The sequence below is a fragment of the Fundulus heteroclitus genome, chromosome 11 (assembly GCF_011125445.2).
Source record: "Fundulus heteroclitus isolate FHET01 chromosome 11, MU-UCD_Fhet_4.1, whole genome shotgun sequence".
NCBI classification, from domain to species: domain Eukaryota; kingdom Metazoa; phylum Chordata; class Actinopteri; order Cyprinodontiformes; family Fundulidae; genus Fundulus; species Fundulus heteroclitus.
In genome coordinates, this window is record NC_046371.1 from 37,901,836 (window position 1) to 37,973,924 (window position 72,089).

The 72,089-nt window shown below is 42.1% G+C and overlaps 1 protein-coding gene across 3 annotated transcripts; it reads right to left on the reverse strand.

The window, feature by feature from the left end:
* Nucleotides 1–19,196: 19,196 nt before the first annotated feature.
* On the reverse strand, nucleotides 19,197–60,117 carry robo4 (roundabout, axon guidance receptor, homolog 4 (Drosophila)). 3 transcript variants are annotated; one of them, XM_036143485.1, is made up of 19 exons: nucleotides 59,688–60,117; nucleotides 48,500–48,826; nucleotides 40,253–40,410; nucleotides 39,800–39,920; nucleotides 39,501–39,639; nucleotides 37,427–37,554; nucleotides 36,968–37,083; nucleotides 36,652–36,883; nucleotides 36,411–36,532; nucleotides 30,229–30,400; nucleotides 29,921–30,118; nucleotides 29,763–29,805; nucleotides 28,718–28,830; nucleotides 27,770–28,099; nucleotides 27,560–27,664; nucleotides 27,291–27,438; nucleotides 26,298–26,525; nucleotides 25,880–26,223; nucleotides 19,197–20,258 (listed from the first exon to the last, which is right to left on the reverse strand). In XM_036143485.1, exons 1-19 carry the CDS (start codon nucleotides 59,899–59,901, stop codon nucleotides 20,077–20,079), a joined length of 3,420 nt encoding a protein of 1,139 aa, XP_035999378.1. In that variant the 5' UTR covers nucleotides 59,902–60,117; the 3' UTR covers nucleotides 19,197–20,076. The 3 variants fall into 3 exon arrangements, with proteins under 3 accessions (XP_035999378.1, XP_035999377.1, XP_035999379.1); XM_036143484.1 differs by having other exon boundaries at nucleotides 25,880–26,226; XM_036143486.1 differs by lacking the exon at nucleotides 59,688–60,117 and adding an exon at nucleotides 54,946–55,112 and having other exon boundaries at nucleotides 25,880–26,226.
* Between the last annotated feature and the right edge of the window lie 11,972 nt (nucleotides 60,118–72,089).

Below are 72,089 nucleotides of genomic sequence, written 5' to 3' on the forward strand. Positions count from 1 at the left end.
GGACTATTGTAATTCTTTACTATCAGGAAGTCCACAAAATGCAGTTCAAAGCCTTCAGCTGATCCAAAATGCTGCAGCAAGAGTTCTGATGAAAATCAACAAGAGGGATCATATTTCTCCAATTTTAGCTTCCCTTCATTGGCTTCCTGTTAAATCAAGAATAGAATTTAAAATTCTTCTTCTAACGTATAAAGCCCTTAATAATCAAGCTCCATCATATATCAGAGCTCTGATTACTCCGTATGTTCCTAACAGAGCACTTCGCTCTCAGACTGCAGGTCTGCTGGTGGTTCCTAGAGTCTCTAAAAGTAGAGTGGGAGGCAGATCCTTTAGCTATCAGGCTCCTCTCCTGTGGAACCAACTCCCAGTTTTGGTCCGTGAGGCAGACACCCTGTCTACTTTTAAGACTAATCTTAAAACTTTTCTTTTTGACAAAAATTATAACTAGTGGCTCATGTTACTCTGAGTTACCTTTATAGTTTTACTGCTATAGGCTTAGGCTACTGGAGTATATCAGGATCTAATTTTCTCACTCTATTGAGTTCTACTGTTCTTCAATTATGCATTATGTGTTGTCATTTCTGCTTTAACTTTCTGTTCTCTCTCTTTTCTCTTCATAGTAGGTACACCTGGTCTGGCGTTCTGTTAACTGTGACGTCATCCAGAGAAGACGGCTCACCCGCTACTTCCATCTAATGTAGAACAGGTTACTAGATCAATGTGTGCTTCTGTGCTTTTTTGTTTCTCTTGTTGTGTCTCTGCTCTGTCTTCTGTAACCCCAGTCGGTCGAGGCAGATGACCGTTCATACTGAGCCCGGTTCTGCCGGAGGTTTTTCCTTCCCGTTAATGGGTGGTTTTTCTTCCCACTGTTGCTTCATGCTTGCTCAGTATGAGGGATTGCAGCAAAGCCATGTACAATGCAGATGACTCTTCCTGTGGCTCTATGGTTCCCCAGGAGTGAATGCTGCTTGTCGGGACTTTGATGCAATCAACTGGTTTCCTTATATAGGACATTTTTGACCAATCTGTATAATCTGACCCAATCTGTATAATATGATTGAACTTGACTTTGTAAAGTGCCTTGAGATGACATGTTTCATGATTTGGCGCTATATAAATAAAATTGAATTGAATTGAATTGAGATTTTACAGTTACATTTTTCAATTAAATTTCATTTATATAGCGCCAGTTCATGATACATGTCATCTCAAGCTACTTTATAAAGTGAAATTCAATCAAATTATACAGATTGCTCAAAAAGTTTCCTCTCTAAGGAAACCCAGCAGGTTGCATCAAGTCTCTCCAAGCAGCATTCACTCCTCCTGAAAGAGTGTAGAGCCACAGTGGGCAGTCCTCTGCATAGTCCTTGGCTTTGCAGCAATACTGACATTACGTGACAGTGGAGAGGAAAACTCCCCTTTAACGGGAAGGAAAAAATCAAGAGTTCTGATTCTTCTCAAATGGCTGAAAAACATGCACACAAACAGCTGTAACCTTCATAGACAACTTGAACATCTTGTGGGAGAGAAGATATCTGTTTAACAGAGATGATTTCTCTTTAAGTACGTCAGGTGCAAAACGCCTGATTCTTTGAACCATGGACCATCAGCTTTGTCCCAAAACAAAGTACAGCAAGGGCAAAAGTAAACTAGAACTGAAAGCAGTTATTAATGGGTTCCAAGCCACCCACGGCCTGCCCCTTTGAACATGCTCCTGGACTCCTGTTCAGCGTTTAACACCATCATCCCACAGCATCTGTCGGGAAAACTGGAACATCTGGGGTTCAGCACAACCCTTTACAACTGGCTGCTAGACTTCCTCATCAACAGACCTCAGTCAGTCCGGGTCGGACAGAACACCTCTGATGTTATGACCCTCAGCACTGTTCACCCTGAGGACACACGACTGCGTCCCCAGGTTCACCACCAATCACATTGTGAAGTTTGCAGACGACTCAACGGTGGTGGGCCTGATCAGAGACGACAACGACCAGGACTACAGAGAGGAGCTGGAGCAGCTGGTGTGCTGGTGCAGAGACAACAGCCTGATCCTAAACGTGGAGAAAACGAAGGAGATCATCGTCGACTTCAGGAAGAACTGGCCTTGCTCATCAACTGCTCATCAACAGCTCAGCTGTGGAGGTGGTCAGCAGCACCAAATTCCTGGGGGTGCACATCACAGACAACCTCAGCTGGTCTCTGAACACCACGTCACTGCTCAAGAGGGCACAGAAGCGCTTGTACTTCCTGCAGAGGATGAAGAGAACCCACCTGTCCCCACCCATCCTCACGACCTTCTACAGAAGCACCATAGAGAGCATTCTGACCAGCTGTCTCTCTGTGTGTTGTGGAGGCTGCAGCACCTCCGACTGGAGGAACGTGAGGAGAGTGGTGAGGACAGCAGAAGGGATCATCGGGGCTCCTACAGTTTGGTACAGGAACTGTTCTGTCGCCGACCGGAAGGTGTTGCAAAGGGTGGTGAAAACTGGCCAGCACGTCGCCGGGGCACCGCTCCTACCATGAAGGACATCTATAGGAAGCGATGTCTGAAAAGGGCCGGGAAAATCACCAAGGACTTCACTCACCCTGCACACACACTCTTCTCCCTCCCTCCCTCTGGGAGGCGTTACAGAAGCTTACGGACCAGAACCACCAGGTACCAGAACAGCTTCTTTCCCACAGCTGTCATGCTCCTGAACGCCTCCTGACACAACTATAAAGACTGTAACCCCCATACAATAATAACATATTGACTGTCCTCACACACACACACACACACACACACACACACACACACACACACACACACACACACACACACACACACACACACACACACACACACACACACACACACACACACATACACACATACCATGGACTGTTCCCCTCAAACACACACACACAATTTGTATACAATCTGTATAGATTCTGTAAATCTTATCTGCCATTATTTGTCTTGTATTATAAACTCGCTAATACATATATAATCCTTTTTCCTAACATTCCTGTATACTCTGTATAATCTGTGCATATAGTTCCCATATTTATATTTATACACAACATTTTATAGTCCCTACTATTACTTTTTACTTATACATACACTTGTAAATAATATTTATATCCTGTATAGCACTTTTAGATAGATGCAAACCACATTTCGTTGCTTTGTACTTGTGATAGTGCAATGACAATAAAGTTGAATTCTATTCTATTCTACTCTAAAGCCTGACTTCTTTCAAAACAAGAGTAAAAGCAGATATGTTTAGGATTGCCATTAACTGTTCTAGTTAAGCTGTTAACTGAAACAATATCATTTTAAGTTTGTAGTCCAACTGTTTTTAAAATCATTAATATTTGCTATTAGTTGCCATTCCAAATACATACCCCATTCATATTGTTTTATTGTCTTTAGGAAGCTGTTTGTCTCATTTCCTATCAGAAACACATTACTTTTTTTATTTAAATCTGCCATGGGTATGAATAATTTTGGCCACAAGTAAATGTGGGATTTCCAAGGCCTTACTAAACTTCCAACTGAAAACCCACAGTGGCCTTAGTAAGGGGCCCACAGTGGTGGGTTTGATAAATGGACTTTCTTCCATGGAGGTCTGTTAAATGTGCCATGGGTATGAATAATTTAGGGTTTAGCTGTAAATCCCACATGGACCACTGTCAGCTTTTACTGAGCTTTTAGAGCTGATGATCACTGAGGCAGGATGTGGTGAAAACAGTGTAGTGTTTAATTCTCCCGCTAACACCAGATAAACTCTCTCAAACAAACTTGGCAGGTCAATTTCACCAAAGATATGAGCACCATATGACTAAAGACAAAATATGTTACTAATCACAGTGACCTGACCATGTAGTGAAGATATTAACATGTTTTTTTCACAGACGCAGTGGGTAGCGCTGTTGCCTTGCAGCAAGAAGGTCCTGGGTTCGAGTACACCCCTGGGTCTTTCTGCATGGAGTTTGCATGTTCTCCCTGTGCATGCGTGGGTTCTCTCCGGGTACTCCGGCTTCCTCCCACAGACCAAAAACATGACTGTTAGGTTAATTGGCTTCTCCAAATTGTCCTTAGGTGTGAGTGTGTGCGTGAATGGTTGTTTGTCCTGTCTGTCTCTGTGTTGCCCTGCGACAGACTGGCGACCTGTCCAGGGTGAACCCCGCCTCTCGCCCATTGAACGCTGGAGATAGACACCAGCACCCCCCGCGACCCCATGAGGGATAAAGCGGTTTGGAAAATGGATGGATATTTAAAATGATAAATGATTAAACTTGTTATTACACATTACCATCCAAGCACAATAAAGGCTAAATAGCCTCCCCCAGAAGCTTTATACATATATAGATGTGAACCCTCTTTTAACAGTTTTGACAATTTAACAGATATTCACTATTTTTTATCAGTGCTACACATATCCAACAAAGACCTATTTATTACTGGGGACTACACCAATTTCAGCCTTTAGGACCCCAGTGTTACTTTTGATAGATAAGCCGACACTAGTATGGCTCACAGAATTAGCTGCTGGGCTCAAAAAGCCCCAAAGGAAAAACAAGGCATATGTAGGCAGAGCCTAAACCTGGGTTGGGTTGCAGTGAACAGCTTTGTGAGATAATAAACAAGTGTTTAAAAATAATTTGAAAACCAGTAAAGAAAAACTAAATGAAATTTGCAATAAAAAAGAAAGAAAAATTTAAGGGTGAGGCAGTATTTTTTCTCATAGTATTGATAAAAACACTAATAATGTCTAAACTTATTATTAGTCACAGACTAACAAACCCCTCACCACCAGGCCCACCTGAACTCTAAGCCAACAGGCCCTACAATGACTTAGCAGAAATGTCCAAGGACAAAATTCAAATGCAACATATTATCAAACAGTAATATGTTGCTCTACCTGTAAGGACCTGGGTTAGATGTCTCTTTTGCCTCCAGAATAATCTAAATGATTGTATCAATCTGACAGCTAGTTACTTAGAATGTGTGGGATGCCTCTGCTTTGAACTAGTCTCTTACAGAAGACTGCATGTGAATGTCAAAATGTAGCTGACAGATGGATCATGGGTATGTCTCGCTCCCAGAGTACATGTACTGCTTTTCAGAGCTCAGAGCACCTGGTTTCCACCACTAACTGTCCTCTGAAGTTTACTTTTTGTAGACATCAAAACCTAAACTCCACACTCTTCCTGAATAGATATGTTGCCCACCACACAGTTTATCTATCTATGGAGTAAAATGAATATTTATTTATTATTTCAGAGTGGACTGTAAATCCAGTCGTTTTCACCAGCAATAACTGTAATCTCAGAAAAACTAAAATAAATAAAATTCAGACAGATAGACAGACAGACAGACAGACAGACAGACAGACAGACAGACAGACAGACAGACAGGCAGACAGACAGACAGACAGACAATGGCAGATTCCCAGCTAATATGAATTCTGTTACCATTAGTCTCCTGCTTAAGCCAGGCAAAACTCCTATGTTTCCTACCAACTATCGTCCCATATCCCTTATTAACGTTGATATTAAAATAATCTGTAAAGCTCTTGCAAAACGATTAGATAATGTCACTCCTCTCATAATCCACCCTGATTGTCTTTTCTACATTTTATTCCTACTTGCTTTTATTCTGTTTTAATTTGCTATATTTTAATCATGTAAAGCACTTTTCATTGTCCCTGTACTGAATTGTGCTATATAAATAAATTTTCCTTGCCTTGCCTTGATCAAACTGGTTTCATTAAAGGTCAGTCATCCACAAATGCACGCAGATTACTTAATTTAATAGATTATTCCTACAGTCAAAATATTGAATCCAATATATTGGATCAGAAAAAGCATTTGATAGAGTTAATTGGAAATGTGTATTTACTACTCTATATAAATTTGGTATTGGAACTCTTTTTTATAAATTGGTTAAAAATTGTATACAGCTTCCCAACAGCATGTGTCAGGACTAATAACCAAATATCTTCCAGCTTTTGTCTCCAGAGCGGCACTAGGCAAGGATTCCCGCTTTCCCCCTCACTATTTGCTATTTTTATTGACCCATGAGCAGCAACAATTAGACCAAATAATATTGTTAAAAGTTTAAAATGCATGAAAATAGAGCATAAAATTAGTCTTTATGCTGATAATGTAGATAATGTATTACTCTATCTCCAGCACTCAAACACCTCTCTCTCTCTCAAGTAATTAGATTACTAGAATCTTTCTCAAAAGTCTCAGATTACTCTAGAAATTGGTCAAATCTACAGTGCTGCCAATTAACTGCTCTTTACAGAACCCCCTAGATTTACAACTGCAGTCAGGGAGTATTAAATGTTTGGGTATTACTGTGTTGTCTAAATTAGCGGATTTAACTAAACTTAACCACATCCCTCTTTTAAATAAGATAGAAGAGGATCTTGACAGATGGAAATCACTACCAATTTCACTTATGGGTATGGTTGCTTCAATTAAAAGGATTGTTTTACCTAAAATGAATTACTTATTCTCAATGATCCCCAATAAACCTCGTTCCAGTGCATGTAAAATAAGAGAAAGCTTAGCTAAATCCATGGATCTGATTTAGGCTGTTAAATGCAGTACAACTGTCAACATATCTGAAGTGCACTTTATCTTTTCTTTTCTTCAGGCGGGGTTCATGGTTTGTTAATAGTGAAATAGCTCATAATCCACCAATTTAGGTTTACATGAAAAGTCAGTCTGGGGGTAATGTGTTTTATATTTTGCTGAACTCTGAGGACCAATGAAAGGAGAGTATGCTACACCAGAGGTCACCACCATGGTGCCGGTGGCACCAGGTAGTCCCCAAGGACCACATGTAGGGGCATTCTGAGATACCCCGTGTAAATTTGAATCGAAACGCACACCGGGCTTTCGAAAGCCTCAGACTTTTCATAGGCCTGTGGTTTTTCACATGTAATAGAAAAGGACCTTATATGATCTCCCTAGCTCAGATTAGAAGGAGCCACAACATCTCCTAGCACTATGTATGCTGATGACACACAGTTATATATATCCTTGTGAGTGTATGACCACAGCCCTCTATGAACACTCAGTCAGTCAGCCCAGAATATCAATTAGTAAATCAAAATTTCCTCATGGTTAATGCAGAAAAGAGAGAAGTCATTGTTTTGTTTTCCAAAATGTAAGAAAAGGGAGTAGCACTCAGTTTATATCATAGGGGATAAATATGATGGCTCAGTGGTTAGCCTTCCAGCTCCTTCCTGTCACATACCTCTCTGCGTATCGGTGTATGAACCTGTGTATGTTGCTGAGTGCTACTGGGTGAATATGGCTCTAATGTAAATAGTTTAAGTTGTTAGTATTACTAGATAAGCCCTGTAAAAACAGGGCACAGAAGAAAACTGGTGTCTAGTTTTATTCTCAGTAGGTTAGGTCATTGGAGGTGCTGCCTTTACTGGTCTGTTTTAAAAACTGATCAGGTGGTTGCAGCTCATCCAACATACTGTTGCCAGAGTCCTGACCAACACCAGTAGTTTAAATGAACCTGGGCTGAACATTTTTTTTGAGTTGCTTGTCAAGTATGAACTATGTAGACCCCCTCTGGTCTTGAGAGACCCTGCTTACTCAGTTTTCCCAGGACCAGAGCTAAATAAGGTCAGACAGCGTTTAGTTCTTATGCTTCTCAGCTCCAGAACCTATTCCCTGAAAACCTGAGATGTTCACAAACTGTTGTTTCCTTTAAACACAAGACTGAAAACATAATTGTGTACTGCAGCTTTGTGTGCCTGCAGGGCACTGAATGGGCCTGTGTCATTTCTCTTAGCAACTATTTTACCAACATGTAGGTTTCAGGCGACAAAAACATGGGAATGTATAAATGCATTTGCAGTTGGAGTCATGTGAAAAGGACAATGCTTTGCACAAAACCACAATAACAACATATGTCTGACAATCCTACTATTTCATATACTCAATGGTAGCATTGTTCTTATACTAACATGTGAATAAATGGGTCTTGTACTCAGCTCAGAGATGAGATTTACGTTACTGACCTTCAGCAGCCAGCGCCTTTATCCTTTTCATGCCCCCCTATCCTCCAATCGCACTCCTCACTTCTCTCTCTGAGCCATTAATCATCTCACTCATTCACTGGCCAGGTGTCACGGCTGGAAAGCCCTCCGGGTCTGGATGAAAAGGGGCCCAAGGTCCCTGAGAGAGAGCACAGAGACTAAGGTAAAAAGAGAGAGGGGATGAAAAGAAGATGGTGTTGTTTCAATGTCTGTTTGCTTATTCCAGAATGTAAAGCAGCAATTTCCATGTTAATTTGGTGGGTGACAGGAGAAATGGATGTTTGGGAGGTTTTTGGCTGATGTCACACATCCATTGAGGAACTGAAACAGAGCCAGCATGGAGGCAGGGACGCTAAATGTAGAAGGTAAATTACTGTGTGGGCTGGACAGACACATTTAGCATTTAGGTTGTGTCCCCAAAAAATCCTGAGGTATGTGGATGGGTTGGAGAGACCCCTGCTTAAACTTACTTCACCATTTCAGTGGTGTTTCATCTGTGGTGGGGGCTGGGGGGTAGAATACATTAAGTCAGCAATGAGTGTCTTTAAGGAGTCAGAAAGGTGTGTGAGTGACAGACCAATCCTGAAACTGCTCATCCGTATGGCTGTTATTGATCTGCAGTTAATTGAGTGATTACAACGTTAGCATGCAGCAGCTCAGCTGAGCACTGCTATCAGTCTGTGTGTGTGTGTGTGTGTGTGTGTGTGTGTGTGTGTGTGTGTGTGTGTGTGTGTGTGTGTGTGTGTGTGTGTGTGTGTGTGTTAAACCTGATGTATAAACGGTGTAAACATCTGTGTGTAGCGTTGGGTACTTGTATGTGTAAAACATTATTTGTAAACCATAAAAACACATTTGTGTATAACTACAGGTACTTGCAAATGTGTGCTCAAATGTACATACAAATACAAAATACTTATATATACCAAAAAAATTACACATCAGTACAAGTTGCACAAATCAGCTGATAAACTATCATTAAGCACAGATGAGTTTAAAACAGCACGAGGGGTTTTGAGACTTATTTCATGTTTCACAGCTTCACATATTGCATTTGTTGTTGGTGGAAAGCTGAGTCATTTGAATTTTTGTCAGGATGTATTGTTTTGTGCTGTTATAGAGCTTGAAAGCGCACGTGATCCCACAATGCAATGTGGGCTGCGGTTGCCATTTCTTCAGGAAACTGTTTCTTTTTACATCCCTGATACGGTGCTGTGAGAGATAGACACAAAGAGTTGAAAAATGGATCATATAAACATTAAAGGTGATGGACCATGCTGAGGTAAACTAGAACTTGTTCCAAAGGTTCGCTGCCACTAAAAAGTGAGTAATATTGGTGGACATGATAAATATGAGCATGTTGACTGGACAAGGGGTTAAGTTGACCTGCCTCCATGATCCAAAGCTGGACTTGTCGTTTGTCTCGCCAATAAACTCAGTTTATATAGTGGTGAACAATTAAGCAATGCCAAGTCTTTAAAGGCTCATGGACAAACTACATCTTTTGGGTGAAAGATATCTGAATTTCCAGTCTTAAAGAGAAGACACTGAATATGTATACTTACTTCTGACTACTTCAGCTGCAGCAGTACTGGAACTATTGCCGTCAGAACAGGTTCCCGTTCCTGGTGCTGTGCTCTGTTTGCCTCCGTAGCCTCTAACATCCTTCACGAGCAACCACATTTCCTTCTAGAATCAATAGAGCTTTACTATGTTGTCTAAACACAGATGCAAGCTCAATGACTGGATCAGAATAAATGCCTGGAGCTTCAAGTATGACAATGTAAACCATGGTGGATATAAATCCAGCCTGTCTGACTGATGTGTCCTGTCCATGGTGAAGAGGTGTTGACTGCCTCTTACAGGAAGATAAACTGTCTGTTAGAGGTAGTTCACCTGTATCAGCTGTGGAAGTATCACACACAGATAATGGGAAATATGCAGACAGAGGGAGACTGTAGCAAAAGCTTCTCATCTAGGAGTCATCATGACGCATGTCATCAGGAAGTGCTTCGAGATGATCCTCCTGAAATACATCAGGGACACTGTGGTGGTCCGACCAGTAAGGCACAAAGGCATATATATATAAAGTATTTCCTATTTATTTTTCCAAAAGTTCTTCACAAAAGACTTCCAACATCAAAGCTGACCTTCCACAATGAACACACAGGGGAATTTATACACAAAGGCTAGCCCACACAAACGAGGAGGGGTGGGAGATGAGACAAAGACAAACAATGCATAAACATAAATAACTAATTCAAACCAACACATTTTGACTACAACACAACTATCAAAACAAAACACACTAACACCAAAAATGTTTTAGCAGTTCTGCTCTTAGTAGAGAGAGAGAGGCAGATTCTTCAACATCAAGTCCCCTGCTTCCACAGCCTGATGGTTTGTTCCACTTCCTGGTTTGCCTTTCAACCAATCCTCTCCCCCAGCCAGTCCTTCAAACCCAGCAAAGCAGAGTAGTTAATGATACAAATAAACAAAAGGTGTTCACCCATAATAGTAAACAACCTAATGCAAAAAAAAAAAACACCACAAAAGAGTGAAATTATAAATATATTGTTGTGAATACATTTAAATAAAGATGGATGAACCTCCACAGACGCCATCATTGCTGGCCTGGAAGCCTACAATGTGTCATCAGGGAGAATAGCTCTACAGAGTACACTGTCTCGTTGGTATGGCTCTGACCCATCTGCAGCATCCTAACACCCATATTCAGGGATATTTGTGGACTTCAGTGCAGCCTTTAACCGTGAAGCCAGACAAGCTGGCTGTGAAGCTCCACAGCATGTTGCTTATCTACGTCACTCTGCTCCTGGATCAGTGACTTCCTCACTAACAGGCCCCAGGTGGTGAGGATAGAGAGAGACAAACCTGCCCCACTGATCCTCAGCCCTGCAGCCTGAGGACATAGCCCTGCAGAGAGGATGCTTTCTCTACCCTCTTCACACATGACTGCTCTGCTATCCACTCCACAAATATGGTGGTGTAGTTTGCAGACGACACCACTGTAGTGTGTCTCATATCCAACAGTGATAAGACCCACTGCAGAGAGGAGGTCCACAATCTGATACAGTGGTGCTCCTGGAATAACCTGGAATAACCTGGAGCACCTGAAAACCAGCAAGACCAAGGACCAGGGAGGTCTTAGTTGACTACACCAGGTCCAGGAAGACAGAACACGCTCCTCATGCAAATTGTAGTTGGAGAAGTTTGAAACTTCGCTGATGCACATTCAAGAGCTTTACTGACCTCTCTATGATGCTTTCAAACAGCCATATCATACTGTTAGCTTAGCATGTAGCACCATGATGGTCTAATTTCAGTGTAGTTCTGACACCTTTCAGTGTAATGGGCCTGTAGGCGGAATGCTCTGGTGAGAATCCTGATATCCTACATGAAATACAGGAGGCTTAGTGAGAGATTTCCAGAAAATGAAAGAAAAGGTGGGCACAGACATTGTGTTTGTGTTTGTGTGGTGGGGGGGTGGGGGGGGGGGCAAAAAAGCCCTGGCAAACCTGGCAGTTGTTGGCCTGAGTAGGTTATTTTTATTCCAAACAGCTTGCATTAACAGAAAGTCAGTGTGATACCTCATACTGTACAATATGTATTTTTGAACATATTTCTTTCTTATTCAATTCATTGAATAACATGTCATGTCGAGGCACTTCCCAAAGTCAAATTCAATCGGATTATACAGATTGGTCAACAAACATCTCCTCTCTAAGGAAACCCAGCAGGTTGCATCAAGTCTCGACAAGCAGCATTCACTCCTCCTGGAGGACAGTCGTCTGCATTGTACATGGCTTTGCAGCAATCCCTCATACTGAGCAAGCATGAAGCGACAGTTGAAAGAAAAAAAACTTTAACGGGAAGGAAAAAACCTTCCCGTTAAAGATACATTAAAACTCTGACGTCAATGTCCATCATTACTGCTACACAAAAAAGAAGCTTTGAACATCTGACTGAGCTCTCCTCAATCAATCATCAATCAATCCTCCAAATGGAAAGAGGCATGGTAGGCGTGGTGAAGTAGTCATGATACACACATTAACGACAAATCTGACCGCTATGGCGCAACTGTCAAAAGAATGCTATTGTTGAAAGAAAGCCATAATAATTCCCTTTTAGATTTTGCTACAAGTCATGTAGGAGACACAAAACATATTGAAGAACATGCTCCGCTCAGACCAGACCAAAGTTGACTTTTATGGCTTATATGCAAAATGCTGTACATGTGGTGAAAACTGAATGTCTTTGGTGTTCCCAGAGAGAACCCACACCAACAACTGTAAGTATCAAGCAGCTGCCCGTCTGGCATCATTCATTTGCTCAGACAAGCTGACTCCAAGAAAGAGATGCTGTAAAGCTACATCTGCACATATTAGTGTGTAAAGTGTACAGATGGTTTCAGGCTGTGTCTGACACGGCTCACTGCTTTGTAGACATGCTATATATAAAGCTGGTACTTTGGCATAGACCAATATCTGTGATGCAAAAATCCCACCGGCAATGTTCCTTGTTCATGTGTGTGGTGTGTGTGAGCATTAATAAGACAAGCAGACACACAGTAGGACCAGCTTTGCTTTTCCACTGCAGGGCTGTGTGCATGTGTGTGCTGCACAGAAGAGCTTGGGGCTTCGTGTACAAACATATGGTCTTCACTAAGAGGAGGCGGATGAAGGCCAATCCCTGTGGCAGTATGCTGCACAAATAAAATCACGCACAAACAATCTAGCGTACTGTCAGATGTAGGCTCAGCACACAGTCGTGTGTTGTCCTTCCTCATGTTTTCACAATGTTGTGACCAGTAGGTCTGCTGCACTTAATATGACCACAGCAGCAGTCGCACATGCTGGTAAAGACATGAGGCAAGTTATTATTATTATTAATATTAGCTCTGCTGTTTGCAAACAGGTTTTAATTCTTAGATTTTACACATAAACTGGGAGCCCTGAGCAGGCACTGCCCTCAAGTTCCTGAATGAAGCAGATGGCAACGCTTTCCCTCCTCTCCACATTCTTGCTCTTATTTGACTCAAGCAACCCAAATGGGCACAGATTAGGGAAAAAAACGGGCTTTATTTATTTTTTTACTGGGGCATGACTAGCTGCTGTCGAGGAAGTGATTAATCAGACTTAGTGAAGGAGTCGGGGCTGACCTCGCGGCTCCTCTTCTTGAACAACATCCAGACTGAGCTTTCACTGATTCATCAGCACACAATCTGCTTGGAACAGGAAACATCAGGTAAGAGCGTGAGAAAGTCTCAAATCACGCTCTTCTTGTTTAGCTGCGAATGCAAACAGATGAAAGTGTAATCATTCCCCTCAGCGCATTCAGAAGCCTTTCTCAGCTGCAGCAGCATTGTTTGCCTTGGTTGATCAAGTCGGACAGATGAGTTCAGAACATCACCTCCCTGCTCCAGACGGTCAAGAGTGGCTGGATTTACTTCACTCAGGCTTCATCTGGAGTGATCAGATATTTTACATCTCTCTGGCCCAGCATGCTCATGGGAAAAATGCAACACTGCTACTTCTGCTGCTGAGGCATGAGTCACTGGTGGACAGCAGAAAACAGCACAGGGAACCAGTGGAAACTCTCTCTGACACTGGATGTAAATAGAACAGCAGACGATTGTGGATTTTCCTCCTGGAAGAATTGCTTGAAGACTACCGACACCTGGCCATTCAGGAAACAATTTCACAAGGAAGTCTGAAATCCCTGCTTCCGATAGGAAAAACCAACGGTAACAGCTGCCATAGTCAGCCTTTCCCCTCGGAAAGTCTGAATATTTAAAGCTGATCGTTGGATCCAATATGGCAGCTCCTCTCATCAACAACAGTCAGCTGTGATAAAACTGGTTTATTTTACAAGACAAAGATCTAAAATCTATGCTTCATGTAGCGGCTGCAAATCTGAACCGAACCAATTAAAAGCGGTGTTTGCATGTGGAAAGTACAGCTTTAAAGGACATTTATAAGAGTTACTGTGAACAAAACAACAGCTTTCCTGGAATCCTAGCCTTTTGAGAAGTCCCAACTTCTCCAACTATGTTTAATGGAAGGCTTTTTACTTGGGTTTACTCCATTCCCAACTGCTATTTTCGATTTCCGAGGCAAATCGAATGCAACATCTGCACTGCGACAGTTTTATGCAGGTAGTGGAAGACATTGTCCTTCAGTGGTCCTTCTGTCTCCCACCACCTGCACTGAGTCCAAAGGGTGTTCTAGAAAAGACCTGGCCTTCCTGATGAGCTTATCTAAAGCCACTTGCTCTCAGCGGTAGATAAGCTGATGCTCAAACGAACCACACCACAGAAGATAGCTGATGCCACCACAGAGGCAAGAAAGGTCTTCAGGAGTGCCTCCTGCACTCCTATATCAGAGCTGTGACTCCAGTCCAGTTCATTGTTCAGGTCAACACCAAGGTACTTAGAAGGGTCATCTATCTCAATATTACTTCCCTGGATGTTTGTTGGTGTCATATGCTGACTAGTTGATGATTCTGGTATAAATAGCTCCCTGGGCAGAGTAACATAAAGTGTTTACATAAAGGTTTCAAAGATAAAAAAATAATGTGTGGCAACCCCTGTTGGACTGAGACCCTTGGTGGTAAGGTGTTTTCCATCATTCCATCCATCATTCCATTCATCCATCCATCCATCCATTATCTATACCCGCTTGTCCACTTAGGGTGGCGGAGGAGGTTAGTGCCCATCTTCAGTGGGGAATGGCTGAGTGGGGTAGGGTACACCCAGGAGAGGTTGCCATTTCATCACAGGGCAACACAGAGACACACAACTGAGCTAAGGAAAAACCGGGCCGAGCCCACCCATGGAACTGGTCTAGATATAGTGCGGTCCGGTTGTTTCTGGCTCAGTTCAGTTCAGTTTGCGTTCCATTTACGCTCGATAGTTATCTCAGTTACCGAGCTCGAACCGGTCTCGGCACGGTTAAAAAGGGGTAGTGTAAACAGGGTATATGATGATGATCATGATGATGATGATGATGATGATGATGATGACCTTCCCATGTGAGACCTGCTGTAAACTGGACTGTATCCAGCACGCCTAATTAGGAGTACTGTCTGATAAAAAGTAAAAACCAGTAAAATCTTAATGTTTTAAGTTGCACTGGGATTAGGAAGTTTATCCTGCAATTGGCAGGTTGCCGGTTCAGTTCCCTGCCTAAGGCTTTCTCAGCCGTATCCTTGGGTAAGACATTTCACCCGATTGCCTGCTGCCGGTGGTGCTGTTGTATGGCGACCTCACCTTTGTCAGTCTCCAGTGGTGTCAGTCTACCCCAGGGCAGCTGTGGCTGCTAACATAGCTCATCACCATCAGTGGGTCAATGACTGATTGTAGTGTATAGCGCTTTGGGGTTGTCGCACTATTTAAAGCGCTATACAAGTACTAGTCACTTTACGTTTTTATCCAGATTAACTCACAGATGGTCACTTTGGTTGGATATGCTATGTTCCATTTTGCAGATTTCCATGGAATGCCTTTGTAAAACAGTTTTGTGTATTTGAACAATTATGAAAAAAACTGCATAAATATGACATAGATCTAGAGAATTTATTCTCTGTTGACCAGTGATTGTGGTTCTGATGCCTGTTTGTAACAGTTGATTTAAGACATATCAGACTAAGCCAAATTAGCCATGTGTGAGCTCCTGCTGCTAGATTTTATTGGTCATGTATTTGGGGCCAGAGGGGTCAGGCCCCACCAGATGTTGCTATGGAGATCTATGTTCACAATAATAAGTGGGTATTTTTGTGTTTGAAACGTTTGTGTCTATATATCTTAGTCTGCCAGAAAACTGACAAGCTCAGTGGGCTAAATCCTCTTGATGTGCCTTGATAATGGGGCCGGCCCACCACCGTTTGTTTAAACAATGAACATCTGGAATTGCTCTGCGCATTGCCCAACATGCTCTCAGTAGACAGCTGTGGAGCATAAATACTATGGCCCCAAACTCAAATCATCCAATCAAAATACTGGAAATGCACGTTACATTTACATTATGCCAGATGGTGTACGACCATTTACTGCTGATTGTCCTTGCTGACTCATTGAAGGATTGATGTGATTTTTTTCTGTCCAATATATGAACAATTTTGGTGAGTCTATTTGTAATTGTATGTATAAAAACTTTATTACATTTAGCTTATATAAAATGTAATTTGTAGTTTGTTGGTTTGTGCGAAATTATCTGTTTAATTTAAAATTGATCAAAGCCAGGTTGTATGCATCACAAAACATTAGTTGCTGCTAATAGGTGTTGAGTTTATATGCCCCACTTAACTTATCATGCCAGAATCGCCACTGGTCATATACCCACAATTCTGTAGAGAAGATGCTAGAAAATGAAAACGTGTGTAGGAACTGCCCCAAGGGAGGTACAGATTGACATGTGGTCTGTATGTTAAAGCCTGTGATATATTAAATAATTATTTTTGTTCTTTGACAATGTATTTTGGGAAAAACTGGTTAGTTTTTTAATATGCTCATGCTCTGTTATTATGTCTCTCACATAAAACTGAGAACCACATGTGTTATTTTGCTATAACTTGTTTTAACTTGTGGTGGGAACCTATGACAATGTGTTGTGGGAAATACTGATTCTGTATTCCTTATTTTGCCTATATTTACTGTATTCTGAGTTTGTAATGTTATTTTGCTTCACACACTGCTGAAATGCTAGGAACGGTTTTTGTCTTGGAAACATGTTTTGGAAACGGGACGAACAGATCAGCTGAGAGAGAGAACTGGCCACTCTCGCTCCCATCTGATACTTTGTTTATGGGTATAAAAAGGAGGGAACCGCCCTCAGTCGATGAAGTCTACCATGGGTCCGAGTGGACGCGCGGCCGCATGGATTGTGTTCTTACCGGACTGACTGACTTCCCAGTTCTGTGCCATGGTAAGGGATGGAACATCACGCTTGTCTGAAAGCAATAGGCCCGTTTACACTACACTTTTTTAACCAAGCCGAGCCGAGACCAGTCTGAGCTTGGATCAGTTAACCAAGCCGAGATGACCGTTTACACACCACACTATCCCGGTTCCTTGGTTGCTCCTCGCCCCCTAGTGACGATCTGCGGTACTGCTGCTCTCTGAGCAAATCAAAATGGCGGCGCCTGTAATATTCTGGATGTTATGGTTAAACAGAGTGGGCTTTTGGGACGTGGATGAGACAAACGAACGTCTTATAAGGATTTACAGACGCAGGAAACAACGACAGACACTGAGGTTCATCTCACTGCTAAGCAGAATCATCTCTGGAAACCGTGTGGCACGGTAAGGAAGCTAGTATTATTATGAATGTCTGAAATTTGTCTGAATGGAGTGTGAATCGGGACGTGCAGGCAGACACGCCGGAAAAAACGCGGACAGTCAGCTGACTGTAAGGGGATGATGCGGTCTGCTCATGCGCTCTTCGTTATCAGATAACCGGGATAAAAAAAACAGTCCGAGACCTACTCAGGAACTGGCCTGCAGTTAGCGCAGTCCGGTTATGTCTAGGGCGGTCCAGTTCAGTCTGCTGACCATTTACACACAAGAGTTATCTCGGTTATCAAGCTCGGACTGGTCTCGGCTCGGTTAAAAAAGTATAGTGTAAACGGGCCTTATGCTGCTTTAATTGCTTGCTACTTTGTGTGTGCCAAGTGCATGCTTGTTTGTTTGCTATATTCTGTGGAGATAATGAAGGACATAGTTGTCCTAGCAGAAATAGTGTTCAAGAAGTGCTTGTTGTTTTGTGTTACTGTATTCTGTGGGGAATAATAAATATGGGCACTATTATCCTAACAGAAAAAGAGTTTGAGTCCTTATCTGAGTCTTACCGATCTCTTCCGAAGCTGAATAAAATGTCATAAAAAGCCTGTTACCATGAGATCCAGAGACTAAAACAATGAAGGGGCTAAATGACCAACATCCATTTAATACATTTTCTTTCAGTCCTTTATTTTACCACAATATAACTTTCCTTTGGGTATTAAAGGCTCCCTCATTTTAACAGTGATTAATTAAGTGAAGAAACTTCAGTTCAAAATACAATTTATTTTTTATTTCATGTTATAAAACCACCATTTATTGCCAAATGTACAAAATACATAGCAGATTTTTTTGAAATGCTAAAGTCTGCTATTATTAGTAGAAACATTTGTATGTTACAAAGCCAAAGCTCCACAAAGCACAAAATATAAAATTCTAAATACATAAAATATCCCCAAATAGCAGTTATTTAAAGTTAAAATCTCCATTATACTTTAAATATTTTCTATCTCTAGTAAAGCAAATGTGAACTTTAGAATAATGTGAACTTTATATAAGCTTAAAAAGAGTATTTAGCAATAGAGAGGTCCTGAATCTCTCAGAATCCTGATCAGTATCATGTCCTGATGAGACCCAGCTCCTCATGATGCCTGTTGTTGGTCTACTGTCTGTGAACATGTCAGCCACAACTCCAGTGACACATGTAATTAATCATTTTTTACAGTCATAGTTTATTTTCTTTCACAGAGCTTATAATGTCTCATGTCTTATCATGTTTTTTGAAGCCATTTCCACTCTTTTCCCTGACATTCTCAGAGTGTGTTAGAGCAAGGCTGCTCTAACACACCCAGAGCAGCCTTGCTCTACTACTGTATTCTCCTCCTGTGTGCCTGTGTCACGTGTCTGACTGGACCTGTAGTAGAGGGAGCTGCACCTGGTGGATCTTAGATATCAGTCAGCCAATGGCATGGAGCAGAACAACTGTTTCTGTCCATATGCAATTAACTGGAAGAGCAGTGAAATACGTTACAACCCCAGTTATCAAAGAGTCAGATCAAAACAAAGCGTAAACATGCTAACATCAGACTAGCGCTGCAGCCAAACGCCCCATGTGTAAACACTGTGAGCAGGAGCAGGACTGTGGCTGCATGTGTTCAGTCAAATATATATTAGATTTTTTAGGCCACACTTTGTCTGAATAAAATAGTTATAAACTCTATTTACAGAGTTGAGCCATTGGGGGCAGTATATTACAGCTGATGCTCCTGTGAAGCAGTGCTGTAAGTGGAAAAGATTTTGTGTGTTGTGCACCAAGGCAATTGGTTTCCTATGAGGCAATTTTTAAAAAAATCAACAAATAGGCTGCAAGGTGTAAACTGTGGACATGTTGAAAGGGGGCAGGCATGAAGGTAGAAGCCTGGGGGGTAAAATTTAGAAGTGTCGATACTGCATGCTGGTGAATCTCTTAAAGCCCTGATCTGAAGCAAAGAGCAGCATGACAGTGTCCAGAATGCCATTGGTTAGTGAATGAGAGTGATGCTGATAATATGTAGCATGTTGTGTTGCTGCTCTGTATAGCTACAGAACTTTCAGATGTTTACCTGACATTCACTTTAATAAATTTAATGACTCCAATCAGTGTTTACATAAAGGTTTGAAAGAGAGAAGTGCTGAGGAGAATAGGAGAGAAACTGATTTGGATCATGTTTAAAATTCATTAACCTTTGCAGAATAAGTTGGATGTAAAGCATTTAATCTAAACAAAACCAAAAGACTCTAATCGTCTCAAACCACAATCTTAATGAAACCCTGCAAGAAATACATAAAAACAAGAATGACATTTTTTTGTTCAAAGGCTGCTGTCTCACTATCTCTCAGCCTGTGTCCATCACGTCTTTCTGGACTTTCCCAAGGGAAACATGTCATTATGCTCTTTTTCAGGGAAATGATTCAAGTAAAAAACTCCAACAGCTCCATGAAAGTCATTTCAAAGATTCAAAGTAGTAGCTGAAGTGCCCTGAGGTAAAGTAGGAAAACTATTACAAACAGCATAAAATGTGCACCTCCTGTGGAAGTGTCGGGGAATTGCCTCAAATTAGGCTTCAGAACCAGGCTGGAAAAATGCTCAGACTGCAACGTTGGGTCAGTCTGCTGTGTGTTCTCCTGAAGGAAAGAGTCTGATCTGGTGCAGCGCTTCCTCGTGTTGTTACGGGCGCTGCAGAGCCTTTAGGTGTTGAAGGGTTTTGTACTTCTGATGGGATAGTGGGCTCTGTACTGGGCGTCCATCTCCTCCATCCAGGCCACGCTCCAGTCCCACGCAGGAACGGACTCCAGCTCCCTGAAGGCATCACCGTCTGGACGGAACGATGGGTACAAGGCGCTGAGAGGGGAGGCCGGCGGGGAGAAGTCTGAACACAGAACAAGACAATACTTCATGAACAGCACCAGCTGTGGGTAATGGCCCAGACTTTCTATTGTGTCATAAAAAGAAAAGCTGGACAGCCACTTCTGGGCTATTAAAAGGCCTGCACCCTGAGTCAGAAAACACTGATGTAATTCAAAGACAGAAAAAATCTAATGAACCTGCAATGGCTGAAAAGCCTTGTGTTAATTGAGGTTAAGGTAGTTCAGGTGGTTTTCATCTTTTGTTTGTGAGAAGAGCAGTCCAGGGAAAAAAGAGCCAAAGGTGAGAGTTTGACAGAGGAGCTAACGTCTGTGGGGAGCGAGCAATGTGATGGATGAGGTGACAGCCGGAGTCAGGTTGACCCATCTGGGACTTCAGTTTGCTGAAAGATCCCAAGTAACAGGGAGTGGGTATCAGAGAGAATTCATCGCTCCTCAAGCAGCAGGAATGTGAACAACCATCTATAAAATATCGATTACATGCTCATTATTCAGCATGTGCACATGTTTCAGTAAATAGCTACAGAAATGACTCCTCTTCTTTACATTGTTTTTAAAGTGGAAAGTATGAAAATCATGGAAACAATTGTCTGTGGAGGCAGCTGGAGCAAAGTGCTGCTTTCTGTTAACAGGCAGAGCTGCAGTTGAATGGCGCCATCTAGTGGAGAAACATATAGATTGCATCTTGGACTTCAAGCTGGAAGCTCTGGTTCTACCTCCTTCAGTTAGGCGTAAAGTATTTATTTATTTGCAGAAACATGATGTAACTCCCTGAGTGAAATTTACTACATGGACAGGGGAAGAACCTAATATTTCATAATGCTACCTGGAATTACTTAAGTAAAAACTTCAACCTTAGTTTGAGGGTGTAACTCTGTGCTTAAAATTGTTAAAATAACCCATCTAACACAACTATCTTATCACTCAGCTTAATTAGAGCATGCAACAATAACAACAACGTAAAAGCAAACCTCACCAAACAAAGACAAAAAATAAAGTTTGCGTTATTATTTATAGTTTATTTGCCTATACCAGGACTTTCCAGGAGTGAATGCTGCTTGTCGGGACTTTGATGCAATCAACTGGTTTCCTTATATAGGACATTTTTGACCAATCTGTATAATCTGACCCATTCTGTGTAAACTGATTGAATTTGACTTTGTAAAGTGCCTTGAGATGACATGTTTCATGAATTGGCGCTATATAAATAAAATTGAATTGAAATGAATTGAATTGAATCCACCCTGTCTCTCGCCCAGTGAACGCTGGAGATAGGCACCAGCAACCCCCGCGACCCCATGAGGAAATAAGCGGGTCAGAAAATGGATGGATGGATCCACCCTTGACCAAGTTTAACAAATGGAGTAAATGTAGATTTGGGGACCCAAAGGTCTGCTTTTCAGTGATATGTGTAGTTCTATTTAATGTACAATTAAAATTAGAATAAAAGTATGTCTATTAGAGAATGAATACTTGGGTTGTACCTAACGTGTCCAGTTTTAGTTGATGTGAAGATGTGAATTTGTCATTAAAACCTTTGCTTTACTTCAGAAAATTAGCTCTCCACTTCCACACAGAATCAGTCCAGGAGCCGTGAACAGTCCTCAGGCTGCACGGAAACTCTGATCTGACAGCAGAGGTTTGAAAATGCTGCTGGCTGATCACTGAGGTGTGGAAGCTCCTGCTGAGCCAGCTGATGCCAAACTTTGTCTTTTTATGACCGGACATAAAAGGACAGGAGGTGCTACAAACTTCATGTTTAGACACCATTTTCTACAAAGAAGCAATAAAGCACATCACACGTCTTCAACGTTGAAACAGAAGAGCTGTACAATCTTTGCAGTTTTAATACGGCTGTTCTTGGTCTATGTCACTTTCCTGACAACCATTTGTGGGGAAACATTTAGTCTTGCCATGTTGATGAGTTATGGAAATGAATTGTAGCCAGATTTTAAAGTTAAATGATTCTTGGGGCGTAAAATGGTTTGGTTTTTAACAGCCAAACAACTAATAATAGTGTGCCAAAGTGGCAGAAACCTGCAGGAAGAACAGGGATGGATGCCAGAATCTACAGAAGTAATCCACGACAGCACACAGACTTCTTCTCCCTGAGCCTAATTACAGCTGAGAGATGTGGTATAAATATAACATCTGTGTTTTTATACAGTATGATCACTTTAACAGTTTTAGCAGAATAAACCCATGTAAAACTATAACAGTAACCTGTGTAAATAATAAGCATATAGAGAAAAAGTATTTCACCAGCTTGTGTCAGAAACAAGTGACATTCAGATAATATTACAACTATTATCATTACTGATAATAGTTGTAGCTTTATATATTCAGTGAACTCTCTCACCACTTTTCCAACTCCTGGGGTAAATCCCTGCATACCTGGCCTTTTCCATTTCAGAAAGCTCAGAAGCCTTGACCCAGAGTCAAATTATGACGACAAATTAGTGAGTGAAACAACCCTGCTACTGAGCAGAGTTGTTTGGGCTAACCCTGAGTTTTTCCTACTTTTTAGCTGAGATCTGCAGAAGGACGTGTCGGGAAAGGCGTGTCCTGTTCAGGAGGAGCCGGGATGATGGAGCGCAAATACTCCACAAAAACTCTCTGTCAGGAGAAGCTGATCAGACTGGCTGTCTTATCATTTATGGATTAATATATTTCAAGAGGTACCGTTTTTTTGCTGCTGTCTATCATCTTAATATTCTGAAATAAATGAAATGAAATAAATGAAATAATAAAATGAAATTTTGTTTCCATACAGCTCAGAAAAATTGCAGTAACTCTACAGGATACCTTGTAGTGAATTTACAGTACAGGATAAAAATGCAGTAATAAATTGCAGTCAGTTACAGGATAAGTTTCAATTGACTTCCGGATAAAGTGCAGCAGTGAACAGTAGGCAGTTGAAATGTAAAACAAATGTAAACAAATATGCAGTAAGTTTCCAGTAAAGTGCATATATATCATTAGAGTGATATATTGAAATGATATCACTCTAGACCTGCCATAGACTGCCGACCTGTCCAGGGTGTATCCCGCTTCTCGCCCATTGACAGCTGGAGATAGCACCAGCACAACGAACCCAAAAGGGATAGGTGTGTTAAAAAAAGGATGGATAGATCACTCTAAGGGCCTGATCTTCAAAACGTTTGCACGTATTAAAATACTCTTTACTATATATTTAATTCAATTACATTTTATTTATATAGCACTAATTCACAACACGTCATCTCAAGGCACTTTACAAAGTCAAATTAAAATCAAATCATACAGACAGGTTGGTGAAAAAGTTTCCTCTCTAAGGAAACCCAGCAGGTTGCATCAAGTCTCTCCAAGCAGCATTCACTCCTCCTGAAAGAGCGTAGAGCCACAGTGGACAGTCGTCTGCATTGTTGATGGCTTTGCAGCAATCCCTCATACTGAGCATGCATGAGGCGACAGTGGAGAGTAAAACTCCCCTTTAACAGGGAGGAGAACCTCCAGCAGAACCAGACTCAATAAGAACGACCATCTGCCACGACCCACTGGGGATTAGAGAGACAGAAGACAGACACAAAAAAGCAAAAAAGCATTCATTGATCAAGGAATCCTTTTCTATGTTTTTTGGCAATGGCAGATGACCATAACAGAACGTTAGACTAGGTGTACCTACTATGAAGAAAAAAAGTACAGAGAACAAAAAGTTAAAAGTTGAAATAACAATGCAGATTAGAGAACAGTAGGAGAACTCAGCAGAGTGACAAAAATAGACCCTGATGTCCTCCAGCAGCCTAAGCCTATCACAGCATAACTATAGAGATAGCTCAGGGTAACATGAGCCACTCTAACTATAAGTTTTGTCAAAAAGGAAAGTTTTAAGATTAGTCTTAAAAGTAGACGGGGTGTCTGCCTCACGGACCAAAACTGGGAGTTGGTTCCACAGGAGAGGAGCCTGATGGCTAAAGGATCTGCCTCCCATTCTAATATTTGTGTGAGTTGCTTATATATATATATATATATATATATATATATATATATATATATATATATATATATATATATATATATATATATATATATATATAAACAGCATTGAATTGATATAGGGTTTGATATGAATTGCACTATGGTGCAGTCCCTTGATGAAATAATACATTCTCTCCTGATGGATTTAGGAAGCAGCTGCATTGCTTTGGGTTGAACAAAAGCTTCTGGTGTTTCATAATCAGCTGTTTGAATAAACTGGATAAACTCACTATATTTTGAGTGAACAATGCGCAGGGTGTCCATTGCTAAAGTCTGAGAATGGCCTGAGATTGATCAGTTAGGTGCAAAAGGAGACGGTAGCTGGGATAAATGAAAAAAAAAATCAATCAATAAATTAAGGGCTCTAACTAATTTGTTTTTTTTTTTTATCTATTTTGTAATCCGTCGCATATTTTGTTACATTTATTCACATCTATATTTGCCATCGTATGCTGATCTTTGCCAGTGGCGGCAGGACCCATGTGTAATTAAAAACTGTCCTGATTGTCCCTAAAAAGACCAAAGTTAAGAGAGAAATCAGAGCTTTTCATCCAGACCAGACAGCCTGTTCCAGTTTTACCCTTCTTATGGTGTGATAAAACCTGCTTATCTCTAGTTTTCATTATGAGAGAACGGACGGAGTCATTTGTACGGGAAATATCTGGTACAAACTGTGACTAAAATGTTGTTTTATACCTGAACATATGTAAAATCTTTATGTGCAGAACTAAGTGTGAAGGTAATGTTCTATAGGGCAACTTTAAGAACTGACATCAAAAGTGAACACAGACTGCCAGCTATCACTAAACTCTACTGTTTGTTTTTTAATGCGGCTACAGTGGAGAGAAAAAGGTGAACCACACCACACCTTTATGTCAACATCTTACAACAGCATTAAGGTCTGTTGCTCGCTCTCCACCTAACTGAATTATTCACCTGAAACGTCAAGCTGAACGCAAACATCAGAAATACTGGAGAAAAATCAGCTAACATCAAAACGGCTCCCTGTAGCATCCACTCAGCCCACACTCTGTATGAGAGTAAGAGAATCTCTGATGATGAGAGGACCTTTCCAAAGGTTGTGCATGATGTTGTTACCTCAGTACAACTCCAAAGGGATTAAATATGTTTTATTCAAAAATTTGGGCCGAGTGTTATTGAAATATTTCTAAACAGTAACAGGTTGTTATAGTGCTGTTTAAGCTACCTGGGCACTGGCTGGGCCTGCTTGCACTTCTTTGTTCACTGAAAAATAACAACTTATTTCTTTCGGTTTTAGAAACTAATTAAAACAAATTAATTTCTGACATTAAAAAGCCTTTTTTATTTACTGCTGTTTAAGGATGAAAGAATCCATCCATTCATTGTCCTACACGTTTATCCCTGCTGGGGTCCCCAGCTGTCAGTGGGTTGAAAAAATTCATATATTTCTTCATTTGTATTTCTTGAGTACCAAAAACATACCAAGCCATGACTTCAAAAACCAAAATATCTACCAAATCCTGATTTTTGTGGACTGTTACAATGGTAATATATAAATGTTAAATGTATATATTTGTTTCTATGGAGATGCGCCACCTGCTGCCCTGTAAGCCCCTCCCCCTCCCACCTGTCAAAGAGGCTCCACTCATGGACTCTGTGGCCCCAGCCAGCAGGTGAGCCAACGTAGCGCTGTCGTTGGTGTAGCAGCTGTCCACTGAGCTGATGAGGCTGGTGCGGTTGCTGTCCAGGTTGCTGTTCATAGCTGAACTCCAGGTGTTCCACAGGGAGCTATCCCAGTCACTGTAGCAGGAGGACGGTGAGCTCTGAAGGCGAGAATGACGCAGCCTGCCAGGTAAAGGCTGAGGTTCTGCAGCAGCATCCTCCAACTCAGCGGAGCAAACGGGCCCACAGACGCTGCCCAGGGTGGAGGTGAAGTTGTGGGGCAGAGAAGGACGGCGCTCTGGCAGGACACTGCTGACACAGGAACACCAACCTTTAGAGACAGACTGAGCATCAGGGGAGAATGAGCTATAAAACATCTGTACCTGTAGCTCTCAGCTTTAGGACTGAGCTCCAGGTACTCCGTGGCTTCTTGTGATGTCAGAGAAAGGCTCTGATCCTTTTCCATTAAAGTGGAATATGATGCTCTGGCCAGGTGGCTGCAGGGGGCACAGCTGCATTCGTTCAGTCCGGCTTGTCCAGGATAACCTGCTGGAGGACTTACTGATGAGATGGAGCCCATGTCCTCAGTAAGCTTTGTGGAGTCACTGGAACTGAGCACAGTTCAAAATAATAAGTTAATTCTCACACAAATGGAAGAAATCTGTAAGAGAGCAAAGGCTTTTGGCATAGTGCTGTATGTATTCAGCCTTTAGCCAGGCTGTCAGTGCTCAGACATATCTTAGTAGGTTTGCAGCTCTGCCATACTCTTCTTTTTATTTGGAAAAAGCTCTCACAACGTGGCAAGTGGAGTCCATGGAAAAGGGGCATAACAAAGCTACAGTATTTATTTTCCTTGACAGCGACATTAAATCCTAGAAGGTGTTTTTGATGACAGCCATCTAGCTGAAAACCCATTTGATTCACCACATTTATTAACTCTAGTGACAATATTGTGGTGCTTGTGCTGATATTAGCACATTTCTGCGCTGTTCATTTATATCTTGTCCATAATTTGGCTCCTTAGATTCTATGTTACGGTAGTAGGTAAAGGGACCATAACATAGAAAAATGTTGTTCTGCAGCTTATTGAATTTAGTGGTTTGCTTTCAACAACAGAAACCTCCACGACTAGTGACTGCCAGTGCATGCCAGCTGGAGCATCTCAGCACGGTGTGCAGCGCAGGTCTGTCCACAGACACATAGGATGGTGAGCAGATCCTGACTTGTTCATTACAAAAATCATCTGCTAAACTTTTGCAAGACATGCAAATGAAAATAGACTATAACTGAAAAACCAGCAAAGAAAAAAGCTTAGAAAAGAGTAACAAACTGGTAAGACAATCTAACTGGTAGCCTAAGTTAGTCATGTGGTTTACCCTTCATCTGAGGACAGGGTGTTTCTCTCTGCGGGCTCATCTGGGGCATTCAGTGGGGGAGGGGGCAGCAGGTCCAGTAAGTGCAGAGAGGCAGAATAATGCAGTAAACGAGAACCAGCAGCAACTCTGACACCCTCTGGAGCTCCACCTGAACAAGTAGAAGGACGTCAGTCTCGTGCTGACAAGTATGAAGTCATAGATGGCACTGCTTCACTTTTATTCTTCAGTAAAACATGCAGAGTGGACAGAAACAAAACACATCTGTGTACCATGTCGTCCTGCTGGTACATGACTGAGTCTCTGTTGGCAGAAACTGGAGGGACAGGCCTGGTTTCTGGATGAAAGTACAGGAAAGCTGTTGACTGCATGCAGCTCTGAAAAGAGATGGTTCAATATCAAATGACCAGAAAAAGGACTGAGACCAAATGCATAATAAACCTTAAAGCAATGTTATCATCACATTCCCAGTTCTCACTCACCTTGCTTTCCATAGTTTCTCTTTTCCCATGATTCCCTCAGCACGCCCATCTTTGGCTGCGGCCGTATGGCCTGTTTCCACGGCAGAGCTTCCTGGCTGCCCAGGGGGGAGGACTTGGAGTTGGGTTGAGGGAAGATCTGGATCATCTCACCTCCTTGCTGATGAGACACGCCATGAGGCATTTTAGGACAGCGTCCAGGACTGTTGAAGGTCTTCAAGCCACTGCCCTGTAGGTCCACATAAAAAGTGCCATAGACTCCACAGCTGTCGGTCACAATGGGGACAGCGGAGTCCAGGATCCTACCGTCCGGTCTGGATGAGACTGGGAGACCTTGAGGAACACAAATGTTTCTGTTCTATTCATTATATTAAAGCCAATGAACTTTAGAAGTACCAGGACAAATGTACAGTGGGGAAATCCTCGTTTTGTTGTCACTACTCCCAGGATAGTAATAAATGACAGCGACATTAAATCCTAGAAGGTGTTTATGATGACAGCCATTTAGCTGTAAACCCATTTGATTCAGGCTTAGTGAGGGAAGTCCTTAACCGACTTAGTGGACCAGGAATTTGTGATCAGAAAGAGCAAGACATAGGATGGAGAGAAAATTTAAGGATTTTAAGTGTGCCTTATAGTCTGAAAAATACAGTATTACCAGTAGTTCTTCACATCATGATTTTTATTTATTTATATCTAAAATATAGAAATTTTGCTTATTGCTTCGTTAGTGCGATCACTCTGCTGCATCTAAAAAAATGTTCTTTGGTACTTAAACAGCAAAGTAATTCCTTCAAGTATTTAACACTCCTCCTATCATCTGACCTGCCCCACATACAATGCTGCAGATTTAGTCACTGTATATATATATATATATATATATATATATATATATATATATATATATATATATGTAAATAAACTGCTTCATCTCTGTGTCATTTAACTTACTGGTGCTTCTGATCCCAGGATGTGTGTGACCCTGGGCCCATAAGTCCTGATATTTCTGGTTGAAGGGAGGTCTCCAGCTTCCAGAGATCCATGGAGAATCTGGAGCCGCCATCCTGTAGAACAGAAAAGTCTAATATTTGTGTGTGTATATATATATATATATATATATATATATATATATATATATATATATAATTTTTTTTTCTGTTGTTTTAATACAACCCAACATCAGAAGTAAAGGCTTTAAGGGAATTAAGAAAACAATAGAAAGATTATGGCATTTCAAATAAGTGATGTTAACAGAAAACTTTCATCATAACTATATCTAAAATAAGTATCTTTGTAGTAAAAGGCTGAGAAGAATGAATGAGAGGTTTCAGAATGAAACGGAAGGGGTCTCGCAATCAGTGGTCTCCTGACATTCCACATACTTGTTTTGAATGCTCTGAATGTAAAGGAACATTGTTGCACTTCATATGAAGCAATCCAAAGTTCAGAGCTACAGGAAGCTGGTAGTAAACACTACTTCAGACTTGGTTGGAGTACAGGTGATCCAACACTCGGCCTGCTGGGTATCTAGCTGAAGAGCCGTACTCCCTCGGTATTAACTGATTTAGGATTTTTACAGGCAAAGAAAGAGTTATTGCTCTAATGTGGAGATAAATGGACTCACCATTAACAAATGTGTGGGTAAAGGAAAGGTCATCCTTTGCTTTATTGGAAAAACTAACCTCTATTGTAGAGGGGAAAGCACAGGAGCTTAAAAATGATTGGAAGCCTTTGCTGGACCAAATTATGTATAATAGTACATCATTTGGTGAAAATCACTGGGCTGTATTTACTTGTATTTATTATTTATTTCAGTTTTTTTGTTTGTGTATGTCTGTGTATTCAAATGGGTTGTTTTTATTTCCTTTATTCACCATGTTTTATAATTTTCTAAATGGTAATAAAATATTTCAACAAAAAATGGAATTTCTTCTTCTCTGGTTGTTTTCATGTAAAAATATCAAATTTACATGATGCCGTTTCAGTTTCACCTCACCTGTGTTTGATGATGAGATCTTCACTGGCCAGTTTGTGCAGACCTGAGGAAATAATAATTGAAACTAAATGAATAAGAGATGTCTTTGTCTTTAGACAGGTTTTAGACACACACCATATTCTTGCAGATGTTCACAGTCAACATTTTTTAATACACACCTGTACTCTTGCCACGGCGAGGTAACAGGTGACCTGTGCTGCTGTGGCGTTTGAACAGGAAAACAGCTGCAATCATCAGAAGACACCACAAGAGGGCACCGATGCTGCCAATCAGGACTGGGTCCTGGAGCAGGACCAGCAGAGGAGACGCATCCTGTTTGTGGCTGTCTGAGTCTGTGGGGCTTCCTGACTCTGGGTCTGAGCAGAAACAGACAGTGTTAGGTGGTAAAACAGTGCGAACAAACAGGGAATACCATGCCTGCTATGTCATCATACAGAAACAAGATGAAAAGGCAAATAGTTCTCACTGATTGCAAATGCATGAGGGACACTGAGCGCGCCCACTCCAGCACCGTTCACTGCTGCCATGGTGATCCAGTACTGACTGTCTGGTTTCAGCGTGGAGATATCCAGGCTGTGTCGGCTGCTGTCCACCGTCCAGTTCTGATACTGCTGCTCATCCGACTCCACACACCACACCTAAACGAACAGCTTGCAGCTTAATTACAGGAAGAAAAGCTGATGCTCTTGAAACAGCTAATGAAATGATTTATAATGAATACTACTTAAAACTCCAGGGCAATATATTTTTAAATTTATTGTTTATCATAAATGACCTATGATGTTTGTCTGACACTCAAAATTATCATTGTAGGGAGTTTTGTTTAACTCTAATCTTTTTATATGTAAGAAAATCATATTACATTTTACATTGATATTACCTGTTGGTTTACTATTTCCCTTTTTCTGAAACACCTGCTTCAAAATGTTTCAGATTAGAATGTCAATCTACATATGTTCTTCACTACATCTAGAATATGCTGACAGAGAACTTAAAGGTTAAATAACTGATGATTAATTCAGTTCATTTTAATTCAGTTAATTTATACAGCAACAATTCACAATATGTCATCTTAAGGCACTCGGGACGGGGTGTCTGCCTCACGGACCAAAACTGGGAGTTGGTTCCACAGGAGAGGAGCCTGATAGCTAAAGGATCTGCCTCCCATTCTACTTTTAGAGACTCTAGGAACCTGACTCTAGTAGACCTTCAGTGCTCTGTTGAGAACATATATGATGGAGCTTGATTATTAGGGCTTTATATTTGAGAAGGATAATTTTAAATTCTATTCTTGATTTAATAGGAAGCCAACAAAGGGAAGCTAAAATAGGAGAAATATGATCTTGTTTCATCTGCAGAATTTTGGATCAGCTGAAGGCTTTTTCTGTGAAACTAAAGAAGTCTAGTCAAGGATTTACTTAGCTTATTCTTATTACAATGAAACAAAACAAGTTATTCCAGTTGCTGCTTTAGAAAAGTGGGACAGAATCACTTTAGATCTGAAACCCCAATGATTTACCTAATTTATTTATTATTTATAGAAACAATTAAGTACTGTGATGTTATGCTTTCTGTGTGTTTGTTAATGTATGAATTGAAAATATTAAGTGATTTAATTGAATGTTAGTGATGAAGCTTGTTCCATTCAAACCAAATAACTAGTCAAGGATTTACTTAAGTTATTCCTTTGTTATTCCAGCCTCATATGTAATATTTCCCTTTGTAATGTTGTTCTGTTCATATACAGCACTTTGAATCGTCTTGTTACTGAACAGTGCTACATAAATAATCTCCCCCTTTTAGGCGGGGGGGGGGGGGGGATTGTATAAAGCCCCTAACCATGCTGCAATCTGTCTCTTTCACCCGCTGCTTTAAGCAGCATAGGGGAGCCTCTCATCTTCCTCTGCAGAGGGTCCGACTGGAGTTCGGACAACCCACAAACATTTGCAGTGCCGGCCAGGCTAAGTAAAGTCTGTTTTCTGTGAAACCAACATTAAAACTTAAACAGCCGACCGCCATGAAACAGACTGCTTGTAACTTTCCCTCAGCTTTTGCAGCTGATCTGAAAATTGCTCCCGCTGCAAGCTGTGCGGAGGCCCTGGCAGGGAGCCCAAGGACAACAACCCTGGGAAGGCCACAAATCAACCCCTTCCTTTACACGCTGAGTACAGGCCCTCACCAGAAGCAGCTACGCCAGGGAGGCCATGTGGAGGTCCCAGTGATCACAGCCTGGGTGCAGACCGCTGGAGCCCGGTTCACATAAAGGTTCATGATAACCTTTTCCCCCCTGAGTCACACGGTTCCTCGCCCCTGCCTGGAGAACCAGTTTCACCCTGGAGTAATTCACTGCACCTGGACGCCTCGTCGCCACGACCAGACAAACACAGAGGTTTGGCAGAGAGAAATTATAGGGGGAGTGATAGAGGATGAATCATTTAAAAAGGTTTACATAATGTATTTTCACTATGTTTTAAAGCTTGACCGAGCTAACAGGCATAGCTTCCGCTAGCGTTCTTGAAACAAAGCTTTGCTCATGTGTTTGGGTGTGATTTAGTTATAACAAACTCTATTTCCATAAGGGTTTTATACACTGATGGGACATTAATGTTTGTGTTGTCCAGTCCGCTCATTACGACCAAATAGAGCTTAAATGGCTTTTTAAATTAGCGCAGAATGTCTGCTAGCATAGCTCTATTGGCCTCCAGGATCACTATCTGCTAATACCCTAGTTAAACATAACTACGGTTAGTTTTAAACATGTTTTCGTTTTGCTCTGCCATCATTCTATAGTGCTACGAGTGTTATTACAGCATTAATAGGGAACATTAATGTTGATTTAATGGTGCTTTGTGTATCCTTAAGTTAAGGTAAACTCTAGCTAGGAAGTGCTGCGACACATCTTTTTCGGTGGATCGTCCACTTACAGTACTCTCTAGCTTACTAAGTTACCAATTCAAGTCTTAATTATTTCCTGGAGAAATAATTACATTATAGCTAGAGTCTGTGATTTTTCCGTTAGTTTGCCCAAGTCCCTTTTTGAATAACTGCGCATGTGCTAGACCGTCTTACCTTGCTCTTCCGCTCTTCAAAGGCGGTATTTCTTTTAACTGAGTTCTTTCTTCTCATAAACTGCGACTCTCAGTCATGTTCAAAATGATTCCCCTGGAACTTTAGGGACAGAGGGGAATGTAAGCAGAAACAAAACTTCGACAAGCCCATGCCCTTCAGACTGAATGACAAAGATTGGTAATAGTTTTTACAAGCATGCAGCTCCCACAGAGAACTATTTTTTAACTTCCTTTTTGTGAATACATAATGTATTAACTACTTTCAGGATGGAAAGACAATTTTACCCAGTACAACAACAAACAAAACAGGATTACCAACTATAGCTTTAAAAGAAATCAAGTGTCCTAAAGGTTACTGATTTCTACTTAGCAAAACATTCTTTGAAATGTTTTTTCCTTATTTCCTTAAATGATGTTTTATATAACTCAGAGTTGCATTGTGAATGGGTGGAAACACATTCCCCAGGTTGTGCTAAATTAGTTAAGCTAATTTGATCTAATGCCATATCCTTCACGATGAACTTTTGTTCTCTAACTTATCCTTTTCTGTTGTGTGTACTGTACATAGTTCCTTAGTTTCTAAATTCTTAATTTTCACGACCCCAACACTTTGGGATCGTCAAACTTGATAAAGCACTGTACAAGTACAGGCCATGTACCATTTAAGCATGACAATATAAAAGTGGTGATCAGTAAAACCTACAGCATAAATACAGTCCTGTCCTATCCATTGTGAAGTTGGCTGTTATTATGGGAACAATTAAAAGTAGTTCTGTTTTATAATTTTGTACAACCTGGCAGAAGCATTTGCTTCGTCTTATTAAGATTACTTTATTGTGTGCAGAGATCCCATGTGTATGATTGTGAATCTGTAATAGAAGTGCAATCTGAATCAGTTACATGTTGCAGCAGTAGGCTCTGAAAGAGAAACCTCTGTATTAGGAGCTACATCCAACAGTGCATGAGAAATGTCCTTCCTGCCTTATGAAGTAACTTTTCTGTTATCATTAAGATCAATGGACAGCTCAGTTTTTTGGTTCCCACTAGAAGCCCTTAAACCATCTCCAGGATCAAGATCAGCTGTCAGACAAAGCCCCCTCCCCAACATCAGCCATAATAGTTGTTGTAATACTTATGCCATGCCAGTGAGTGCCGTGGTAATGCTGCCGTAGACGTAAAGAAGGAAGACAAAGGAAGAAGAGCAGGGATGGATGGGACCTCCTATCTGCCCAAAAGCTAGTCGGATACAGCCAAACCTGTCTTTGTGTGGATGGGGCCTCAGTGGGTGCAGCTGTCAGGTGGAGCCTCTCCTCAGTTGATATATGCATACACCTCGATTGCTTGAGCCCAACATTTTAATAATTTCATGCTACCAGTACCTGCATAAAGCACATGCTGGCCTTCTTCGTGTTTCCCTCTGAAGGGAACTTGAAGCATCTGTGACGGGGAATTTAAAAACATAAACACTTGCCTTCGGATAGATTGCCAATAACTGAGTTTTTCACTCTTACATCCAAAAGCAACTAATTGAAAACCATTGCAATCTTGCCAAGTCGATAGAGTTCTCACTCCGATGAGGGTAAATAGGGAAACACTTAACACTGTGACCCAAGTGGAAGGCCAAGCCAACGGTTACACTGGCAAGTTTTCACCATTTAAAGAAAAGCTACTCATAATCTGTTCAGTCTCATAACACTCATTTGACCCAATAAATCTCTCAATGACAGGAATGGTTTCTCAGCTAATGCCAATCCCTGTAAAACAGCGCCAGATGCTGCAACAAAAACTTTAAACTAAAGAAATTCCATTTCATTTTACAATTAAATAAAATTTTTCTAATTTGGCGTAACAAAGGTTCAAAATTTAGGGAATACAACATACCTGACATTACAAAATCTTGTTGAATACTCCTCTTTACAGTAAAAGTAGAACTTAAACATCCATTAACCTTCAATACACTTTTCAATGTAACAACAGAGGGTTTTTATCATACTAATGAAACCAGAGGAGAAACCAAAAGCTTTCATACTGTTCCAAAGAAATTGGTGCTTAACGCAGTCAGATGCCTTTTCTTGGTCTATAGAAATCAGACCAATATTTATATCCAATGAATTAGAGATAATAATCTCTAATTAAAGATTTGATGTCTCTTATTGATCTGCCAGGGATACAAAACAACTGTGTAACATGTATAACTTGATCAATCACCTATCTCTCTGTACGCCAGAAACTTTGAGAAGATCTTGTAGCCAGATATTCCAATCTGACAGGTCTCCAATTCTTTATTTCACAAATATCCCCCTTCTTCGTAAGAAGAATGACAGCTAAGGGGTAACTTTGCCCTAGATACACGGTCATTGATCAATTAACATGATTTAAACAATTTCATAGGCAAGCCATCTATTTCTGGAGCTTTAGCATTTTCCTTGCTCAACAGTACCTTCTTGCAAGGTTAGAGCATGCGCCAAAACAGCATTTCCCTCTGGGATTATTAAAGTATTTCTGATTCTGATTATCTTGGTCTGAAACCTTTGGCAATTTATTAAAAAGCTCTTCTGTCATCACAGTCTTCTCTCTACTCACTGACATACAACTTTGAAAATAGTTGCTCTCTTTCGCAATTCAGTGGGTTCTGTCCACTCTTTTCCATCTTCAGATAGGATGCAGTGAATGACACAATTTTGTCCATTTTTATTCTCTAAACTGAAGAAGAATTTAGAAGGAGCATCTTTTCAACTTTGCTGATTTGCAACCAGACAGGAGAATTTTCATTGGCTGACACGATCTCACCATGATGTGACAATTCCTTCCACAACACATCAACACTGATAAAGGGGGGCAGACTAGACAAGATGATCCTCTTCATGGGGTTTATTAGGGGTAAAACAGTAGTTTGGGTATTTCTCAAAACAATACCCCTTTCAACTTCGTTATTGACCTTGTCAATAGAGTCCAAAAACATAACCACCGCATTCATCCTAGTCACTGCATGCACACATTTACATCCAACAACTTCTCCCATGGCCAAACTACGCCCCTCAACCCAAAACTCCACACCAAATGGTATTTTAATACCATTTCAATGGGAAAGGCTCCCAAAGCCTTTAGACCTGTCATTTCTTCCAGCCATTGCAACCAGCTAAAAGCTAGGTGCTGCTGTAAAAATTAGTAAAGAAACACCAGTGAATGAAAATTATGTTGAAGTGCAAAAAAGTGAATCACCTCTTTAAAAAGTGAAGTTCAAACCTTTACCAAACCTTTCATTCATTCTCCTCTCCAAACATGCAGCAGACATTCACACTTGTGCATGCAACAGAAAAATAGAAAGAAAAAGAACAAATGAAAGAACGAAAGAGGAAAGTATTACAACAAAGCAACAACAGACATAAGGAAAGGAGAAAGAAGATATCGTCGTACATGAGGGAGAAATAAATGAAATGTGGAAAAAACAGAATAGGCCTCATACTTTAATAAAAAGGTGAATGCAAAGTTAGCTTTTGTAATAAACACCTGGTTAGTGTTAACAGATGAGGAGGAGACAAACAGGGTTTTCTCTGCAGTGCTGCCTCACTGTGGTTACCTGGTAGCCCTGTATGACACCATTGTGGCTATCACGAGGAGGAGGCTCCCAGCTCAAATGGATGCTGTTATTCTGCTCGTGGTTCACCGCGATGGACACAGCCTGTGGGGGGGCACTAGGCGCTGGATGAAAAGGGATTACATTTTTCTCCTGAGTATGTTTAGTTGGTGGATTAAAGTGGAGGAAAACATGTATTTAAACATTCAACAGGTCACTGCTTGTGAAGCCAACCTCTCCTCACCTCTCTCAGGCACTCTGAGATGACGCGTGTTGCTCTCCCTTCCATACAGGTTGCTACCAAAAGGACGAACCTTGAACTCATACTTGTAGCCCCTCTTCAGGGGACCGACCTGAGCCTGGAAGCTTGGCGGTGAAACCTTCTTTGCTGCCCAGTCTGAGCTGACAGGCAACAGGGAGCGATAGAGAACCTCAAAGCCGTCAAGGTAATGCGGCTGAGCCGGGAAGGACTGAAGCTGGTTTACAGAAAACAACAAACAGATCAAACATTTCACCTGTGTCCCTTCTATCCAAAAAGCTCTGGAACAGCCTTCTCATACCTTCCACTGTACCAGGGATACGTTGGACCCAGACACAATGATGGTGACGTTCTCCAGAGCCACTCGTAAGGCTGACAGCTCTCTGTGCAAGTCTTTCTGCTCAGTGTTGGGAGCTTCTGCAAAAGCAAATGTTTCATCAGTTAAAATGAATTTAGCATCTAGAGGTCTACAGTGATAAGATACCATCTAGCTTTTAAGAATGAAGCAGAAATGGTCACTTGGTTGGTCCATTGTTTGGACTGTAAAAGGCCATCTACCAGGCCATGCCTTTTATAGATTATGATATGACAGGAAATCTGGGTCAAACCCATGTTCCAATTAAACCAGTTTAAATCAACTAGATGTGAATAATGGAACATTCCCTGCTGTACAATTAGACAGCAGTACCAGTCAATGTGCCAGTCAATGCGTCTGGCATACTGAGCTGTTGCAAAGTAAAAATAAATTAATAAGACTCACCTTCGACTTCAAGCTGTGCAGTAGCAGCGACAACACCTACATGATTAGCAGCAGTGCAGGTGTAACTCCCAGCATCCTGCACCGTGACATAATGGAGCTGCAGAGTCTGGTCTGGGTTTATCAGATACCTGGAAAAAAAAATTAGCAATCCCAAATAACTTACGAAGCTCTGTCAGCACGGGTACTTGACGTTGAGAAGCTAAAATGTTGCTCAGGAATAATTCACTGTTCACCTATTTGGGGATGTCTGTATTTCTAATATGAAAAGGCTAACCTGTTCCTTTTAGTAAGTGCAAAAATCTTGAATCAAATCAAGTACTCTAAAATAGTCCTTCATACGTTTCAGATTCAGACAAACTAAATCTTTTCTGAGGAAACTTGTGACCCCAACTACCAGTTAAGAATACTAGTATTTGCTTCTAAGTCAATTAAAGATGAGTATAGTAACAACACAAGGTGCAGGAGCCAGAAATATATTTTCTGTAATGTTTCTATCCATCCTAAGATTAATCTTATCGTATCTTCTATTCCTTCTAAGATTGGTATCATTAATATGCATTTATGATTGTATTCTTTTTGTTATTTAGTTTGATTTATTTGTAGGATTCCCTACCGATTAACTGTCAGTGAAACCCTCAGTGTGGTCCTGACCTAGGCTTTCGATACCGCTGCTTTGAAGTGCAACATGTTGGAACAATTTGAAATTTCATGTAACTGCTAGAGCACAGAAATATAATGATTTGCACATTTTAAATTGCTTAAATAACAATTCACAACCTTGCACTTTAAATCGGTCGGTAAGAAAAAATCTGCTCTCTCACCAACCCTAGTACTCCTGAACCAGAGATCTGGGAGATTGAGGATTCTTCTTAGGATCTTAGCTGTTCCTAAGATTGTGCTCTTGTCTGAGATGTCTGATGTTTCTCCATCTATTTGAGTCACTTATCCAAAGTGGGGGTTACTGCTCCAACTGCTCCAATGACCATGAGCACTACTGTTGTCTTCATCTTCCAGGATCCTTCTAGTCTTTCCCTGAGCCCTTGGTATTTCTCCAGTTTCTCTTGCTCTTTTCTCCTGATGTTTCCATCACTCGAGATGGCCACATCGATCATACTGTCCTCTGCTGCTTATCAATGATTGCAATGTCCGGTTGGTTGGCCATTACCATTTTGTCTGTTTGTATCTGGAAGTCCTACAGGATCTTAGCTCTGTCATTTTCTACCACCTTAGGAGATGACTCCCATTTGGACCTGGGGGTCTTCAGTTGGTGTCTCTGAACACTATACCAGTCACTTGGTTATGGCATTCCATGTATTCCTTCCCTGCTAGTATCTTATACCCTGTTGTGAGGTGCTGAATGGTTTCTGTTGCTTCTTTGCATAGTCTGCACCTGGGATCGTGCCTGGTATAGTAGATCTGGGCCTCTATTGCTCTGGTGCTTAGGGCCTGCTCCTGTGCTGCCATGATCAGTGCTTCAGTTCAGTCCTTCAGTCCAGCCTTTAGCCATTGGTAGGATTTAGTCTTATCAGCCACATCAGCTATCTGTTGGTGGTACATCCAATGCAGGGGTTTTTCCTCCCACAATGGTTCCTTCAGTTCCTTCTCTTCCAGCTTCCATTGTCTGAGACATTCACTGAGTTCTTCATCATATGGGACCATCTTCCTGATATATTCTTGGAACTTGGATATTTCATCTTCAATGCTCTGATGCTCACTAGGCCTCTGCCTCCTTCTTTGTACTCAGTGTATAGCTTGTGGATACTGGATTTGGGGTAGAATTTACCATGTATGTTGAGTAGCTTTCGTGTCTTAACATCATGGGTCTGGATTTACTCCTTTGGCCAACTTAGTATCCCAGCAGGGTATCTGATCACTGGCAATGCACTGCTGTTGATTGCCTGGATCTTTTTCTGGCCATTGAGCTGACTTCTCAGAACTTTCCTTATTTGTTATTGTGACATAGATGACAAAGACTTTGATGCTATTTTAACCAAATGTGAAAAAAAATACAATTCATGAAAGAAGGTAGATGAGGAACAGAATGTTCCTCATCTATTATGAGGTGGAAGTCTACCTGCCGTTGGGCAGTGGCCCGTGCTCTCGTCTCCAGACCACAGCAGGAGTAGGGTCACCTTTAGCTTGGCAGTAGAAGTGGGCAGACTCTCCCGTCCTCACAGACACATTTTCTGGTTTCAGCACTAACACAGGTTTAGCTGTGGTGGATAAAAGAAGAATCTCAGTGAATTGCTATATGCCATGGGTTTGTTTGTAGAGAGAAATGATTTTCCCACTGTTAGGTTAAAATTATATCAAAATGCAGTAAAACAAAACATGATGGTTCAACAGTAAATGCTTTTTCTAATTTGGTCTCACCCAACACGGAGAGCCGAGCTGCCCTGCTCTGTCTCTCTCCCATAATGTTCCTGGCCACACAGACGTAAGACCCAGAATGGTTCTTCTCTACAGGCTCAATGATCAGTTTCCTACTCAGCTTCTGCAGAACAGGAACAAGGCAAGCGATCGAGATCCATTAGTTTTACAAGCACATGCGTTTTATTCTTTCACCAAGCATTAAGTACATGGAGGCAGTGATGGTTTTTCTAAATAGTTATAATCTGTTTTTTTAGTTTAGGCTTTAATCAAGTTAGCTAAAAAAAAGTTACAATTGGATCATTAACTTCAGGTAGAAAAGATCATGTAGATGTCTTTTATTCAGCTCTATTATATCAGAGTATATTTAATAGTTCTTATTGCTAAGATAATCAAACCAACATCAAACAGCTGGGTTTACATAAAGGCTATATGACAATCAGCCCAAGGTCTTACTGTGTAGTGGTGGTCAGTGTTGTTGATGGGCACACCATCCTTTTTCCAGATGACATTGGGTTCTGGGTGTCCCATGGGTGGATCACAGTTTAACACAGCAACCTCCCCTTCTGCCACCTCCACATCACTGGGTTGTACATTGAACTCCTCTTTCAGAACTGCAAGAACATTGGTACATTTGAGCTGAGGTGGAACAGAAAAATTGGCCACATTGTCTGTCGATAAAACTGGTTCTGATCAAAGTACCAGAATTTCTGGCCTGTCTGCGTTTGGCCTGTTTGTGTTTAAAAGGTTTATTTAAAGATCAACCCTGGCGCAGACAAACACAGGCAGATCTAGGCAGGATCCAGGGTATGCTTGCTGATAGAATCATGACAAGAAGGGCTGTGCCGTGCACCCCCTTCGGTGCTCCCAGTTTTAAACACACCTGAGATCAACATGCAACAACACAACATCTGAGCAGGCGTAGGGAGGATCGGGGGTCTTTTGCACACCCCCGATCTCCGATCGCGGCACGGAGTCTGGATGCCTGGAGGAGGTGCGGGCCACTGGGTCCGGGGTCTTGGCGGGGGGCTGCTGCGGCTAGCCAGCGGCTTACCGGGTCTGGGGCTGACACCTCTGCTCTCCCCAGGAAGGGATGGGGGGCAGGGGTGGCTAGGGTAAGGTCGGGGTGGGAGGGGGTTTATTAGGTATATAGTGGGTGAGGGGTGGCTCTGGTCGGATGGCCCGTACGGGTCGTGTCGGACCCCCTCTTTGGGGGGCCTGGTCCGGGGGGCGTCTGGTCCGGGGGCGGGGCCGGGGGTCGGGCACAGGCAGTCGTATTGTTGAATTGTGGTGACCCCCCCCCACTTGCCATTTTTGGATGTGAATGCTATGTGGGAATGTGTGTACAGCGTCCCTTTTTTATTTTTGTGTGTCTGTGTGTGGTGAGTGGGGCACAAGGGAGGGATGGTGTGAATGAGTTTTTTTTTTTTTTTCCCCAGGTTCAGGTCCGGTCCGCTCCCTCTCCCAAGAACATCTCAAGTCTCCGTTAGGTGCGGACCACATCCCCCCACGTCCTGCCCTCCTCCGCTGCGTTGGCGGGCGCCTTGGCCCTCTGGCGCGTTGACGGTCCTCGGGTTTGGGGCGGGTTCCCGGGTGGGCGCCGGCCCATTCCCGGCGGTGGCTTCGCGGGGCCTGGCCCCCCGGGGGGCGGCCGGGGCCCCTGCCGCGGGGGCGGGGCGCCCCTGAGGCCTCTGGTCCCCAGGGCCCATGGCCAGGACCACTTCAGCGCGGCCGGCTGCCGGCGGAGCCCACGGGCTCGTCCCCGCGGCTCTTGGGGGCGTCAGCATTGCGGTGGCTGGGGGATTTCCTCTGGGTCGTCTCTCCTCTTTCCTCGGAGGGGGGGGGGGTTGCAGATTTCCTGTGAAGGCCCCTCTCGGGCGCACTGCTTTGGGGGCCCCTTTGAGAGTCCGGGGTTACGGGTCCACTGACTCCTGCCTCTGTGCTCGGGGAAGGCGGGTCTTCGGTTCTCCACAATCACTATCGAGCTATTTCCTTCTGTATAATTTTCACCTAAACTAGTGCACTCTCACAAACTCCCACAGGTGCTGGGTCCCAGGTATTAAATGTTCACTTATATACAGAAAGGCTATAATTTATTTATTTACTTTCTTTTACTTTTTTTTTTAGGTATCACATTACACATGTCAGCTTAAATAATAATACATATGATTTAGCAATGGTATCAAGGTGTTACACGATTGTATCTGTTGCTTTATGTCTGTTGGTTGTGCTGTTCTTTTTGTGTCTCTTTCCAGGTGATGGAGTAGACAGAGGACGTTTTATCATTCTCTTCCTTTTATCTCTTCTTTCTTTCACCTCTTCTTTCTCTTTTTTTTCTCTTCTTGTTTTTCTTTTACTCTCCTACTTTCCCATTGTAGTGTCCATATAATTTGAAATTCTCCCTGCAGGAATCACAATAAAGCTATTTACATGCACAAATCAAGCGGAGCTAGGGCTGGGCAACGATTAAAATATTTAATCGCGATTAATTGCCCTGATTAATCGCGATTAATCGCATTGTATTTATAAACTCCAAGAATGAATTCAAAAGTAGTGTAAAGAGCACTTTTATTTTAATGTTCTGCTGCCATATGAACAAAAGTGTTGTAACATTTGTAGCACTTATTTTATACTGGATATTTTCAACCCATCTATTGAATTTAGTGCACTAGTTAATCTTTTCTTCATAAGAGAACAGCAGCACTGCAGCCAAAATATGGCCTTTTTTGACCTGCTGTATATTAGCCAGTCCCTAAGCTTGATGTATCATGAAACTGTTGACCTTTTGGGTTTTGTGGTTTTTATTTTATTATTACAATTAAATAATAATAATAATAATAATAATAATAATGTTCAGTGTTTTTTCGCTAATCCACCTCTTGTTATGATATATTTTTCTGGGATGAACCCGGACACAGCACGCACACACAGAGTCAGTTCTTATGAGTGAGTTTTATTGAATAGTTTGGAAGATGGAGGATGAGACCAGAGTCTTTCAACGGACGGAGGTGAAGGGTGTAGAAGCTGGCTGGCAGGAGGAGTGTGGAGAGACTGACCGGGAGGAACACTGGAGCCGAGCACTGGAGAGCAGGACATCTGAGCAGAGCCGTGGAGCGCAGAGCATCAGAGCCGAGCAGAGCAGTGGCGAGCAGAACGTCAGAGTCGAGCAGTGGCGAGCAAATCATCAGAGCCGAGCAGAGGCGAGCAGAGCATCGGAGCCGAGCAGAGCATCAGAGCCGAGCAGATCATCAGAGCCGAGTAGAGGCGAGCAGAGCATCAGAGCCGAGCAGAGGCGAGCAGAACGTCAGAGCCGAGCAGAGGCGAGCAGAACCTCAGAGCCGAGTAGTGGAGCACAGGACGTCCGAGCCGTGCAATGGAGGGCTGAACGTCTGAGCCGAGCGGTGGAGGTCTGAACGTCTGAGCCGAGCGGTGGAGGTCTGAACGTCTGAGCCGAGCGGTGGAGGTCTGAACGTCTGAGCTGAATACTGGAGGAAACAAAACTGTCGGAAAGTCTATGGGCTGACTGTAACAAGACCAGGTGAACGGAGTCTTCAGGCTGACGGGTACCAACGGAGCTGACAAGAAAAACTGGCAGGGACTGAGCGGGAGTGAACGCTATGGACCGGCGACGGGAACAGAAAGAGGTGAGTCTGATAAAGCAGTGGGAACAGGTGGAAGCAGTTGAGGGTTAATTGCAGCCTGCCAGGTGAAACTGATCAGGCTGCGCAGGAACAAGAGAGAGGGAGAGAGGCTCAGCATGCAGCCAATAAGCTGCATCCTGACACCTCTTATATATTTCAATCCTTATGTAATTTTGTCTGTGTTGTGTGCACCTGCCTGTTGCTTTAATCCTATAAATTTCCCCGTCGTGGGATAAAAAAAGGATTAGCTAATGTTATCTTATCTTAAATAACACTTTTTAATATATGTACTGGGTTCTTTCAAGGTCTTAATTACATGTTATGTGTGGGCTCCAGTAACATCCATCCATCCATCCATCCATCCACTGATCTACCTGGATGTTCCCTGGAGGACTGAAACGCCTCAGTCAGAGACGTCTGTGGGTCTGTCGGGGCAGTGAGAGAAGTTTCGTCTCCTCTCTCCGTTTCTGGGGCTCGACGTTTTCATGTTTTTTCACGTGCTTAGATAAATTTGTTGTGTTTCCACTGAAATGAACCGGCTTTTTACAAAACATACAGCTTGATTTCAATTACGGTATTAAAATAAAGCCAAACGGTGCTACTTCCCCTGTTCATGTTTTTTCGCTGCTGCGGTCTCTCTCAGCTGTTTGTGTGTCAAGTTTGTGTGAGAGCTGAGTGGGCGGGCCAGGCTGAGCCTGCGTGCTGATTGGCTGGCGCCACTGAGCCATGTACGAGAGGGGAGGGGGGGCGGGAGAGTGCTGCCGTGACAGTGCGCTGCAGTCAGCGCGCCTGCTGACTGACACTGACTGAAAGCATGATGTGAGCAACATGCGTTAATGCGCGATAAAATAAATATCGCCGTTAATAGTCTAATGAATTAACGCGAAATTAACGCGTTAACTTGCCCAGCCCTAAGCGGAGCATTATGGCGAAAGCTGTTTGCTCCACTTGTGAAAGTAAAATCTGTCGAGCTCTATTTGGCATTGAGATATCAATTTTTATTGCCACATTGCTAGACAGGTCACTGGGGAAAAAAAAAAAAAAAAAAAAAAAGAATCATGACAAGAAACAAGATCATGAGAATAGTCCTGGTCGTGGATGATGATTCCTCTCAGATGGTCAATATCACTCCATTTCAGACTTTAATCATACATTGATTTATCATAAGCATAGGAAACCCAGTGTTATCCATGCTTGAGCTGGTGACACATAACTATACAAAAAGACCTCTCAAATAAATGAGAAATCTTAAATAACAGTCTGTTGAACATTTTTATGGGGTTTTCTAACATCACTTTGCTCTGCCGCATTATCACCAGGGTCACATGTTCCACAGATTAACAGACAAATTTTGACAAGTTGTGAGGCAATTATTTCCATCGCTGTAAACAGTCAAATACACATTATGTGTGTAATGCTGCGCAGTGATGCGTCACTGCTGGAGTGCCTTGCAAATGAGAGAATTAGGAGCAAATGCCGTTTCAGGGATCAAAGATTTGCTGGTCAATGATGATGACTGGCTAATATGCCGCTTTAGACTCCAAGCATTGCTATAATCTACCTGGACCTGGGACCACCATAAAAAAGGAGATATAAAGAAGCCGGAAACAAAAAAAAAAACTTTTCATTCATCCAGCATCCGAAAAGTTCTCTGTTGCTTATTATTCATTGACTCAGCATATTTATACTTCCATCAAGTATGGATGAGTACATTGGCCTCTAAAATCTTATACGTTTTTGTATTTAAAATAACTGAATTGTGTTTAAGCATCCATCAATAGACAGTTCAACCAACACTTCACCATTATTGTATAGGAATTTCAGTAGAAAATAGTGAGCTATTGCTCTCTGGCTGGAGTCTGACGGACCAGAATAGAGCAGGATATAGACTTGTTGTGACGCTGAATGACAGAGAAGTCACAGAGAATGTGGATTGATTCTCATTAATTAAAATAACCTAGTTGCTCTGCGGGACTTACGTGCACGTACATAAACAGAATGGAGCGGGCACGCTTCTAACGTATAAAGCCCTTAATAATCAAGCTCCATCATATATCAGAGCTCTGATTACCCCGTATGTTCCTAACAGAGCACTTCGCTCTCAGACTGCAGGTCTGCTGGTGGTTCCTAGAGTCTCTAAAAGTAGAATGGGAGGCAGATCCTTTAGCTATCAGGCTCCTCTCCTGTGGAACCAACTCCCAGTTTTGGTCCGTGAGGCAGACACCCTGTCTACTTTTAAGACTAATCTTAAAACTTTCCTTTTTGACAAAGCTTATAGTTAGAGTGTTCTCCTACTGCTCTCCAGTTTTGCATTTCAACTTTTAACTTTTTGTTCTCTCTTTTTTCTCTTCATAGTAGGTACACCTGATCTGGTGTTCTGTTAGCTGTGACACCATCCAGGAGGGTAGATAATCTGCCATTACCCTCTCTACTATGATTGGACAGAATTTAGATGGCCACGTTTAGGTTGGAAAATCAGAAATGTCTCACGCATCAAACTGCAATCTCACAGTTCAGTTCAGCTCTGGTGGTTTAATTACCTGACTCCGCCAGATAGATTTGCTCCGCATATCCATCTGGAAACCTTCCGTTGAAGTAATTTTGGGAAGGGGCGAAAATACTGGTTAGCTGATTGGCCTATGTTGGTGATAGACGGGCCAAATGAACCAATCAGATTCGTCGTCGCTCGTAACAGAGCGACGACGAAAACACAACCACAAGCCAAGCTACTCTTGCTGCTGCAGGTAAAGGCTCGTTAGCTCAGCAAAGAAATACTCTGTAATTCCGATAAAACGTGCTCGATAGCCACGCTAACGCTAGTTTCATCGGCTGAAGCCGCCATGCTGTTAAGACTGAACTGACGCGCTTCCCGTTGCGTCACACCTCAACCCGCCTCAAAGCCAACGCTGATTGGACGTTCGTTTGGTGAACGGCTCCAAATTTTCTTCAACGGAGAGTATCCAGACTGATCTGCGAGTGAAACCTTGAAAGCTCGCGAGATCAGGATGGTCTCACGAGGCTAGTGGTTTAAGGGGCTGAACATGAAAGTTCCACTTATTTACCAGTGTTGCTAACTTACCAACTTTTTTCCCCCAGAAAAGTGAATAGTGAAAAATCAAGCGACTTTATTCTGTTATTGGCCATTAGCAACTTCACATGAGAGCAGCAATCAATCTGCAGTCACTGTCTTGAGGGAGTGAGGGAGCAAGGGCAGTCCTGAGTGAGGGGTCTGTCTCTCACACACACACACACACACACACACACACACACACACACACACACACACACACACACACACACACACACACACACAGCAACTGCCTCGTCCTGAAAGCCCAGCGCTTGCAGTCAGAGCAAAGAGAGCAGAGAGGAGAGATTTTCACATAGAAAATGTAGCATGTGTGCACAAAGCTGCCAGTGATTCTGCCCTGGATCACAAAGTATATAGGTTTTAATCTAGTCTTTTTTTTCTTTGAAACTGATGCACTAAAGTAATGACCTAATTACCACACAGCTTGGATCACTTACTCCCCTAGGTCACTGTGTGCCTTTTTGGTCAAATTTAATGTATTCATGTGTGGATTCAGGCAATATATAAAAATTCATGAATTATTTCACAAAGTTCATTTGTAGTTCCTAACATATTTAAAGTATTTTTAAATAACATTTTGTCTTGCTAAAAGCTTCTCTTTCCTACAGCCTGGATCACAAGTACATGAACAAATATGCAAATAATGTGATGATGTCATCTAACAACTTTCCTTGCTGAGGAGTTGTGCTGCAGTGTCACTTGCAGCGCTTCTTCTATATTATTCTAGTGGGGCCGTCCCAACCCCGTAGCACCACATGCCCCCAGTGTTCACAGTCTTTCCAAATAGTGCCAGAGAACACCGGCTGTTATTTCAATGTCAACTTTATTTATATAGCACATTAAATACAGATAGCTATGTCCAAAGTAACACAATCTTAAAACAAATCTTGTAGCTAAATGGAAGCCAGTGCCGTGAAGCCACCACAGGAGTTATGTGTTCATGCTTCCTCGTGCCTGTAAGCAAACGAGCTGCAGCATTCTGGACCAACTGCAGGTGACGAATGGAGGCCTGATTCAGCCCACAATATAAAGAATTGCAGTAATCCAATAAGTAATGAAGGCATGAATAGCATGTCCTTTTATGCATCTGCTCCTCAACTTTCAGTTCTCTGCCTGCTCCGTGGGGCTGACTTCTGCAGCTGAGCGTCTCTTGCCGTATAAATAAGCAGAGCCACCCTGACTACATGACAAAAAGTCTCTGTTCTCGTGGAGTTTGTAAGAAGCTTAAGTCGTGGCAGATGGCCGTTCACACTGAGCCTGGTTCTGGTTCTGGTTGTGTTGAAGGTTTCTTCCTGTTAAAGGGGAGTTTTCCTCTCCAGTGGCGCTACATGCATGCTCAGTATGAGGGATTGCTGCAAAGCTAACAACAATGCATGTAGCCATTGTCCACTGTGGCTACATGCTTTTTTGAAGGAGGGAATGCTGCTCGTCAGTGACTTGACGTAATCTGCTGGGTTTCCTTTGATATAAAACCTTTGGCTGATCTGTCTGAATGATTTGATTGAATTGACTTTGCAAAGTATCTTGAGATGAAGTGTTGTAAATAGCTTCCATATAAATCATATCAAATTGAATTGAATCTCCAGCGGCCATTGGGAAATTTTTAGAATTAGAAAATTTAGAAAATTTAGAAAGACCAGTTAATCTGACCGTCATGCTTTTGGACTGTGAGAGGAAGCCAGAGTACCCAGAGGGAACCCAAGAAAGTAAACAGTGCTACCAACTGCACAGCCCGTTCTTATGATCCCTCCATTATATTATATATAGCCACTTATCCATGCAGGGTCACGGGGGGGCTGGGGCCTATCTCCAGCGGTCACTGGGACAGAGTGACGGTACACCCTGGACAGTTCTGTGCTGTCTTTATGTGATGTAACAAGTAGCTGCCTCTAATTTTTATGTTTGCTTAGATAAGCAGTTTATTGATATACTGCTGGGGCTAGAATCCCTCTGTATATGTCCCCATCTCACCTGCGATGTACAGCGAAGCGTTGCGGCTGATGGCCTTGCCGGCACTGTTTCTAGCAATGCAGGCGTACACGCCCTCATGGGACGGGCCACGCCTGCCTCCCCCCACATTTAGAAAGAAGAGGCTGCCCTCTGACAGAAGCATGGGTTGCACTTGGCCATCTCCCTTCTGTGTCCCCAGGGGCTGACCGTTCCGCAGCCACTCGATGGTCGGCTTTGGGCTGCCATCCACCCGGCAGGAGAGAGTGGCAGGATTGCCCAGTTTGACCACCACGTCAGAGGGATGGTGGACTATACGAGGTTCTATCTCCTCTGTTTGAACTCGGGTACCTGAGGAGGACACAGTGATGATGCAGAGTAAGCAGTTTGTGATCACAAGTTTACATCCACTTTTTAAGGTAAAATATGGTATTAATATGTTGCTGAGGGTTCAGTCAATGGAGGTTTAGAAGTAGACATGAAACAATTAACTGGATTAACTGTGATCGTTAATCAGTTATTGAAATGATCATCAATTAATTTAATAATCGAATAACGGACTCTAAAAGATGTCATTTGTTAAACGAACAACCCACTCAGAGCAATTATTAAGACAAAACAGTTCAAAAAATACATTTTACATTTAAAATGAAAAGCTTTCTTTGTAAGTATGATCTATCCAGAACAGTTGCATAGTTTTAGATTGACCTAGCTCAAATTCAGTAAAAAAAATAAACTCCTATTGAACAAGGCAATGCAATTATTAAAACATTAGCAATTTAATAATTAGGTTACCATGTTGTGAGCATTGAAATATGTTTTTTACATGTTGCATTTCACAATGCATTATGTCATGATTTAGGTTTTTGTTTGTTTTGCTTTTGACTTTTCTGGACTTTTCCCATCAGCGTGTCACCTTTTTAAAGAAACGTAACCCTGTGTCCGGCTGAATATAGGGTTCACCAGCCTCATAATTGCGTGTTTTACCCAAAGTATCTCTTTTTAGATTATTGAACTAATCCAAAAAATAATTGATAGATGAGTTGATTATAGCTGTAGGCCTGGTAATAAAAAGAAAAAGCTGCAGCCCTGGTTAGAAGGTCTGCTTCTTTATTAATATGTCAAATGCCTATGGAAGCAACTTAAGCAACAAAAAGCTGGAATGATCTGTAAACTAAAGCAATTTTTTTTTGCTTTGATTTTGAAATTATCCAACATTCATTAAACATAGGATATGTTTTGATCGAATTGTTAAAATTTTCTACAACCCGCATATGGTTAGACATATTTTTTTCATCATTATAAAATATGAATATAAGAAATACAACAAATAAACAAGGCCTGGGGAACAACATCAGTTTCTCTGCCAGTGGTTCAGATGCAACAAGGACAACAGAGGAGGTCTCCATATTTTTTAACTCTTTCCTTCATTTCTTCAACCTCTAATCAACAACCAGCTGAAGTTTTACCACAGTGTTCCCAGAGGAAGATTAAACAGGTTCCACTAGGTTCCCCTAAAGCCCCAACAACTTTTAAGTTGACAACTTAAAAGCCGAGTCCATGCCAAGAAACTCACTAATTTAAACACTCATCACTTTCTGAAAAGACAAAGATTGCTCAGATATCCAGCCAGAATGGTGCTAGAAGTTTTCTGTTGGCTTTAGCAGCTTATTGTCAGCGAGTGACTTGCTAACTGACCCACTGATTGTGGGTCAGCTTGCTAATTGATCCACCATCAGTGGGGATCTAGGTGGATATAAGATTCTACATATCATTTGAGAAAAATGAGAATCAGCTTTATATGTCAGGTATGTCTACACATACGAGGAATTTGACTGGATTGTACAATGCTCACAATGTGCTTACTTATACAATAATACCATAAAACGATAATGCATTAATAAAAAACAAAAAGCCTGCAGTATGGAAAACAAATGATCAGACTACAAGCAAGCAGACAGATTGAGACAATAATGCAATGGAGGAATGAGGGTAGAGCAAAGGATGCAGTCGGGTTGTCAAAAATATTGATACTCTGAAAAGTACCGACACTTAAACTTTGTATCCGGATACAAGACTGAAGTGCCCGTCACGACTGTGCATGACCTGCACTGTGGGCGCGTGCCCTCGACAGTCAGAGCGACCGACTGAGGCAGACAGCCCTCATAGCGACCCAGCTTGGTGTAGTGCAGGCACACACATGTCTGCTACTGCTATTACAAGGCTACCAGAAGGGGGGAGGGGGGTAATGGGGGGGGGGGGGGGGGGTGATGGGGGGGGGGGGGGGGGGGTCTACGATCATCTCCACAGTTTACAGCACATTAAGCTCCAGGTTGTTCTGGCTGCACCAGAGAGCAACCTCCTGTCTGTAGGCCGACTCATCACCATCCTGGATGAGGCTGATGACCGTTGTGTTATCAGCAAGGGAGTTTGACAGATGGGTTTCCTGCAGTGCAGTAATTGGTGTAGAAGGAAAAGAGCAGTGAGGAGAGCACACACCCCTGAGGGACACCAGTGCTAATACTGTGGATACTGGATGTGAAGTTCCCCAGCTTAACCTGGTGACTCCTGTTAGTCAGGAAGTTTGTGATCCACTGAAAGATGGAGGCTGGCACAGTGAGCAGGGAGAGGTTGGTGCAGGGAGAGGAGGACGCCCACAATGATGGTGTTAAACAACGAGCTGAAGTCCATGATTAGGATCCTTGCATATATCCCTGGAGCATCAAGGTGTTGGTGGATGTCCCAAGTTGACCATAATCCACTAAGCTGTTAGCCCTGTAGGCAAACAGCAGGGCGTCCAACAAGGTTCCTTAGATGTCCTTTAAGTGGGCCAACACCAGTCTTTCAAAGGACTTCATAACTGCAGGTATCCGGGAGTGAAGGTTACTGACTGGGCTTCACACAGACAGTGAGCCTTCTCTCTCGGCAGCTGCTGCAGTGTGGAGAGAATACCTAGCAGTGTGGAGGCTCCTGCAGGGCAAAGCAACTGTGATGGCAGCCGGTGTGGCGTGGAGCCCGCTTTGCACCATGCCTAGGAAGATGCTGGGCTTCACATGGACAGCAGAGCCTTCTCTCTCAGCAGCCGCTGCAGTGTGGAGAGAATACCTAGCAGTGTGGAGGCTACTGGAGGGCAGATCAGCCGCTGGCCGGAAAAGAAGCTGTTGCTCTCCGTGTCAGACTCCTGGAGCTTTGCCCCTCCACCAATGAAGTGAATCTAACCCAAACAACACTCCACCGAGTCCGTGCAGCGCAGTGTGAATACCCTATATTTAGCTTATATAAATAAAAGGCCCTAAATGTTAACTCAGTAAGGCAGTTTGGAACTAAATAGATTCAGCAACTTTGAGGAACTAAGTCAAAGAAGACTCCACTGAATCAGTGTGCTGACAATGTTAACTCCATAAGACAGTTTGGAACAGATCAGTCTCCCCCCCCCCATCCTTTATCTCTCTCTCTTTCATCTAAAAAAATTTAAATAATGCGTAAAAGTGCAAAATTTGAAATTTCACATATTTCATAGTTAAAACATATATTGAAAATATAGCTTAGCACATATTCTTCTGAATCTTCTGAATTGTTGCCACACAGTAATTGTTAACAGCAGCAGGCACACTGACCACTGAAGGTGGGGCTGAAGCCACCCCCAGCAGGCGTTCACCAACCTCTGGCCTTATCGGTTCTGTGGGAAATAAACAGTGGAGCAGGGGCGGGGCGGGGCGGGGCGGGGCGGGGCGGGGCGGGGCGGGGCGGGGCGGGGCGGGGCGGGGCGGGGCAGGGCGGGGTCAGTAGGGTGCTGTGGGTGAGACCATGGTGATGGAGAAGGCTCTCCACACTGACAGCCATGCTGGCTGATTCTCCTCTTTGCTGCTTTCATGTCTTTAGTCAATGTGTTCCTGGCCTGGTTGGTCAGGACTCTGCTCCTACTTTGGTTTGACTAAGCTGCCTGAGTTTTGCTGTAACCCGTTTGTTGTTGTTGTTTTATGTTCAGAAGGTTTTCAGTCTGCACGCACATATCTTCACAAAAACTGAGGTGTTGATTGCAGAAAATGTGTTCAGCCAGTTGTCGTTTTTAAACTCCACTGATGCTGTGTGCTGTATAGTCATTCCAGTTTGGAAGTAAACACTAAATATGAAGTCAGACAAAGGATGTTGTATCTTGGCCATAAATAATCAGTAATCCTTTGCAGCAGTTTGTTTCTGATGATCAGCCTTTCTGTTAGTCTATCAGATCAGGAAAGAAGAGTCTGTTATAAAATCACAACCAGGATCAAGCCCTTCTTGAGTTTCACACATTAAACATTGTGACGGCCCTGATCTGGGGTCTCATTTAAGAAAAAATTAAAAAATAAAATGAAAATCAGATTTATAAACTGCAAAGCCATCAACAATGCAGACGACTGTCCACTGTGGCTCTACGCTCTTTCAGGAGGAGTGAATGCTGCTTGGAGAGACTTGATGCAACCTGCTGGGTTTCCTTAGAGAGGAAACTTTCTCACCAACCTGGAGGATCTGATGGAGTCTGTACAATCTGATCTAGTCTGTATAATCTGATCCAGTCTGTATAATCTGATTGTGATGACATGTATCATGAATTGGTGCTATATAAATAAAATTGAATTGAATTGAATTAAAACCATGCGCGCACAGCCGCACCTGAATGTTTGCGTATCTTGTACCGCCTCATGTTCAACCATAAATTGTCAATGCAAAGCACCTCATGAATGTAAATGTATATTTAAAATAGGTCAGCTGACTGTTTACAAAATGTGTAAATCACAGGTAACAGCACAGATGTTGTCCACATTAAAATAAGTTGTTAAAAGAAAACCTGGTTGCTGTGTTACTGTTGAAATTCCTCTGAGGCTATACTCTCAGATTAATATTCAGATGAGGAAGATGAGGAGGAATGAGAGGTTTCCCCTGCGATGATAAAGACCCCCCTATCCCACTCCCACCCAGAAACCCTGCCTGGGGGACACGTCACCCCGGTGATCCCCGAGAAGAGGAGTGTGATGGTAGAAACGCATGATAAACTGTTTTGAGGACTTTTATTTGCATTTTAAGATGACTTATGGACGTTCTTTTTTTATTTGAAAGGTCCCATATGTATTCTATAGAGTCACAAGCATGAATAACACTGCTTATGATAACGTGGATCTAAAGTCTGGTATGGAGTCAAATTGAAAGCTTGAGAGGAATCATCAAGGGCTTCGGCTGTAATTCATCACTTTACCGTGTGCTGCCAGTCATGAGCGTAGATCTGGGTCAGAGCTGCTGTGAGGATCGCACATTTTCTCATCAATACATTTCTACTTTTGTGCTGAGGGTGACTTACACACCACTTTTCAGGACCATTCTGTGCGTACGCAAGCTTTAGAAATGAGAGCCCTGATCGTTACCTGTAGTTTTAGTAAAGCCATCAGGACAACACATTTCAGATACATGGATCAGAGAAAGAAAAGACTTACAGCCAGCACACTGAAAGGCCGCCACTCTCACACGATGTCTATTTGTGGCCAGCTCCAGTGGAATGCCATTGTTTTAACTTCCTATGAAGTCGGATGACCACACTGAAGGAAACGGGAAGACTATGATCGGCTTCCTGGCAGGAGAGGAAGCTCGGTACTAGCAGGTCTCAGGAACATCAAGTCAAACAAAGCCACAGTCCAACTCCAAAGAAAAGGAAAAATAGTTTGGATCTGTTTCCATGACACTCGTGATTTTCTCATAACTCATTCATTTTATAACATCATTACCTCCAATATGGAAGAAGTACTTGCCTCACAGGCGCCACTTCCTTTTTGATGCACAACATGAACACAAAGGCTTGTAAACTCCTTAAGATCTGGAATATTATTTCATTGTATTTGACAAGTAGAACTGTAGCTAGCGTCTAGAGATAGTCCTAATCTACACTAAAAACAGAACCACATCATCACATACACTGCGCTCATTAGTTCAGCATAACCGAAAACAACTTTAAATCTGAACATTTTCCATCTTATATCAGGTCACATCAGTGCTTCCAGGGACCAGATGATGTGCAGCCTGTGCAGAGACAGTCCAAAGCTGTGCAAAATAAGCTGCTTCTGTCTTTTTCACCAGTTTATTTATGCCTCCCTGCGATGGACGTTTTCTCAGGTAAATTGTACTTTCCTCACTTGTATCACCTTTATATGCTTGATGCCAGCGCATGGTTTGCATGTGCATGTCATTTGAGACTAAATAATGCCATGCAGGAGGGAGGAGAAACTCTGGTCCAGGAGTACCAGCCATGTTAAGAGAGTCCAAAGACAGTAGAAGTTTCCAGGTTTCATCACAACAGTGACGTCAGTTTCACTAATTAGTTCATAGAGGGATCATATACACTTAAGTTAGATTTCACAGAGACACGTGTGAAAAAAGACCTATCCACGTATGAAATCTGATGTTATAGAACATTAATGGGTTTATTGTCGTTATAAACTTACCGGAGAGCAGGAGCCCCAACAGCGCAACAAGACTTGCGCTGACGCACTGGCGCATCATCCAGGGAAAGGGCTCCACACAAATAAATATTATTTAAAGTTTCTAAGCTAAATGCTGAGGTCTGAATAAAAAAGTCGTTGGTTCTTTCAAATGTGCGGACAAACTCTGCCTCCTACTAGGGCAGGGTGGGCTCCTGACAGAGGTGGATTTCGCTCTGAGCGTCCTGTCAGGCTCGATAGCGCGACACAGATCACAGCTTCCGGTTACCTTCCTTTTCAAAATAAAAGGCAACAGCTAGCGTAATTTACAATCATAAATAATTGTTTTCAACATGGTTCACCTGTGTACGGTTATATCAGGCTGAGACAGTTAGAGCGGGACTATATGTGTGTGGGTTTATTATCATTATTATTATCATTATTATTATTAATAATAATATTATTATTAGTATTAGTAGTAGTAGTATTAGTATTATTAATTTATTTATGTAGCTATTCATTTGTGCATCATATCAGAAAGCTTTATCAATATGATCAAATACATTTATGGTATTCCTGTATATTATTGGCTGTTTGCTTGCTATTGGCTATTTTAACAGTGTTAAAATATTCCAACTTGCCAAAACAAAAAAAATTTCCAGAGATTTTCTAGGAATCATTGTAAAGCAACATTCATGGACTTAAACCTGAGTTGTTGTTGAGTTTTATCCAAACAGCAGCTTATCATAACTTCCTGTCGCTGCTTAGTGGAGCTTGTTCTAATCCGTGCTGCAGGGTGGAGGCTCCTTTGTTAAGCAGGGCTGCTCTTCACCAGCAGCAGCATGCTTTCTGTCATTGAGTCTGATGTTAAACTCAGCATCTGGCTGGGTCCCAGCTGCCTGTCATATTCCTCATCCTCTCAGCTCCTCCTTGTCCATCCCTAACTGCATTATCTCACAACAGATTCAGTTTATTCCAGTGAATAACATGAAATCCTCTGAGATGTGCTGATGTTGCTGGGAAATCTCCTCGCTGTTATTCAGCTGGTTTTCCTAGGAGCAGCTCTGTCACCATCATTGTACGAGACAGGAAGTTCTTGGTATGCTTGTTTTACAACAATAGAAGGAAATTGTGCATATCTCAGTCTGCAGTAGGTCCACGGAGTATTTTCAGCTGTTAGAGGGCAATTTATCTGAGTTAAACCTCAGTTTTCTAGAACATTTCAACTGAAGTGGAAAACTTTATTCATGAAAGTTTATCTGATTGGTTTAAATTTATATTACTGTTTCCTACCCCTACAAATAATGTGATTTATTTATGATGGTACTTTACAGCTGGACCATAATGTATTATGGAGGCTTTTATGTATTAAACCAGTTATTCTATGCCCAAATGTCTGTTTTTGATCATTTTATGGGCTGTTTTAATTCCAGTGGCTTTGCATTAGAAGTGGAGATGAAAAGTGAGATTAATATACAGGAAATAATAAAACAAAGGTGTGGAACGGATATTATGCAGTGCTTTCCCCCCCTTATGTTTATGACATTACAACTTTTATTTAACAAAAAGCAATTCATTTTGCAGCACCATTGGCCTGGAATCTGCTTCAGGATGAACTTAATTTGAGAGTTGGTCTCTCTTTATTCCTTAGAAGGTCTTATAAATAATTCAGCAGAAACAAAATCTATATGCCATTGTTTAAATGGATTTTAGGAGCTGATTGGGTGAAGCGATACTTTGTGGTCGCCTACCAAAGCTTGGTTTTAGCCAGTCACGTTATAAAATGAAAACGTAAGCAGCAGGCGCCATGTGACACCCCAACAAGTTCAGCTAGTCAGGGACTTCCTGCTGTTCTTATCTAAAGGAGAAATCATGGACTCAGATGTGATAGCATCAGTCCTTGCGCTGCCGTGGTTATGTTGCTTCGGCTGCTCAGCACCTCCTGCTTTCATCATAGCTGTATGTTCCGCCTTAAACCACAGTACTGCACAGTGATTGGTCCAAACTGTTTGTGGTTCAGGCCTGAGTGATTGTGATGGCAGCAGGACAGCATGGATTCTGGTGTGTTTGTGAATGCACAAATACTGTGAGAATTCAGCTTGCAGGCGAGGTTAACAAAATTGTGCCTAGCTGTGGACTTGTAGGAAAATAATACATATCTTTCTCACCCAGAACCTCCAAAGGTGTGGTGTGCGTTTGTTGTGTTTTTATCCCTTGGTGCCAGTGTTGGCTGTAACTGTAGGTGTGATGATCCTGGGTTTTTATTTGGGTTTATGTTTTCAGCATTTCTTTGTTATGTTCCTAACGGCCTTGCCTTATCCTGAAGTTATATTTGCCATTTGTGTTTTGCCATATAGGTTTATTTTCTTGTGCTCATATTGGCAGGTGTTAGTTTCTTTATTATCTGTTTTGTCCCTGTCATCTAAGTTCTCTTGCTGTCGCCGTTTTTATTAATTCACTTTAAATTAGATTATTTTTTCATCTATGTTTATTTTGTATTATATTCTGTTAGATTTCTTCCTGCAGCATGATGCTGCCACCACCATGTTTCAACATGGGGATAGTGTTCACACTGCAAAAACGGAACTAAAAGTAATTAAAATGTTCTTAAAATATTTGTCCTTGATTTGAGCAGGTAATTAAGATGATTTGCCAATGGAATAAGTTTTATGCACTTAAAATAGGAACAACTCTCTCCATTATCTTATTTCAAGTGGAGTATGTCTTATTTTCTTATTTTAGGGGTCAAAATACTCATTCCATTGGCAGATAATCTTATTTACCTGCTAAAATCAAGGACAAATACACTAACTTTGAGAACATTTTACTTATTTTTAGATCCGTTTTTGCAGTGCAGGGTAATGTGTAGTTTTTCTCCAATCAGTGTTTTCTAAGTAGGCCCAAAAAAATCCATCTTGATCTTAGCAATTCATGCACAATTGGTATACAGATGGAACTTTCTGTTTTCTTCCAAATTTGGCTTTCCTCCAGCAACTCTTCCATTAAGATTGCCAGATTTGTGGAGTGTAAGATGAATAGCTGTGAGCAGGTTCTCCTACCTGAGCTGTGGATTTCTGCAGCTCATCCAGAGGTACAACGGACCACTTGGCTGCTTCAACGACTAATGCTCTCCTTACGAGCCGGTGTGTGTTGGTGGACATCTGTTTGCGGTTCTGCCATCCTCTTTTCATGTCCAGAAGATCTCTTTGAGATGTTCAGGGCTTTGAAGATTGCTGTAGAACCCAACCCTGCTTTTTGGAGGAAACCCTTTAAGATAATCATTTTTCTTCCACTTAACGATTATGCCCTTTTTTGTGTTGGTCTGCCTCATTCTAATTAAAGCCAATTTACTGACATACAAAATAATAATACTAAAACAATAAAAGTTCCATGAATATATTTACTGTGCATGTGGCACAAATGTAATGATGAATAAAATCTTCTGGGTTTCCACAGCAAGGATGAGCCAGAAATAAGTGAACTACCACTAGTTCATTTCTCCAATGGCTGCCACAAACAAAGCATTGTGTGGTGAACTGTTCATTGTGAGGCTGAGAAAGGACCAGGGCCAAGTGATGGATGTTTATATTGATCCAACAACATAGGCTGGATGGCCTCGGCATCACCCAGCTTTCAGCTGACAACAAAAGCTTTAGAACGGATGAGGGATGGATCCCGCCTGCTAAAGCACAACCCATGAGAATGTTGTGAGGCTGAGATTTGTTGAAGGAAGGGCTCTTTTCTAAGCTGTTGACTAGGAGGTCGAGGGAAGTATAAGAAATGGGCAAAAGACGGGGAATGGGGTAAGAGAAAGAATGTGTGAAGAATTTGACAAACACAACTGAAACCTCGCTTGTTTTAAGCAAGTTAACATCAACGTGCTGTGCTTCAACTTTTTAGATCTGATTTAGGTGAAACCTGAGGATAAAAAAAGCTCAAAACGTCAGAATTTAGTTTGCTTTCCATGACATCAGAAACAGATTTTTAAACGTTCACATTAACTCAGCAGAATATATACTACAACCAGTTGTTATAGGTTCAGTTTGACCAGCCACAGCTGATTACTGCTGGACCTGAGGAATCAACACAATACTTGAATAGAATCAGTCTAACAACAGGGTAAAAGATCTAACAGAAAAATCTACATGCGTCATGTCCAGACCAAGAAAAATGTAAGGAAAAAAAAGGGGCTTAAAATGTATCCTTCTGGAAAGGATAACAAAGCCGTATCAATAATTCCTTCACAGCGATCTGCCATGTTGCAGGAACATGGTTGGATAAAAGCTGTCATCAGCTTTAGGGAATAATTACTTTTTCACATAGGGCTACGTTTGTTTGGGTAATTTCATTAAAGTCATCATTACAAAACTGCTTTTTTCAAAATATTACCAGGAAGTTGTTGTCATTTGTTTGATCATTTGAGACATTTAAATGTGAAAAAAGTTTTTAAAACCTGAGGAAATCTGTTAGGGGCAACTCTTTTTAACGTTACTGTCAGTGTTACAAGTTTTAAAGAACCTTTAAGAAAAATTAAGATTTGAGAAAAACTGAAATGGAAATAAAATGTTATTAAAAGTAAAAAATTAATCAGAGACATTTCCTTATGACTTCTGACAGTGTTGTCTAGTTTGCTGGTTTTGCTCTGAAATAACAGAAAGATGATAACTGCATTTATATTTAAAATGTTTCTAAGGCTAAACTTAAGCCAAAGTTAAAACCATTTTAATCTCCTGGTTACTAATGTTCCTCAGGTTGTGAGTTCTTACCTTTTCTGCGGTGCAGCCGGCTTCTGTGAGGCGTGTCCTGGTGTCCCACACTCGGACCGCTGCGCTCTTTCACCCGGCTCTTTGAGCTGCCATCCAGCAGTCCTCTTTCCATCAGACACATTTTGTGGGACTTGCAGAGCTGTGAGTACCCAGCACAGGTGTGAACGCAGCTGAATATGCAGAGAAGCCACCCACTGAAAAGCATCTTCACCATGCAAGTCGACTCTCACTGGAAGCAACACTTCAGCCCTTAAATGCAGACGCACCGCGGCAGCAACAAACTCAAACGGATAAGTTAGCCTGCAACCATAGAGCCAACTAAAGGTTTAGACAGTGGAACCCAGCTTTCTGCATAAACCCTAACTACTCTTCCTCCTCAGTTAGTGAGATGTTTCATTCATCCAGTCTCCCTCCTCTTTGGGTTCCTTTTCTTCTCCAGGGAAGAGCAACATTGAAGAGAGGAGGGCCAAATAGTGATCAAATACATGCTGCGGACCTCATGCTGAGAGAGGCGAAGGGAACCAATCAATTAGTCACAATGTGACTTAGTGAGATTGATTTAGGGCAAAAAGAGGAAACTAAATAAGTTTTTGGTTACATAGATCACTGGATTAGCTAAATAAAATCGGTTTAAATTTGATTACAGCCAAAGGAAGCGTACATTTGACAAATATAAAGGCACTCTATTCCACAGCATTTCATTTTAACAAAGATCAGACAAAGTAGAGGCATATTTTTATTTCAAATATCTTTGACCAACGGGTGTTTTGACAGTAACAGCATCAAGGAAGATAAAAATGGGTACAAAGTTTCTTTTCTCTTTTTCTCCCCTCTCAAACCCCCTCCACCTTCACTCACTACCCAGACTCCCACCGCTCAGTTAGCCAGGCAAATTTGTAGCTGCCTGTCTGCACAGTATGAGTCTCATACATCATCTTGGCTCGCCTGCAAGAACGAAACAAAATGACCAAGTCAGCCATGTGGGGAAACTCTGCCCTCAATTTAAATGCAGTCAGTTTCCCAGAGAGACCACAGATTCCTCTCCTGATTGGCTGCACATCATTTCCACCTGTAAACAACCTCTGATGGGTGTAAAATGAAGGCTATGTGGTGATGTAGCTGTAACGAATTGTCTGAAGACATTTTTAACTACCAGTTATGTGTCTGCCCTCAGTTTGTAAACTGAAAAAAGGCAAGGTGAATTTATTTATATAGCACATTTCATTACAGAGACAATGCAAAGTGCTTTACATGATTAAAATATAGGAAAATAAAACAGAATAAAGGCAAGTAGGAATAAAGTGTAGGAAACAAAATAGAACATGGGAGAATAGAAATTAAAAGCAAACAAAGCTGCTCTGCAGCTGATATACGGCGTTTATCTTGTCAAGATGATTTAATAATTCCTTAAAAAAAAACATCTTGAGAGAATTGAAGAGGAAATGTAAGAACATTTAATGATGTGTTGATGAGAAACAATTACAAATCGACTAAGCAAGTGCTTCTAAAAGAACATCAGTGCATGAAGGATAATAGTGCGAGCCTAAGACTGTGATCTCAGATCCTCTGACAGCATCTGAGGCTGAGACTGCTGTAGTAGTTTTAGATTGTTTTATGACATTGTCTTTTTGATAGAAATTGTGAACGACCTGAAATCTATTACCTGTTGCCTTGCTACAGTTCCCACGAGTCTCTACAAAAAATATCCCTAACTGTGTTCAAGGCCCTGAAAACTGAAGTTATTAAACCAGTTTTAAAGAAGCCTAATATGCCTTAATGACAAGTCATTTCTGGCACATATATAATCAAAGATTTTTAGCAAAGATTAATGAAAAGATAGTTTATTAATAAATTTACTCATAGTTGATTAAAAAAGCATTGTATTTAATGTTGTATGTAATGTCTGCCTTCCTTCGTCCCTCGTCGCTGTCCTCACCGTCTCCTTCGCCTCATGCCTGCTCTTGCTGCTGAGCTGCCAGTTCTTTTCAATTCAATTCAATTCAATTCAATTCAATTTTATTTATATAGCGCCAATTCATGAAACATGTCATCTCGAGGCTCTTTACAAAGTCAAAATCAATCATATTATACAGATTGGTCAAATATTTCCTATATAAGGGAACCAGTTAATTGCATCAAAGTCCCGACAAGCAGCATTCACTCCTGGGGAAGCGTAGAGCCACAGGAAGAGTCGTCTGCATTGTCCATGGCTTTGCAGCAATCCCTGATACTGAGCAAGCATGAAGCAACAGTGGAAAGAAAAACCACCCATTAGCGGGAAGGAAAAACCTCCAGCAGAACCAGAACCAGGCTCAGTATGAACGGTCATCTGCCTCGACCGACTGGGGTTAGAGAAGACAGAACAGAGACTCAACAAGAGAGACAAAAAAGCACAGAAGCGCACATTGATCCAGTAATCTGTTCTACATTAGATGGTAGTAGCGGGTGAGCCGTCTTCTCTGGATGATGTCACAGTTAACAGAACGTCAGACCAGGTGTACCTACTATGAAGAAAAAGAGAGAGAGCAAAAAGTTAAAAGCTGAAATGACAACAGTCATTTCAATGCAATGCAATGCAAAACTAGAGAGCAGTAGAAATCAGTAGAGTGAGAAAAATAGACCCTGATTCCTCCAGCAGCCTAAGCCTATAGCAGCATAACTATAGAGATAGCTCAGGGTAACATGAGCCACTCTGACTAGAAGCTTTGTCAAAAAGGAAAGTTTTAAGATTAGTCTTAAAAGTAGACGGGGTGTCTGCCTCACGGACCAAAACTGGGAGTTGGTTCCACAGGAGAGGAGCCTGATAGCTAAAGGATCTGCCTCCCATTCTACTTTTAGAGACTCTAGGAACCACCAGCAGACCTGCAGTCTGAGAGCGAAGTGCTCTGTTAGGAACATACGGGGTAATCAGAGCTCTGATATATGATGGAGCTTGATTATTAAGGGCTTTATACGTTAGAAGAAGAATTTTAAATTCTATTCTTGATTTAACAGGAAGCCAATGAAGGGAAGCTAAAATTGGAGAAATATGATCCCTCTTCTTGATTTTCATCAGAACTCTTGCCGCAGCATTTTGGATCAGCTGAAGGCTTTGAACTGCATTTTGTGGACTTCCTGATAGTAAAGAATTACAATAGTCCAGCCTTGAAGTAACAAATGCATGGACTAGTTTTTCAGCATCACTCCTGGACAGAATGTTTCTAATTTTGCTGATATTCCTGAGGTGAAAAAAGGAAACTCTGGAAACCTGTTTAATATGGGATTTAAATGACATGTCTTGGTCGAAAACAACACCAAGATTTTTTACTTTATTTTCAGAGGTCAAGTTAATGCAACCCAGATTAAGTGATTGATTAAGAACTTTATTTTTTGAGGACTCTGATCCAAAGATTATCCAGCTTTTGATGTCATCAAGACATGACTGCAGTCGAAGTAATTGATTGGATTCATCAGGATTTATGGATAAATATAGCTGAGTGTTATCAGCATAACAGTGGAAATTAATTCCATGCTGTCTGATAATTTTGCCAATCGGAAGCATATATATAGTAAAGAGAATTGGTCCAAGGACTGAACCCTGTGGTACTCCACAAGTGACCCTAGAGTTTGAGGAAGATTTATTATTAACATGAACAAACTTAACTGTCAGACAGATCAGATTTAAACCAGCCTAATGCTTTCCCCTTAATCCCTACAGTATGCTCAAGTCTTTATTAGGAGAATATTGTGATCAACTGTATCAAATGCAGCACTGAGATCTAACAGGACAACTATAGACAGAAGTCCATTATCTGAGGCCATGAGAATATCATTGGCAGGGCAGTCAAACTCTTTTACAGCAGCAGGCCACACACTATCAAGTAGGAGGGTGCACTTATGCCGGTGCCCGAGCCCCGAAGGGGAGAATTTTGAATTTTGAAATAAAATAATTGGCATCCTCCCAAACATGATTACCTCGTCCTCAGTAAGTGAGGCAGCGTTGGAGGTCACCAATGCAGGGCTGTCAAAAGTAATCGGTCAACGGCGGCAAATCGCCGTCTATAACAGCTCTTGCCGCCGTTGACCGGTTACTTTTGACAGCCCTGCATTGGTGACCTTCATCAGAGCTGTTTCAGTGCTATGATGAGCTCTGAAGCCTGACTGAAACTCCTCAAGTAGGTCATTACTTTGTAAATGTTCACAAAGTTGATTAGCAACTAATTTCTCAAGAATTTTAGATAAGAAAAGATTAGATATAGGTCTGTAATTTACTAACTCATCTTGATCAAGAGAAGGTTTCTTAAGTAAAGGTTTAATAACAGCTACTTTAAAAGCCTGTGGTACATATCCATTTATTAAGGATAGATTAATCATGTCTAAAATAGGACCACTGATCAAAGGGTTTACCTCCTTAAACAACTTGGTTGGGATTGGGTCTAACATACAGGTAGAAGGTTTAGATGAAGCTAAAATTTTACATAGCTCAGAAAGCTCTACTGCTTCTAAACAGTTCAGACACTGCGCAGGTTCTAAGGATTCCTCCAACGCTGCCTCACTTACTGAGGACGAGGTAATCATGTTTGGGAGGATGCCAATTATTTTATTTTTAATGGAATCAATTTTATTTATGAAGAATCCCATAAAATCATTACTACTAAGAGCTAAGGGAATGGATGGATCAACAGAGCTGTGGCTCTGGGTAAGTTTGGCAACTGTACTGAAGAGAAATCTAGGATTATTTTTATTCTCCTCAATTAATGATGAAAAATATGCTGCTCTAACTCTGCGAAGGGTCTTGTTATAAAACAATAGACTGTCCCTCCAGATTAGGTAGGATTCCTCTTGGTGTGTAGAGCGCCATTTTCTCTCCAATTTCCTAACATTGTGCTTCAAGGAACGCAGCTCTGAATTAAACCAGGGAGCCAGCTTCCTGTGAATAATCACCTTCTTTGTCAAGGGAGCTACATTGGCTGATGCAGAACGCAATGACGAAGTCATACCGTTAACAAATACATCTATTTGTGAATGGGAAGAAACAACATTGCTGCCATCTGCAGGGTATTTCTGCAATACTGAAGATATTAAAAGGGGGACAGACTCTTTAAAGTTTGATGCAGCATTCTTCCTTCGACCCCAGCACTCGCTCGCCTGCCCAGGAGGCTTCCTGGCTCCCCTCACCTTTCCCGGCTCTGCAGCACGGCACACACGGTCCTCCTGCTCTGCTGCGTCCACCGGCTCCTGCCATCATCATCCACCTGCTCCAGTCTGGTACCATTCACTGGTCTCCTTCTCCACCATCCATCTCCTGCAATAAACTGCATCAGACGAGACTCTGTGTGTGGCTGAATTTAAGTTCAACATTCCCAAAACCTGACAGTACGATCCGGCCAGAATGAACCCGTCGGCCACACAGAGTTTTCGCGAAGAGGTCAACCTGCGTCACGTGGCAGAGCTTTTCAGGAATCAGCTCCGGAGGTGCTTGGATGTCGTCGCCATGTTTAACCCACCTTGGAAGCGGGTGGGCGCACTAGCCCAGGTTCAGGACCTGCTGAGGGACAAAGCGGAGCTCCTGTCGCACCTCGAAGTAACTGGGCTGTTTGAGGAACTTAACTGGAACCACTGTGCTGCGGATGCTCAGCTCCTCAACAGGCCGCCTCCTCCTAGACCACCGCTCACCAGTTTGTCCACTTCGTCAGCGGCTCCTGCTGCTCCCGCTTTCTCTCGCCAGCAGCAGCCTCCCATTCGGTGCCCGGCTCCTTCCAATGTAGGTGGGTGTTTTTAAAAAGGAACTTAAAACTTAACTTTGAGAGAGAGATATTCTGCCTAGTTGTTTTCATGTTTCATTTTTATGTTGTTTTTATCTGTTCTTTATCTTTAATCTGTTTGCCACTGTAGCATATTGAGGTTTGATGTCAAATTTAAAGTGCATTACATATAAAATGTATTATTATTATTATGAGCCTAAGTTGGGGCCCAAACATCACTCTGCCAATGCTAGCTTGCTCTCTTCCAGCAGTGGATCCTGGTGTCGTGTGTTGCCCAGCAACAAACACTCACCTGACAACCCTTGAGACATGGAAGAAAATAGAATTCATTAGGCCAGGCCATCTTCATCCATTACCCTAGTGCAGTTTTGTCCAGTGTTGCTTTTTTGGGCAATTGACAGAGGTCAGCTTAAGCCGGGCGTACACTGTACGAGTTTTTCCCCTTTTCGGGCCGATTCTTCAGTCGTGCGAGCATTTTTTGAATCGGCCGAATTTCAGCTTGATCGTAGAGGGGGGGAGGAGGGGGGAATGGCTTCTCACGACTACCTCCAGATCAGGAATCGGACGATCGGTGAAAATCAAACATGTTTGAAATTCAGTCGGCTGTCGTGAGGTTTTCGTGAGCGCATCCTGCTGTTCAAGCAGAGCTACGAGGGGGCGCCCTCCCCTCCTCTCCGTCCCCGCCAGCGGAGGGAGGGAAGCGGGCGTCCCTGAAGCAACCTCCGGCCGGTGTTGGGGAGGGCGAGCCGTCCGGTCCGCGCAACGCGCTGGCCGCCTGTTTCGGCACTCCTCCGCGGTCCGCAACGCGCTGGCTGCCTGTTTCGGCACTCCTCCGCGGTCCGCAACGCGCTGGCTGCCTGTTTCGGCACTCCTCCGCTTGTTGGGGGGGCGGGCCGGGCGACCTGCCGTGCCGCGCGGCCGCCGGTGCGTCTCGTCCCTCCTCTCTCTCCCCTCCGTTCCCCTGACGCCCGGTGCCTCCTGCGGGCTTCGCCAGAGCTGGGCTCGAACCCCTGCTCTGGGTCCCTGTCACCTACCGTCGCTCGCCTGCCTCTGCCACCACAGTGAGCGGTCCCAGAGGGGACACGACGTACAGTGTGAGCAGTCCGGTCTCGTCCGAGCGTCGCGCCACACAGATCGTGAGCGGTGAACTTTTAAACCCCGCGGTTCCCTCGCACAGTTTGAGATGTATATAAGTACCACGACTGAAAAACTCGTACAGTGTACGCCCGGCTTTACCTGACGCCGCCAGATAGATTTGCTCCGCATATCCATCTGGAAACCTTCCGTTGAAGTAATTTTGGGAAGGGGCGAAAATACTGGTTAGCTGATTGGCCTATGTTGGTGATAGACGGGCCAAATAAACCAATCAGATTCGTCGTCGCTCTGTTACGAGCCACGACGAAAACACAACCACAAGCCAAGCTACTCTTGCTGCTGCAGGTAAAGGCTCGTTAGCTCAGCAAAGAAATACTCTGTAATTCAGATAAAACTTGCTCGATAGCGACGCTAACGCTAGTTTCGTCAGCTGAAGCCGCCATGTTCTTTAGACTGAACTGTCGCTCCTCGTTGCGTCACACCTCAACCCGCCTCAAAGCCAACGCTGATTGGACGTTCGTTTGGTGAACGGCTCCAAATTTTCTTTAACGGAGAGTAGCCAGACTGATCTGCGAGTGAAACCTTGAAAGCTCGCGAGATCAGGATGGTCTCACGAGGCTAGAGGTCAGCATGGACACCCTAACAGGTCTGGTACTGGGTATCCTTATATATATATAACAAACTGCTGAACTGTGTCATCAGTTTGAAATGAACACATTTCCATCAGAACCTGCACTGAGTTCTGAAACAATTAGCCAGAGAAGCTCATATGGGTCACCCATTGCTGCCCATGTACGTCAATTATATTTGGCTGCCGTTGCCTCAAATACAGATGACTGCAGACCAGGAGCTCACCACCAAAGCTGCTGCTTCAGAGATGCTCTGACCCAGCCATTTATTGCATTTTGTTCCATGTCAATACTTACTCAAATCTTGATATCGACCCATTTTTTCTGCTTCACACCCATCTTGATATACCTAATATTCTGTTGCTGCCTGATAATTAGCATCCCAATCTTCAAAAGGAGCAATTACAAAGAGATAGTTATTGTTAATCACTTCAGCTGCTATTGACCATAATGCTATGCCTGATGTCTCAGTTTGACTTTTTTTTACTCAAATTGGCATGTAGCGCTCACAGTATAAGTCACTGTAAGACTTAAAATAGGAAACTGTTTTAAACTGTATACTGATAATTCATTTCTGGTCAACAGCAAGTAACCAGTATTTTACTATCAAGTCAAATAGGTACACCTTGGGCTGGCGTTGACATTATCCGGTGGGGGGAGATATCTATCCTTTCTAGCAAAGAAATTACTCAATTCAATTTTCTTTATATAGCACCAATTCACAACACATCATCTCAAGGCACTTTACAAAGTCAAATTCAATCAAGAAAATCAAGACAGATTAGCCAAAAAGTTTCCTAAGGAAGCCCAGCAGATTGCATCAAGTCTTGACAAGCAGCATTCACTCCTCCAGAATGAGCGTAGAGCCACAGTGGACAGTCGTCTGCATTGTGGTTGGCTTTGCAACAATCCGTCATACTGAGCATGCACGAAACACTGGAGAGGAAAACTCCCCTTTAACGGAAAGAAAACCTCCAGCAGAACCGGGTAATAGTTAACAGAACACAGCAGGTGTACCTACTATAAAGAGAAGAAATGACAGAGAACAAAAAGTTAAAGTTGTAAATAACAAACAATGCAAAATTGAATTATCTTACTCATGGGGCTGGCAGGTAATCGGTGGTCCAAAGGACAGGCACAAGGTCAGAACCGTGATGGCAGAGACAGGCAGGATGGTCAAGGGGAATAACCAGAGTCCCAAGTCCTGAGAGAAGATCCAAGGTCAGAGCCAGTTGATCAGAGATCCAGGGAAAATCCAAAACAGAATCCGGGGGCAGAGTCAGAGCACAGAAGCAGGTCAGACATCCAGATAGCACAACAGTCAGGTCCAACAGGGGCTAGGTAGGCTCAGAAAATCAGAATGCAGAATCAGGTCAGGTAACAGGAAGGCCGACAGACAAGATCCAGGAAAGCTGGATTAAACTCACCGGTGGCTCGTAAAATTATGGCACTAGTGACTGGTCTGAGAGCTGGTTATATAGTCAGAGATGCAGGTGGATCTGGTGAAGGCTGATGAGAACGGGGCGGAGCTGCACAGGTGTGTTGAATGGTGAATCAGACCAGCATTGTGCCGAAGATCATGACAATAGCAGCGTAACTAAAAATTATAGCTCAGAATAACCTGAGCTAATCTACTATAAGCTTTATCAAAAAGTATGTTTACAGCTTAGTCCTAAAAGTACACAGGGTGTCTTCCTCACAGACCAAAACTGGGAGCTGGTTCCACAGGAGAGGAGCCTGATAACTAAAAGAAATGCCTCTCGTTCTACTTTTAGAGACTCTAGTAGGTGGTTGGGGTGGGATCATCAACAATGCAGCCTGAGAGCGAAGTGCTCTGTTAGGAACATACGGGGTAATCAGAGCTCTGATACATTATGAAGCTTGATTATTAAGGGCTTTATACGTGAGAAGGGGAATTTTAATTGATTTAATGGTAAGCCAATGAAGGGAAGCTAAAATTGGAGAAATATGATATTTCTTGTTAATTTTCATCAGAACTCTTGCTGCAGCGTTTTGGATCAGGTGAAGGCTTTGTACTGCACATTGTGGACATCCTGACAGTAAAGAATTACAGTAGTCCAGCCTTGAAGTAATAAATGCATGGAGTAGTTTTTCAGCATCAATCATGGGCAGAATATCTCTAATTTTGGCAACATTCTGGAGGTGAAAAGGATGCCAATGGTTTTGTTTTTAATAGAATCAATTTTCTTTATGAAGAATCTAATAAAGTCATTACTACTGCTAGCTAAGGGAATGGAAGGATCAACAGAGCTATGACTCTGGGTAAATTTGGCAACTGTACTAAGGAGAAACCTAGGATTATTTTTATTCCCTCTATTGATGGAAAATATGCTGCTCTAACTCTAAGAAGGTTCTTCTTATACAGCAGTAGACTGTTATTCCAGATTAGGTAGGATTCCTCTAAATGTGTAGAGCGCGCCATTTTCTCTCCAACTTCCTAAAGTTGTGCTTGAAAGAACACAGCTCTGAATTAAACCAGGGAGCCGCTTTCCTTGGAATAATCACCTTCTTTTTCAAGGGGGCTATGCTGTCTAATGCAAAATGCAACAGGAAGTGACACCATCAACAAAGGCATCAATTTGTGAATGGGAAGAAGCAACATTTCTTCCATCTGCTGGGCATTTCTGTGACACTGGGGAAATTAAAAAGGGGACAGACTCTTTAAAATTTGATATAGTATTGTCTAATAAATATCTACTATAATGAAGCCTTCTTTTGGGGCTGGAGAACTCTGTTGAATTGAACTTAAAGGTTATTAAAAATGGCCAGGTAGGACAGGGTTGTGAGGAAATACTGTTAATTCTTCACAACCAGCACAAGGTCCAAAGTATGAAGGCAAGAGTGTGTCGGTTTATGCACATCTTGAGCAAAACCAATTGAATCTAGGATGGTATTAAAGGCTACATTAAAGTTGTAACATTCAGTGTCAACATGAATGTTAAAATACCCCGCTATATATATATATATATATATATATATATATATATATATATATATATAATAACCTTGTTAGTGTTTAACACTACATCAGATAAGAAGTCTGAAAAATTATCTAAAAACTGGGAGTAAGGGCTGGTGGACGATACAAAACAACAAACAGAAGAGTTTTTGCTTTGCTTTGGACAGTTGCTAGGGTATAAATCTAGGGTTAATGTTCAAAATAATTGTAGTTATTAATTGGCCTGGGACTAATTAATAAATCAGACTGAAAGATGGTTGCTACCCCTCTTCCTCGTCCTGTAATTCTGGGAATGTGGAAATTTAAATAATTAGAGACTCATTTATACTAACATAGTCCTCTTGCAGCCAGGTTTCTGTGAGACAAAATAAATCAATCTGGTTATCAGAAATCAATTCATTAATTAATATTCTTTGGAGAGAGAGAGAGAGACCTTGTGATTCTAGACCATGTTCAAGGTCTATGGTGAGAGCAGCAGAGCTACAATGAATGGCTAACCCCTAACCTAGCCACTAAGCTAACCGGATACATAAATACATAAGTGCGCATGAGCAGACACTGGCGTTACAGGAGCGCGTCAGAATGATTGGCATATGGGACAACCAATAGAAAAGGTGATTCCCCGGAAACTTGAGGGACAGAGAGGGGTGAGTATACAACGTCCATGGGTGAGAGCAGGAACAAAACTATGACAAATCCATGCCCTTTGGACTGAACAGTAACATTGGTTAGAGTTTTAACAGGCCTGTAGCTCCCATAGAGAATAATTTTTTTAACCTCCTTTTTGTGATTACATCATTTATTGACTACCTTCAGGGTGGAATGACGATTTTACCCAGTATAACAAAAAGTGTTTTTGAACAGGATTACCAATTATAGCTTTAATCTGTTTAGTGTTGGCAGTGGGAAATACACCGTCTCAATGGGGTAATGGGTGGGTAACAGTACAGAAGCTGCAGAGAGGTGTGTTAAACTACGGCTTTACTTCCTGGTCTGGACCCTGGGTTGTCAGCATTTTGGAGAACTAATAAATCCTGAATCAATGTGAGCTTCTGTGCTGTTTTTGTCTCTGCTCTGTCTTCTCTAACCCCCAATCGCTCATGAACAGATGACTGTTCACACTGAGCCTGGTTCTGGTTCTGCTGGAGGTTTTCCTCCCTGTTAAAGGGGAGTTTTCCTCTCCAGTGTCGCTTCATGCATGCTCAGTATGAGGGATTGCTGCAAAGCCATCAACAATGCAGACGACTGTCCACTGTGGCTCTACGCTCTTTCAGGAGGAGTGAATGCTGCTTATCATGACTCGATGCAACCTGCTGGGTTTCCTTAGAGAGAAACTTTTTGACCAATCTGTCTTGATGATTTGACTGAATTTGAGTTTGAAAAGCGCCTTGAGATGACATATGTGTGTGAATTGGCCTCTATGAATACAATTGAAGTCAAAATATAATAAAATACACAAAAAACAAAACAGCATTTCCCTTTGTAATACCATTAATTGGAATGCTATTAATTGGCTATTGCCTTTTTATTCATGAGCTTCATTAAGTTATAACTCAGCACTGTGATATAAAACCCTCAGAGGGTCATTCTTTGGCCCTCAATGGGAGATCATGTCTGAGCAGCAGAGGGGCCATTAGAGGGCAATATCCCCCCTTCTGAGCCTTCATCATATGTCACATTGAGATACGTTGGGGTGATTTGTTTCCTGGAAGAAAGATGCAAGTCCAAGGCAACACCAAGATTTGCACATAAGAGCCCTAGAAAAAACAATTGCCAGGGCATGAAGGTTTGGTTCATTATGATGTTTTCTTCCTTAATCTACTATTGCATGTTGAGGTATTGCGGTAACTAATCCCTCATAATTCCAAATAAACTCTCACCAAAAATCAGATTCCATATTGCCTTGCCATTTTAACTGTTAGCACATGGAGCACCAATCAGATTTTATTTGCCA

Excerpts from the sequence above, each read along its gene's own strand:
- robo4 (XM_036143484.1), bottom strand. The coding sequence starts at position 59,901 with ATGGTGAAGATGCTTTTCAGTGGGTGGCTTCTCTGCATATTCAGCTGC. Across the intron at positions 40,411-48,499 it reads CGCTTCGCTGTACATCGCAG|TTCTGAAAGAGGAGTTCAAT; the intron begins GTGAGATGGGGA and ends ATGTTCTTGCAG. Across the intron at positions 27,439-27,559 it reads TGTACCAGCAGGACGACATG|GTGGAGCTCCAGAGGGTGTC; the intron begins GTACACAGATGT and ends CTACTTGTTCAG.